This window comes from Hippoglossus hippoglossus, chromosome 13 (assembly GCF_009819705.1).
Source record: "Hippoglossus hippoglossus isolate fHipHip1 chromosome 13, fHipHip1.pri, whole genome shotgun sequence".
Taxonomy (NCBI): Eukaryota; Metazoa; Chordata; class Actinopteri; order Pleuronectiformes; family Pleuronectidae; genus Hippoglossus; species Hippoglossus hippoglossus.
In genome coordinates, this window is record NC_047163.1 from 21,573,575 (window position 1) to 21,634,819 (window position 61,245).

General features: G+C 35.0%; 2 long non-coding RNA genes and 1 pseudogene across 2 annotated transcripts; 2 read left to right on the forward strand and 1 right to left on the reverse strand.

The window, feature by feature from the left end:
- Positions 1-34,497: 34,497 nt before the first annotated feature.
- On the forward strand, positions 34,498-35,270 carry LOC117772666. Its single transcript, XR_004615818.1, has 4 exons — positions 34,498-34,672; positions 34,862-34,952; positions 35,031-35,099; positions 35,188-35,270. It is a non-coding gene; the product is annotated as an uncharacterized LOC117772666 (long non-coding RNA).
- Positions 35,271-41,249: 5,979 nt separating this feature from the next.
- On the forward strand, positions 41,250-41,360 carry LOC117773548 (annotated as a pseudogene).
- On the reverse strand, positions 41,298-45,749 carry LOC117772667. Its single transcript, XR_004615819.1, has 3 exons — positions 45,664-45,749; positions 41,743-41,880; positions 41,298-41,372 (listed from the first exon to the last, which is right to left on the reverse strand). It is a non-coding gene; the product is annotated as an uncharacterized LOC117772667 (long non-coding RNA).
- Positions 45,750-61,245: the final 15,496 nt, after the last annotated feature.

Sequence of the window (61,245 nt, forward strand, 5' to 3'; positions counted from 1 at the left end):
GAAGGGGGAAACCAACGACACCTGATGGGACGACTGGGATGCAGTTCGAGGGAAAAGATGGTTTCCCTGTTCATGAACACCGTCATCGTCGTCCTGCCACCAATAATATGGCATGTGAAACCTTGGCAGAAAGAAAAACACGAAATATAACCTGAGCATCAAAGTCAGAACAAAAGGAGAACTCATGTTCGACTTCCCTGATGAACTGACAAAGCCTGGAGAATGCATGGTTTGAGTCCATGAAAACATCAGAGACCCAAGCTCACTTACAGATTCAACTCATTGTGTGCAATCAAGAGATGAGAGTTCCACAGTGTGAGTGTCTCCAGATGAAAGGTTTTGGAGGGCTTGACCCAGGGTCCCCCCTGGGGCAAGTGCACTGTGAGGAACACACACACAAACAGATGAGTTTGCTCTGGAGATGGAAGATTAACATCTTAACATCAGGGGGGCTGGGTTTTCAACTCTTTCTCCCAGGTCTAGAGTCAGGAATGACTCTGCATCACAGGATGGCTTTGAGAAAAGATGCTAGCCAAGAAGGTGTTTGTCACATAATCAGGACGAATTCTGGCACATACACAGTGAACATTTTTGACAATATGATGACAATAATATGACAATATGATTTTTAAATGACCTATTGTGAATAAAGAAGGACACTCAGATTCCTGAAGGGCGGTATTGATGGTCACGCCTACTTTTGAATGATTGCAAAATATGTTATTGAAGTTTGTTGAAACCTATTTGGATTTTCATGTGTGTACTAGTGTTGTTGAGCTGTTGTATTGTCTTTTGTGTTTAAGACTATGGTTATTTCCTTAATCAAGTCTATGATTGGACGATATGTTCAACTTCCTGAAACTCATCTATCCTGGATGTTTCCCTTCCAGGATGATGAGATGGTATAAAGATGTATAAAGGATATTGAGCCTTTTAGGCTCAAAGGGGGAATTGTAATGGCAGATTTTGCATTTGTGTAATGTTTAATAGAAGAACAGATATGTATTTAGAAGAAGTAGATAACAAATGTGTTTCTGTGACTTACAAGAGTTGCAGAGGGGACTATAAGTGTTTATGGCCCTCACATGTGTGTCTTAGCAAATGCTTCACTGCAGGGGTTACTTAGTGTGTCTGATAGAGATGGGTGAGGGGAACTCTGCATTGTATACAGGACTTGAGTCTTTTGATGTTGTAGATCTAGATAGGGGATCTCGGAGACAGATTGTCTCACACCAGAAGGGCACACCAGGGGTCTGAGACGGAGATCTGAGACAGGAACTCTGCCCAACCTGGTCAGACATCAAGAGGCTGAAGAATACCTTTTGGCTCCTCGCGGGGAGGGGCTTCTGATTGTATAAGTGAAGTGATTCTCCTATGCTCTGTGCTCATTCTATACACGTCACACTAGGTGGCTGTGTGGGGTGAGCCCACCTGCAGGTGTAAATTAAACTTACCAGAGAGACAACTGTATGATTTGTGCTTGACTTTACAGAAATTCCCATGACAATTTGGCGTTGTCGGCAGGATCACTTGTGTGAGAGGACGCTCTGGATCTCATTGCTGAAGGTGACAAATGCTCAAAGAGTCTAATACTCTGACCTCAACCTCCCTAAACAGTTTGGAGAAGTGGGGGGCTTGATGCTGGAGAACCGGGAGTACTCTCACTGAAGTGATCTGGCGAACCAAGTACGGCAGGCAGCAGTGTCTTTCTGGTAAGCGAAATTTTGTTAGGATCCTTAGGAAAAGGGCCAATGGTAAAAGATTCACTCATTCATTGTATTGAGGGACAGACGTGTCTGCATGGCAAGGTTTTGGAAATCGGTGTAGAATCAAGGAAGCTTCATGTTTCGATCTTTAGGAAAAGGTCAAAAAGTATACATTGTAGATATATAAGTATAAATATTGGAGTGTTTATTAATTTAAACACACTTTTAAGATTGGGCTCAGACGTCGGGCTCATGATAATTATAACTGTTATAATAAGTAATGGTATTTTCAAGTATTTAAAGACCTGCATGCGTAGGACTAAAGAGAAGTGTGTCTAGAGGGTTTGAATGATATTTCTCTGAAAGTATTATGATGCAGGCGGGGTATTTAAAAATGTATTAAGCAAGAGAAATAAAAACTTTTTAAAAAAAAAAAAAAAAAAAAGAGGGGAAAGAGAGGAGTTTTCTAAAAACCTCCTATTAGGAAAAAGTAACTACGTAAGAGATAGAATTGGGTTTGTTAAAGCTAATAATAAAAGAAGATAATCTTAAAACAAAACTCAAATAAAAAAAAATATTATAAATAAGATTGGGCTCTGATGTCGGGCTCATGACTAGTAGTTATTATTAATATATAGTAATATTATTATTATTTTGCAATAGAGGTGTAGCTGGGACGGAAGGACCAAGGCCAGGTCCGGATCGTCTCAGTACAGCAATCTGTTGAAAATCTGATAATTCCAGTACATTTTGTACCTGCATGCGAGGTGCTAAAGAGAAGTGTGAATATGAGATTTCTCTAAGGCATTATATCAGGCAGAGTATTTTAAAATGTATTAAGGAATCAAAAACGTAGGAACAATAATGGAGAAATTTGCCAAGTGATCAGGAATTACAAGAGGTAATTACAATTGACAACATTATATTGGAGATGGTTTTTATTGTTCCTTACAAAAGCATTTTTTGAAGGTTGGTTGAAGGTTTAAAGCATTTTGGTGTTGGTTGAAGGTTTAAGGTTACTAACACTAAAACACTAATAAACTAAAAACTTAACAAATTTTGTTGATGGATATGTGTGACTGTGAAAGAAGAAACATGTAGAATTTGATGAAACTAAACTGAGTATTTAAGCTGAGGATTTCAGCTGAGAAAGCAGAGGAGAAAAGAAAAAGAGAGGAATCTGAGAATCCTCGAAACTGGAGAAAAAGGTGAGTATATGTTTAAATATATTTGGGGTATAATTGCGTTTTAAAAGCTAATAGTAAAAGGAAAAATAAACAACCTCATAATAAATCTTAAAATAAATTTTTAAGAGATAGAAACGATTTGGTTAAAAAATTAAATTAAGAGACTTTTAAGTTCTTTTCCCATATAAGCAGAACTTTATTTTCCAAATTTCGTATTCTGCTGAACAAACCAGAGTTTAAATTTATAAAATAAGAGTCGGGTTCACAATTGCTGAGACAACCTATTTGAGAAAATAGGTTTAAAAATAGAGAGGATGACTGTGTCTTTTCCGAGCATGGGAAGTTTGAGTTTGAATTATCTTTGGTAATTCAAAACTAAACTGCGTGTGAAAAGAGAGAAATAAAAAGAATAAGAATGAAGTAGAGAGGACAAAGAAAAAGGAAAATGAAAGTAGGGATATTTGTGCTGGATTGAAGAGTGTATGGATGTTGTTTAACTGAAGTGAATATGCAGGAACTGAAATAATCTCCAGTCTCAGTGTTTCCGACTAGATTCTGATCTGGACTCAGCTCCACCAAGAGGTGGGCAAGAGAATGCCCTGGGAAGCAGCGCACACAGTGCGATTGATTAGCGGTGAGCTGGGGACAGTGAAGGAATTCATCTGGTGAGGACACTGAGATGGAGAGAGAGAGTTTCAAGCACGTCACTATAGTAAGAACACGGTTACACACACACCATGTGAATTAATGTTAGACATAGAACAGATGATTAAGATTGCTATTGACCATTGTGAGCTTGATCAGAAGATCAGTAGAGAGAGGCCTATTGTGCCTTATGTTAAATATTTTCAAAATGATGTGTATAAACTAATGCCCGAACACACAAATCACAGTGAGTGGTAGAAACATCACATATATTTGTAGATTCAGGAACCGGAATCAGTTAATAGATGTGAAGAGTGATATTACTCCTAAAATGAATGTTGGATATCTCATAATGATTGGAGCAACAGGTCTATCAACAGTGATAGAGAGATGCACTGTAGAATTGCTATTTTTCATGATGTGGTTGAAGGAGATTGTTTAAGATTCATTTTTGTTGTTACCACACTGCCTGATAAATCTTATGGGTAAAGATTTGATGTGTTCATTGAGTGGTATGTTAAATTTTAAACACCGCAGGGCATTAGAGGTAACTGGAGTCTAAATAACATCTGCATTTGTTAGATAGAGAAAGGGGGATTTGACACTAGCATATCAATGGGATGTCTAGACTCTTTTCTACTCTCTGGAAGTAACACCCTCTTGCGAAAGGCAGAGGCAGAGAGACTTCAGACAAATGTGAACATAGATGTTATTTACTCAGAGAAGCGGACTTTTAAGTAAGAGCAAATTAAGTTTAAGAAGGTTATAGAGGATGTGAATTAAAGAAAGGATAAAGTAAGTTGGTTGTATTGAGATAGTAAACACTGTGTTGTCTTAGTAGTTTTGATAGACTCATTGGCTAAAAGATTTGTTAAAATATCAACTTTTGATTATAATACTACTGGAGGGGAAAAGACATTTAATACCAATAAGATATTTTTAAAGAGGGTTAAAGGTTAATTGCAAACGATTTTCCATAGTGATAAATGAAATTAGGAATGTTGAACTCATTCCTGAATGTGGTAAATCTTTTGATAAAATGTATTACGATTTTTAGGTTTGGTGTAAACAGTAATGATATTCCTGAGTTGAAACAGGTACCGTCATGTTTGTGGACCGGGCACAAATATGTTTTGGGTCTGATCAAGGGATAAGACTCAAATAGAAAAGAATATCTGAATCCTCGTATGGAATATGTAAAGATTGTCTGTTAACACACTACTTTTTTTCCTGTAAGGAAAAACAAAGGAAGCAGAGCTTCAAACAATGTTTTAGAGTTTCGACAACTGCTGAGAGAGCTGTGATATTTGATGTGTGATATGTGACGCTGTGATATATGACTTTACTGGTGCCAATATGCTGATAGGATGATTTTGCTTGAGCAAAATACCTCCCACCTTTTAACAACCAGGTGGCTCAGATATGGGACAGTATTGCCTTAGATGATAGACATCACTATTTAGAGATGCAATGTTTTTTTTACTATGCGACTCTTTTCCCTACATCGGTAGGGATAGCCAAATGATTGCGTAGCAGTTTTCTTAACTAAAGAGAAAAAAGGTTTTTTTTTCTCCTAGTTTAGAATTAGATTTAAAGGATAAACAGCTAATTATGCAGAAGTGATAGTTGTTTGGTGATAAGTTCAGCATCAAAGGATGCAGCAACTGAGATAACCAAGTGGGTTTACGACTGTGTGATACAATAGAGGCTAAACCACTCCCATCACACTATTGTGCATTGACTGAAGAATGCAAATATGCTAGGGACAAGAGTGTTAAGAGCAACACTAATAGCAGGTTTGCATGGGGGTGGCATGTGATTTTGGCCGAGTTGATTGAATAGGAGATTCATGAACCTATTTCACTTCACACTCATCTGTGTGCTGATAGATGCTGTGTTATTATGCAAACTGTATGCAGTCTGCAAATGAGGAGTGCGTATTAAAGATTTTTAATGATTGACTTAATGTAGGTTATAGGAGCTATAAACAAGGGTCAATCGCAATTAAATAATTTTTTAAGAATACAGATTGAATTTAATAAATTTAAGGAGTAAACTGGTTGATGGATATCAGTAATTTGTTTGGTGGTTGACAGACTTTTGATGTGGGTCGCATGGATGATATTGTTTAACTTATGTATGTTTCTTCATTAGTTTGAATTGACACATGACTATAGTCAGTGTGTCAAAAGGGAGGAATATAGATATAGATGTATTGGGTGTACAAAAACAACACTCTAAACAAAACTCAATAAAACTTTTTTTTATCTGAGTCGTGTAATTGAATTACAATTAAAGTAGGTAAAGAAATCCAGATTCCACAAAGTAAACAATCCACTACCAAACAAACAGTTTGATCATTTATAGAGGAATTTGATAAAGATTAAATTGAATTGAGTAAGTTAGAGAAATAAATAAATACTGTCTTGTTCTTGTTGACATGTATGCTATGCAAGTAGAAGCTTTCCCCACATCTAGACAGGATTCTTCAGCAGTGGCGCAGACACTGCTCGGAGAACTCATTCCACGTTGGGAAATTCCGAAAAGATGTCCACTGATAATGGTACACCATTTGTAAGCACAGCTTTAAGGATGCTGGTGAGTATGGGTATCGACACGAGGCAACATCGTGCCTATCATCCCGCCAGTGGCGGGCAGTGGAAAGAAACAAACAGTGGAAGGAGGCAACAGCACATTGAAAAACGAATTGGTAGATATTGTGTAAACCTATCCCCTGTACTCTTTAATATCCACAGGCAGGTGATGGACTCCCTACCGAAATCCATAGACAGGGAACTGCATGATCTGAAACCAGGAGACTGGATTGTGTTGAAGGACGTGAGAAGGAAACCAGGAGAGCACGTCGATGGAACGAGTGCAAACCAAGTGCCTCTCACCACACAGACGGAAGTGAAGGTCAACCTGGAGACATGCAAGCCATTGAAGGAGGATTTCCGGAGCCACGAGTGGATTCTACAGGACGGAGCGTGCGTTGTGTCAGTGTGCGAGCCTTCAGCCTTCAATTGTTTCGTGTTTGCAAGCAAGGAGGGGTGTGGAAATGATTAGGGCCACACGTCTCTAATCTCAAGAAGAGGCAACACTTTGAAGAGGGGGTTGGCGAGGGGCACTGCTGATACAATAGCGCAGAAGGGGGAAAACAACGACACCTGATGGGACGACTGGGATGCAGTTCGAGGGAAAAGATGGTTTCCCTGTTCATGAATACCGTCATCGTCGTCCTGCCACCAATAATATGGCATGTGAAACCTTGGCAGGAAGAAAACCACGAAATATAACCTGAGCATCAAAGTCAGAACAAAAGGAGAACTCATGTTCGACTTCCCTGATGAACTGACAAAGCCTGGAGAATGCATGGTTTGAGACCATGAAAACATCAGAGACCCAAGCTCATATACAGATTCAACTCATTGTGTGCAATCAAGAGATGAGAGTTCCACAGTGTGAGTGTCTCCAGATGAAAGGTTTTGGAGGACTTGCCCCGGGGGGGGGAGCATTGTGAAGAACACACACAAACAGATGAGTTTGCTCTGGAGATGGAAGATTAACATCTTTAGAGGGGGGGCTGGGTTTCCAACTCTTTCTCCCACTATCTAGGGTCAGGAATGACTCTGCATCACAGGATGGCTTTGAGAAAAGATGCTAGCCAAGAAGGTGTTTGTCACATAATCAGGACGAATTGTGGCACATACACAGTGAACATTTTTGACAATATGATGCATATCGTTTCAAATTTTTAAATGACCTATTGTCCAGAGAAAGAACAAGGACACTCAGATTCCTGAAGGGCGGAATTGATGGTCACGCCTACTTTTGAATGATTGCAAAATATGTTATTGAAGTTTGTTGAAACCTATTTGAATTTGCATGTGTGTACTAGTGTTGTTGAACTGTTGTATTGTCTTTTGAGTTTAAGACTATGGTTATTTCCTTAATCAAGTCTATGATTGGACGATATGTTCAACTTCCTGAAACTCATCTATCCGGGATGTTTCCCTTCCAGGATGATGAGATGGTATAAAGATGTATAAAGGATATTGAGCCTTTTAGGCTCAAAGGGGGAATTGTAATGGCAGATTTTGCATTTGTGTAATGTTTAATAGAAGAACAGATATGTATTTAGAAGAAGTAGATAACAAATGTGTTTCTGTGACTTACAAGAGTTGCAGAGGGGACTATAAGTGTTTATGGCCCTCACATGTGTGTCTTAGCAAATGCTTCACTGCAGGGGTTACTTAGTGTGTCTGATAGAGATGGGTGAGGGGAACTCTGCATTGTATACAGGACTTGAGTCTTTTGATGTTGTAGATCTAGATAGGGGATCTCGGAGACAGATTGTCTCACACCAGAAGGGCACACCAGGGGTCTGAGACAGAGATCTGAGACAGGAACTCTGCCCAACCTGGTCAGACATCAAGAGGCTGAAGAATACCTTTTGGCTCCTCGCGGGGAGGGGCTTCTGATTGTATAAGTGAAGTGATTCTCCTATGCTCTGTGCTCATTCTATACACGTCACACTAGGTGGCTGTGTGGGGTGAGCCCACCTGCAGGTGTAAATTAAACTTACCAGAGAGACAACTGTATGATTTGTGCTTGACTTTACAGAAATTCCCATGACACCTCCATGGGCTTTATGGGGAATGCCAGCTGCGTCTCTTTAGTTTGTTTCCGCGAGATCCACCTTTTTTAATGATAAGCCAGTAAATGTATCCGCATACCCTATGACACTCCAATTAGATCTACGGTCACGACATTACAAGATGTGTTATTGCCAAGTTTCTACAGGCCAATCCCTAGGAAATGCTTCTTGTGACATTTATTTGTATGATAAAGGTATCTCCTCAAATGGAAGGGTAATCAATTACAACGGTAGCTCCGTGCTCACTAATTTTGCATGGCAATGTGGGAAAGGCTCACTATATCCTTATTTGCCTAAATATTGGTCAGGTTGTTGTGCCCTAGTGAATATCTCAATCTCCAATATTATTGTTATGGCCACAAAATCCTCCAATTCTAGATTTAAACGTGACATGGCACAATTTACCACGATAGAGTCATATCATTGGCGAATTTCCCTTGGCGAGAAGTGGGGAATCAGCCTTTTACCATGGTATGGTGTCACATTTTTAGCTGACCACATAGACAACATGACTTATTCTTTATCCATGTTCGCAAACGAAACAATTAGGGGTTTCAAGTATCTTTCTTCAAATGACAAATCACATCGTCTAACACTCTTGAAGCATGAAATGGCACTTGATTATATTCTGGCCAAAACAGGTGGCCTTTGTGCCACTCTAAATTTTACTAAAGATACTTGTGTAACGTTGATCCCTGATAACTCTGACAACCTCACCTCTGTAATCGATTCACTAGAGAAGATTATGAGATGCCTTTAACCACTCTGACTCTGCAGGATTTTCATTCAACAGATGGCTGGTTGACAAACTTGGCCCCTGGGGTGCGATGCTGGTTCAACTGTTAATTCCTGTACTACTTACTTTTGGCATTATATTGTGCTTTTGTTCATGCACCCTTACATGCATGAAGGCTCTTATGTATAGGTGGGTTGGTGATACGGTGACCGGCCACGTTGGTGCATATATGCAACTGTCCCATGATGACCTTGCTAATGAGCCCAGAGATGTGTTTCCCCTCCTTGACTGGTTCCCTCCCCAGAACCCTTTTGATAGTGATGAAGAATGTGATGTTGTATTGGCTGTTTAGTCTGCTCTTATCAGTCCTTACTCTTTTTTTTTTTAAGACCATACCTGTGTCCACAACAATGGCAGTTTGCTTTGCACTACAGTGCTGATGATGATGCATTTTGAATCCTTGTGAATTGATGTATTTGATTTTTTACAGTAGTTCTCTTATGTTGTCATAAATGACAAAAAGGAGGGAAATGTACTGGAAAAATTAACTAAGTGTGGTTGAAACCTATTTTATAGTTGAAGAGTAACTTTTGCAGCCCTGTCTAAATGCTTTATGACCTGAGCTGTTTTATGGTCTGAACTGTTGATGACCTGAAAACTGCCAGACCCTTTTGCCACTTATTTACCCTCCAAAGAACGGAATGTATGTCTGCTTATCTCCTTAGGAAACAAATGTAAATCAGTTGTTTGTGTTTAGATTCCTCTCTCTCCTGCGCCTACAGAACCAGTCTTAACTAGTTCTGAGAGACAGCCTTAGTCCTCCTATATAAGATGCTTGCATTTGAGTGTCCTGCATCTTCACTCTGAGATCCTTGTGACTCTCTGTGTTGATCCTTTCTGCAGAAAGCCCCTATTAAAATACATGTGGATAACTTTGGTGTTTCCAGCCTCTTGTATTTCCAGATTTCCATCACACATCTATCTATCATCTATCTATCATCTATCTTTCTATGATCTATCTATCATCTATCTTTCTATTATCTATCTATCATCTATCTTTCTATCATCTATCTATTATCAATTATCATCTATCTATCTATTATCATCTATCATCTATCTATCATCTATCTTTCTATCATCTATCTATTGTCATCTATCTTTCCATTATCTATCTTTCCATTATCTATCTATCATCTATCTTTCTATCATCTATCTTTCTATCATCTATCTATCATCTATCATATATCTATCATCTATCTATCATCTGTTATCTATCATCTATCTATCATCTATCTATCATCTATGATCTATCTATCACCTAACTATCATCTATCTTTCTATTATCTTTCTATCATCTATCTTTCTATCATCTATCTTTCTATCATCTATCTTTCTATCATCTATTATCTATCTATCATCTATCATCTATCTTTCTATGTATCTATCATCTATCTATTATCATCTATCTTTCTATCATCTATCTTTCTATCATCTATCATCTATCTATCATCTATCATCTATCATCTATCTATCATCTATCATCTATCTATTATCTATCTATCAACTTTCATCTATCTTTCTATTATCTATATCATCTATCATCTGTCATCTATCATCTATCTATCATCTATCATCTATCTATCTTTCTATTCTCTATCATCTATCTTTCTATTATCTATCTATCATCTATCTTTCTATTATCTATCTATCTATCTTTCTATCATCTATCTTTCTATCATCTATCTTTCTATCATCTATTATCTATCTATCATCTATCATCTATCTTTCTACTATGTATCTATCATCTATCTATTATCATCTATCTTTCTATCATCTATCATCTATCTATCATCTATCATCTATCTATCATCTATCATCTATCTATTATCTATCTATCAACTTTCATCTATCTTTCTATTATCTATATCATCTATCATCTGTCATCTGTCATCTATCTATCTATCATCTATCATCTATCATCTATCTTTCTATTCTCTATCATCTATCTTTCTATTATCTATCTATCATCTATCTTTCTATTATCTATCTATCATCTATCTTTCTATTATCTATCTATCATCTATCTTTCTATTATCTATTATCTATCTATCATCTATCATCTATCTATCGTCTATCTTTCTATTATCTATCATCTATCTTTCTATCATCTATCATCTATCATCTATCATCTATCTTTCTATTATCCATGTATCATCTATCATCTATCATCTATCATCTATCTATCATCTATTATCTATCTATCTTTCTATCATCTATCATCTATCACCTATCATCTATTATCTATCTATCATCTATATTTCATCTATCATCTATCTTCTATCTTTCATCTAATATCTATCTATCATCTATCTTTCTATTATCTATCTATCATCTATCTATTTTTCTATCATCTATCTATTATCTATCTTTCTATCATCTATCTATCATCTAACATCTACCTATCATCTACCTATCATTCTATCATTCTATCATCTATCATCTATCTATTATCATCTATCAGGTATCTTTCTATCATCTATCTTTCTATCTATCTTTTTATCATCTATCTTTCTATCATCTATTATCTATCTATCAACTATCATCTATCTTTCTACTATCTATCTATCATCTGTCATCTATCTTTCTATTATCTATCTATCATCTGTCATCTATCTATCATCTATCTATCATCTATCTATCATCTATTATATATTATGTATCTATCATCTGTCATCTATATTTCTATCATCTATCTATTATCATCTATCTATTATAATATATCTATTATCATCTATCTATTATCTATCTTTCTATCATATATCATCTTTCTATCATCTATCATCTATCTATCGTCTATCTTTCTATTATCTATCATCTATCATCTATCTTTCTATTATCTATCATCTATTATCTATCTATCATCTATCATCTATCTATTATCTATCTATTATCTATCTTTCTATCATCTATCATCTATCATCTATCACCTATCATCTATTATCTATCTATCATCTATCTTTCATCTATCATCTATCATCTATCTTCTATCTTCTATCTTTCATCTATTATCTATCTATCATCTATCATCTATCTATCATCTATCTTTCTATTATCTATCTATCATCTATCTATTTTTCTATCATCTATCTATTATCTATCTTTCTATCATCTATCTATCATCTAACATCTACCTATCATCTACCTATCATTCTATCATTCTATCATCTATCATTCTATCATCTATCTATTATCATCTATCAGGTATCTTTCTATCATCTATCTTTCTATTATCTATCATCTATCATCTATCTATCATCTATCTTTCTATTATCTATCATCTATCTATCATCTATCTATCATCTATCTTTCTATTATCTATCTATCATCTATCTTTCTATCATCTATCATCTATCATCTATGTATCATCTATCATCTATCTATCTTTCTATCATCTATCTATTATCTATCTATTATCATCTATCTTTCTATCATCTATCATCTATCATCTATCTATCACCTATCACCTATCTATCTATCATCTAACATCTACCTATCATTCTATCATCTATCAATCTATCATCTATCATCTATCATTCTATCATCTATCATTCTATCATCTATCTATTATCATCTATCTATTATCATCTATCATCTATCATCTATCTTTCTATCATTTATCTTTCTATCCTGTATCTTTTTATCATCTATCTTTCTATCATCTATTATCTATCTATCAACTATCATATATCTTTCTACTATCTATCTATCATCTATCTTTCTATCATCTATCTATTATCATCTATCTATCATCTATCTTTCTATCATCTATCTTTCTATTATCTATCATCTATCTATCATCTATCTATCATCTATCTTTCTATTATCTATCTATCATCTATCTTTCTATCATCTATCATCTATCATCTATGTATCATCTATCATCTATCTATCTTTCTATCATCTATCTATTATCTATCTATTATCATCTATCTATTATCATCTATCATCTATCATCTATCTTTCTATCATTTATCTTTCTATCCTGTATCTTTTTATCATCTATCTTTCTATCATCTATTATCTATCTATCAACTATCATATATCTTTCTACTATCTATCTATCATCTATCTTTCTATCATCTATCTATTATCATCTATCTATCATCTATCTTTCTATCATCTATCTTTCTATTATCTATCATCTATCTATCATCTATCTATCATCTATCTTTCTATTATCTATCTATCATCTATCTTTCTATCATCTATCATCTATCATCTATTTATCATCTATCATCTATCTATCTTTCTATCATCTATCTATTATCTATCTATTATCATCTATCTTTCTATCATCTATCAATCTATCATCTATCATCTATCATCTATCATCTATCATTCTATCATCCATCTATTATCATCTATCTATTATCATCTATCATCTATCATCTATCTTTCTATCATTTATCTTTCTATCCTCTATCTTTTTATCATCTATCTTTCTATCATCTATTATCTATCTATCAACTATCATATATCTTTCTACTATCTATCTATCATCTATCTTTCTATCATCTATCTATTATCATCTATCTATCATCTATCTTTCTATCATCTATCTTTCTATCATCTATCTTTCTATCATCTATCATCTATCTATCATCTATCTTTCTATTATCTATCTATCATCTGTCATCTATCTATCATCTATCTATCATCTATCTATAATCTATTATATATGATCTATCTATCATCTATCTATCATCTATCTATTATCTATCTTTCTATCATATATCATCTTTCTATCATCTATCATCTATCATCTATCTATCGTCTATCTTTCTATTATCTATCATCTATCTTTCTATTATCTATCTTTCTATCATCTATCATCTATCTATCATCTATCTATTATCTATCTATTATCTATCTATCATCTATCACCTATCATCTATTATCTATCTATCATCTATCATCTATCTTTCATCTATTATCTATCTATCATCTATCTTTCTATTATCTATCTATCATCTATCATCTATCTATTTTTCTATCATCTATCTATTATCATCTATCTATTATCTATCTTTCTATCATCTATCATCTATCTATCATCTAACATCTACCTATCATCTACCTATCATCTATCATTCTATCATCTATCATCTATCATTCTATCATCTATCATTCTATCATCTATCTTTCTATCATCTATCTATTATCTATCTATTATCATCTATCATCTATCAGGTATCTTTCTATCATCTATCTTTCTATCTATCTTTTTATCATCTATCTTTCTATCATCTAACATCTATCTATCATCTATCTTTCTATTATCTATCTATCATCTATCTTTCTATCATCTATCATCTATCATCTATCTATGATCTATGATCTATGATCTATCATCTATCATCTATCAATCATCTATCATCTATCATCTATCATTCTATCATCAATCTTCTATCTTTCATCTATCATCTATCTTCTATCTTTCATCTATCTTCTATTTTTCATCTATTAAATATCTATCATCTATCATCTATCTTTCATCTATCATCTATCACCTATCATCTATCTTCTATCTTTCATCTATTATCGATCTATCATCTATCATCTATCTATCATCTATCTATCATCTATCATCTGTCTATTTATCTATCATCTATCATCTATCTTTCTATTATATATCTATCATCTATCTTTCTATTATATATCTATCATCTATCTTTCTATTATCTATCATCTATCATCTATCTATCATCTATCATCTATCATCTATCTATCGTCTATATTTCTATTATCTATCATCTATCTTTCTATTATCTATCTTTCTATCATCTATCATCTATCTATCATCTATCATATGTCTTTCTATTATCTATCTATCATTTATCATCTATCTATCATCTATCATCTATCTTTCTATTATCTATCTATCACCTATCATCTATCTTTCTATTATCTATCTATCATCTATCATCTATCCTTCTATTATCTATCTATCATCTGTCATCTATCTATCATCTATCTATCTATCATCTATCTATCATCTATTATATATTATTTATCTATCATCTATATTTCTATCATCTATCTATTATCATCTATCTATTATCATATATCTATTATCATATATCTATTATCATCTATCTATTTATCTTTCTATCATCTATCATCTATCTTTCTATCATCTATCTATCATCTATATTTCTATTTTCTATCTATCATCTATCTTTCTATTATCTATCTATCATCTATCATCTATCATCTATCTTTCTATTATCTATCTATCATCTATCTTTCTATTATCTATCTATCTTTCTATTATCTATCTATCATCTATCGTCTATCTATCATCTATCATCTATATATCATCTATCTTTCTAATATCCATCTATCATCTATGTATCATCTATCTTTCTATTATCTATCATCTATCATCTATGTATCATCTATCTTTCTATTATCTATCATCTATCATCTATCTATCATCTATCTTTCTATTATCTATCATCTATCTATCTTTCTATCATCTATCTATCATCTATCTTTCTATTATCTATCTATCATCTATCTTTCTATCATCTATCATCTATCTATCATCTATCATCTATCATCTATATATCATCTATCTTTCTAATATCCATCTATCATCTATGTATCATCTATCATCTATCTATCATCTATCTTTCTATTATCTATCTATCATCTATCTTTCTATCATCTATGTATCATCTATCTATCTATCTATCATCTATCATCTATATATCATCTATCTTTCTAATATCCATCTATCATCTATGTATCATCTATCATCTATCTTTCTATTATCTATCTATCATCTATCTATCTTTCTATTATCTATCATCTATCTATCTTTCTATCATCTATCATCTATCTATCATCTATCTATCATCTGTACTGGAAAAATTAACTAAGTGTGGTTGAAACCTATTTTATAGTTGAAGAGTAACTTTTGCAGCCCTGTCTAAATGCTTTATGACCTGAGCTGTTTTATGGTCTGAACTGTTGATGACCTGAAAACTGCCAGACCCTTTTGCCACTTATTTACCCTCCAAAGAACGGAATGTATGTCTGCTTATCTCCTTAGGAAACAAATGTAAATCAGTTGTTTGTGTTTAGATTCCTCTCTCTCCTGCGCCTACAGAACCAGTCTTAACTGGTTCTGAGAGACAGCCTTAGTCCTCCTATATAAGATGCTTGCATTTGAGTGTCCTGCATCTTCACTCTGAGATCCTTGTGACTCTCTGTGTTGATCCTTTCTGCAGAAAGCCCCTATTAAAATACACGTGGATAACTTTGGTGTTTCCAGCCTCTTGTATTTCCAGATTTCCATCACACATCTATCTATCATCTATCATCTATCTATCATCTATGATCTATCTATCATCTATCTTTCTATTATCTATCTATCATCTATCTTTCTATCATCTATCTATTATCAATTATCATCTATCTATCTATTATCATCTATCATCTATCTATCATCTATCTTTCTATCATCTATCTATTGTCATCTATCTTTCCATTATCTATCTTTCCATTATCTATCTATCATCTATCTTTCTATCATCTATCTTTCTATCATCTATCTATCATCTATCATATATCTATCATCTATCTATCATCTATTATCTATCATCTATCTATCATCTATCTATCATCTATGATCTATCTATCACCTAACTATCATCTATCTTTCTATTATCTTTCTATCATCTATTTTTCTATCATCTATCTTTCTATCATCTATCTTTCTATCATCTATTATCTATCTATCATCTATCATCTATCTTTCTACTATGTATCTATCATCTATCTATTATCATCTATCTTTCTATCATCTATCTTTCTATCATCTATCATCTATCATCTATCTATCATCTATCATCTATCATCTATCTATCATCTATCATCTATCTATTATCTACCTATCAACTTTCATCTATCTTTCTATTATCTATATCATCTATCATCTGTCATCTATCATCTATCTATCATCTATCATCTATCTTTCTATTCTCTATCATCTATCTTTCTATTATCTATCTATCATCTATCTTTCTATTATCTATCTATCATCTATCTTTCTATTATCTATCTATCATCTATCTTTCTATCATCTATCTTTCTATTATCTATCTATCATCTATCATCTATCTATCATCTATCTTTCTATTATCTATAATCTATCTATCATCTATCTATCATCTATCTTTCTATTATCTATCTATCATCTATCATCTATCTTTCTACTATGTATCTATCATCTATCTATTATCATCTATCTTTCTATCATCTATCTTTCTATCATCTATCATCTATCTATCATCTATCTATCATCTATCATCTATCTATCATCTATCATCTATCTATTATCTATCTATCAACTTTCATCTATCTTTCTATTATCTATATCATCTATCATCTGTCATCTGTCATCTATCTATCTATCATCTATCATCTATCTTTCTATTCTCTATCATCTATCTTTCTATTATCTATCTATCATCTATCTTTCTATTATCTATCTATCATCTATCTTTCTATTATCTATCTATCATCTATCTTTCTATTATCTATTATCTATCTATCATCTATCATCTATCTATCGTCTATCTTTCTATTATCTATCATCTATCTTTCTATCATCTATCATCTATCTATCATCTATCTTTCTATTATCCATGTATCATCTATCATCTATCATCTATCTATCATCTATCATCTATTATCTATCTATCTTTCTATCTTTCTATCATCTATCATCTATCATCTATCACCTATCATCTATTATCTATCTATCATCTATATTTCATCTATCATCTATCTATCTTTCTATTATCTATCTATCATCTATCTATCTATCTTTCTATCATCTATCACCTATCATCTATTATCTATCTATCATCTATCATCTATCTTTCATCTATGATCTATCTATCATCTATCTTTCTATTATCTATCTATCATCTATCTTTCTATCATCTATCTATTATCAATTATCATCTATCTATCTATTATCATCTATCATCTATCTATCATCTATCTTTCCATTATCTATCTTTCCATTATCTATCTATCATCTATCTTTCTATCATCTATCTTTCTATCATCTATCTATCATCTATCATATATCTATCATCTATCTATCATCTATTATCTATCATCTATCTATCATCTATCTATCATCTATGATCTATCTATCACCTAACTATCATCTATCTTTCTATTATCTTTCTATCATCTATCTTTCTATCATCTATCTTTCTATCATCTATCTTTCTATCATCTATTATCTATCTATCATCTATCATCTATCTTTCTACTATGTATCTATCATCTATCTATTATCATCTATCTTTCTATCATCTATCATCTATCATCTATCTATCATCTATCATCTATCATCTATCTATCATCTATCATCTATCTATTATCTATCTATCAACTTTCATCTATCTTTCTATTATCTATATCATCTATCATCTGTCATCTATCATCTATCTATCATCTATCATCTATCTTTCTATTCTCTATCATCTATCTTTCTATTATCTATCTATCATCTATCTTTCTATTATCTATCTATCATCTATCTTTCTATTATCTATCTATCATCTATCTTTCTATCATCTATCTTTCTATCATCTATTATCTATCTATCATCTATCATCTATCTTTCTACTATGTATCTATCATCTATCTATTATCATCTATCTTTCTATCATCTATCTTTCTATCATCTATCATCTATCTATCATCTATCTATCATCTATCATCTATCATCTATCTATCATCTATCATCTATCTATTATCTATCTATCAACTTTCATCTATCTTTCTATTATCTATATCATCTATCATCTGTCATCTGTCATCTATCTATCTATCATCTATCATCTATCTTTCTATTCTCTATCATCTATCTTTCTATTATCTATCTATCATCTATCTTTCTATTATCTATCTATCATCTATCTTTCTATTATCTATCTATCATCTATCTTTCTATTATCTATTATCTATCTATCATCTATCATCTATCATCTATCTATCGTCTATCTTTCTATTATCTATCATCTATCTTTCTATCATCTATCATCTATCTATCATCTATCTTTCTATTATCCATGTATAATCTATCATCTATCATCTATCTATCATCTATCATCTATTATCTATCTATCTTTCTATCTTTCTATCATCTATCATCTATCACCTATCATCTATTATCTATCTATCATCTATATTTCATCTATCATCTATCTTCTATCTTTCATCTATTATCTATCTATCATCTATCATCTATCTATCATCTATCTTTCTATTATCTATCTATCATCTATCTATCTATTTTTCTATCATCTATCACCTATCATCTATTATCTATCTATCATCTATCATCTATCTTTCTATTATCTATCTATCATCTATCATCTATCTATTTTTCTATCATCTATCTATTATCATCTATCTATTATCTATCTTTCTATCATCTATCATCTATCTATCATCTAACATCTACCTATCATCTACCTATCATCTATCATTCTATCATCTATCATCTATCATTCTATCATCTATCTTTCTATCATCTATCTATTATCTATCTATTATCATCTATCATCTATCAGGTATCTTTCTATCATCTATCTTTCTATCTATCTTTTTATCATCTATCTTTCTATCATCTAACATCTATCTATCATCTATCTTTCTATTATCTATCTATCATCTATCTTTCTATCATCTATCATCTATCATCTATCTATGATCTATGATCTATGATCTATCATCTATCAATCATCTATCATCTATCATTCTATCATCTATCATCAATCTTCTATCTTTCATCTATCATCTATCTTCTATCTTTCATCTATCTTCTATTTTTCATCTATTAAATATCTATCATCTATCATCTATCTTTCATCTATCATCTATCACCTATCATCTATCTTCTATCTTTCATCTATTATCGATCTATCATCTATCATCTATCTATCATCTATCATCTATCTATTTATCTATCATCTATCATCTATCTTTCTATTATATATCTATCATCTATCTTTCTATTATATATCTATCATCTATCTTTCTATTATCTATCATCTATCATCTATCTATCATCTATCATCTATCTTTCTATTATCTATCTTTCTATCATCTATCATCTATCTATCATCTATCATATGTCTTTCTATTATCTATCTATCATCTATCATCTATCTATCATCTATCATCTATCTTTCTATTATCTATCTATCACATATCATCTATCTTTCTATTATCTATCTATCATCTATCATCTATCCTTCTATTATCTATCTATCATCTGTCATCTATCTATCATCTATCTATCTATCATCTATCTATCATCTATTATATATTATTTATCTATCATCTATATTTCTATCATCTATCTATTATCATCTATCTATTATCATATATCTATTATCATATATCTATTATCATCTATCTATTTATCTTTCTATCATCTATCATCTATCTTTCTATCATCTATCTATCATCTATATTTCTATTTTCTATCTATCATCTATCTTTCTATTATCTATCTATCATCTATCATCTATCTTTCTATTATCTATCTATCATCTATCTTTCTATTATCTATCTATCTTTCTATCTTTCTATCATCTATCATCTATCATCTATCACCTATCATCTATTATCTATCTATCATCTATATTTCATCTATCATCTATCATCTATCTATCATCTATCTTTCTATTATCTATCTATCATCTATCTATCTATCTTTCTATCATCTATCACCTATCATCTATTATCTATCTATCATCTATCATCTATCTTTCATCTATGATCTATCTATCATCTATCTTTCTATTATCTATCTATCATCTATCTTTCTATCATCTATCTATTATCAATTATCATCTATCTATCTATTATCATCTATCATCTATCTATCATCTATCTTTCTATCATCTATCTATTGTCATCTATCTTTCCATTATCTATCTTTCCATTATCTATCTATCATCTATCTTTCTATCATCTATCTTTCTATCATCTATCTATCATCTATCATATATCTATCATCTATCTATCATCTATTATCTATCATCTATCTATCATCTATCTATCATCTATGATCTATCTATCACCTAACTATCATCTATCTTTCTATTATCTTTCTATCATCTATCTTTCTATCATCTATCTTTCTATCATCTATCTTTCTATCATCTATTATCTATCTATCATCTATCATCTATCTTTCTACTATGTATCTATTATCTATCTATTATCATCTATCTTTCTATCATCTATCTTTCTATCATCTATCATCTATCTATCATCTATCATCTATCTATCATCTATCATCTATCTATTATCTATCTATCAACTTTCATCTATCTTTCTATTATCTATATCATCTATCATCTGTCATCTATCATCTATCTATCATCTATCATCTATCTTTCTATTCTCTATCATCTATCTTTCTATTATCTATCTATCATCTATCTTTCTATTATCTATCTATCATCTATCTTTCTATTATCTATCTATCATCTATCTTTCTATCATCTATCTTTCTATCATCTATTATCTATCTATCATCTATCATCTATCTTTCTACTATGTATCTATCATCTATCTATTATCATCTATCTTTCTATCATCTATCTTTCTATCATCTATCATCTATCTATCATCTATCTATCATCTATCATCTATCATCTATCTATCATCTATCATCTATCTATTATCTATCTATCAACTTTCATCTATCTTTCTATTATCTATATCATCTATCATCTGTCATCTGTCATCTATCTATCTATCATCTATCATCTATCTTTCTATTCTCTATCATCTATCTTTCTATTATCTATCTATCATCTATCTTTCTATTATCTATCTATCATCTATCTTTCTATTATCTATCTATCATCTATCTTTCTATTATCTATTATCTATCTATCATCTATCATCTATCATCTATCTATCGTCTATCTTTCTATTATCTATCATCTATCTTTCTATCATCTATCATCTATCTATCATCTATCTTTCTATTATCCATGTATAATCTATCATCTATCATCTATCTATCATCTATCATCTATTATCTATCTATCTTTCTATCATCTATCATCTATCACCTATCATCTATTATCTATCTATCATCTATATTTCATCTATCATCTATCTTCTATCTTTCATCTATTATCTATCTATCATCTATCATCTATCTATCATCTATCTTTCTATTATCTATCTATCATCTATCTATCTATTTTTCTATCATCTATCACCTATCATCTATTATCTATCTATCATCTATCATCTATCTTTCATCTATTATCTATCTATCATCTATCTTTCTATTATCTATCTATCATCTATCATCTATCTATTTTTCTATCATCTATCTATTATCATCTATCTATTATCTATCTTTCTATCATCTATCATCTATCTATCATCTATCATCTATCTATCTTTTTATCATCTATCTTTCTATCATCTAACATCTATCTATCATCTATCTTTCTATTATCTATCTATCATCTATCTTTCTATCATCTATCATCTATCTATGATCTATGATCTATGATCTATCATCTATCAATCATCTATCATCTATCATCTATCATTCTATCATCTATCATCAATCTTCTATCTTTCATCTATCATCTATCTTCTATCTTTCATCTATCTTCTATTTTTCATCTATTAAATATCTATCATCTATCATCTATCTTTCATCTATCATCTATCACCTATCATCTATCTTCTATCTTTCATCTATTATCGATCTATCATCTATCATCTATCTATCATCTATCTATCATCTATCATCTATCTATTTATCTATCATCTATCATCTATCTTTCTATTATATATCTATCATCTATCTTTCTATTATATATCTATCATCTATCTTTCTATTATCCATGTATAATCTATCATCTATCATCTATCTATCATCTATCATCTATTATCTATCTATCTTTCTATCATCTATCATCTATCACCTATCATCTATTATCTATCTATCATCTATATTTCATCTATCATCTATCTTCTATCTTTCATCTATTATCTATCTATCATCTATCATCTATCTATCATCTATCTTTCTATTATCTATCTATCATCTATCTATCTATTTTTCTATCATCTATCACCTATCATCTATTATCTATCTATCATCTATCATCTATCTTTCATCTATTATCTATCTATCATCTATCTTTCTATTATCTATCTATCATCTATCATCTATCTATTTTTCTATCATCTATCTATTATCATCTATCTATTATCTATCTTTCTATCATCTATCATCTATCTATCATCTATCATCTATCTATCTTTTTATCATCTATCTTTCTATCATCTAACATCTATCTATCATCTATCTTTCTATTATCTATCTATCATCTATCTTTCTATCATCTATCATCTATCTATGATCTATGATCTATGATCTATCATCTATCAATCATCTATCATCTATCATCTATCATTCTATCATCTATCATCAATCTTCTATCTTTCATCTATCATCTATCTTCTATCTTTCATCTATCTTCTATTTTTCATCTATTAAATATCTATCATCTATCATCTATCTTTCATCTATCATCTATCACCTATCATCTATCTTCTATCTTTCATCTATTATCGATCTATCATCTATCATCTATCTATCATCTATCTATCATCTATCATCTATCTATTTATCTATCATCTATCATCTATCTTTCTATTATATATCTATCATCTATCTTTCTATTATATATCTATCATCTATCTTTCTATTATCTATCATCTATCATCTATCTATCATCTATCATCTATCTTTCTATTATCTATCTTTCTATCATCTATCATCTATCTATCATCTATCATATGTCTTTCTATTATCTATCTATCATCTATCATCTATCTATCATCTATCATCTATCTTTCTATTATCTATCTATCACATATCATCTATCTTTCTATTATCTATCTATCATCTATCATCTATCCTTCTATTATCTATCTATCATCTGTCATCTATCTATCATCTATCTATCTATCATCTATCTATCATCTATTATATATTATTTATCTATCATCTATATTTCTATCATCTATCTATTATCATCTATCTATTATCATATATCTATTATCATATATCTATTATCATCTATCTATTTATCTTTCTATCATCTATCATCTATCTTTCTATCATCTATCTATCATCTATATTTCTATTTTCTATCTATCATCTATCTTTCTATTATCTATCTATCATCTATCATCTATCTTTCTATTATCTATCTATCATCTATCTTTCTATTATCTATCTATCATCTATCATCTATCTTTCTATTATCTATCTATCATCTATCTTTCTATTATCTATCTATCTTTCTATCTTTCTATCTTTCTATCATCTATCATCTATCACCTATCATCTATTATCTATCTATCATCTATATTTCATCTATCATCTATCATCTATCTATCATCTATCTTTCTATTATCTATCTATCATCTATCTATCTATCTTTCTATCATCTATCACCTATCATCTATTATCTATCTATCATCTATCATCTATCTTTCATCTATGATCTATCTATCATCTATCTTTCTATTATCTATCTATCATCTATCTTTCTATCATCTATCTATTATCAATTATCATCTATCTATCTATTATCATCTATCATCTATCTATCATCTATCTTTCTATCATCTATCTATTGTCATCTATCTTTCCATTATCTATCTTTCCATTATCTATCTATCATCTATCTTTCTATCATCTATCTTTCTATCATCTATCTATCATCTATCATCTATCATATATCTATCATCTATCTATCATCTATTATCTATCATCTATCTATCATCTATCTATCATCTATGATCTATCTATCACCTAACTATCATCTATCTTTCTATTATCTTTCTATCATCTATCTTTCTATCATCTATCTTTCTATCATCTATTATCTATCTATCATCTATCATCTATCTTTCTACTATGTATCTATTATCTATCTATTATCATCTATCTTTCTATCATCTATCTTTCTATCATCTATCATCTATCTATCATCTATCATCTATCTATCATCTATCATCTATCTATTATCTATCTATCAACTTTCATCTATCTTTCTATTATCTATATCATCTATCATCTGTCATCTATCATCTATCTATCATCTATCATCTATCTTTCTATTCTCTATCATCTATCTTTCTATTATCTATCTATCATCTATCTTTCTATTATCTATCTATCATCTATCTTTCTATTATCTATCTATCATCTATCTTTCTATCATCTATCTTTCTATCATCTATTATCTATCTATCATCTATCATCTATCTTTCTACTATGTATCTATCATCTATCTATTATCATCTATCTTTCTATCATCTATCTTTCTATCATCTATCATCTATCTATCATCTATCTATCATCTATCATCTATCTATCATCTATCATCTATCTATTATCTATCTATCAACTTTCATCTATCTTTCTATTATCTATATCATCTATCATCTGTCATCTGTCATCTATCTATCTATCATCTATCATCTATCTTTCTATTCTCTATCATCTATCTTTCTATTATCTATCTATCATCTATCTTTCTATTATCTATCTATCATCTATCTTTCTATTATCTATCTATCATCTATCTTTCTATTCTCTATCATCTATCTTTCTATTATCTATCTATCATCTATCTTTCTATTATCTATCTATCATCTATCTTTCTATTATCTATCTATCATCTATCTTTCTATTATCTATTATCTATCTATCATCTATCATCTATCATCTATCTATCGTCTATCTTTCTATTATCTATCATCTATCTTTCTATCATCTATCACCTAACTATCATCTATCTTTCTATTATCTTTCTATCATCTATTTTTCTATCATCTATCTTTCTATCATCTATCTTTCTATCATCTATTATCTATCTATCATCTATCATCTATCTTTCTACTATGTATCTATCATCTATCTATTATCATCTATCTTTCTATCATCTATCTTTCTATCATCTATCATCTATCATCTATCTATCATCTATCATCTATCTATCATCTATCATCTATCATCTATCTATTATCTATCTATCAACTTTCATCTATCTTTCTATTATCTATATCATCTATCATCTGTCATCTATCATCTATCTATCATCTATCATCTATCTTTCTATTCTCTATCATCTATCTTTCTATTATCTATCTATCATCTATCTTTCTATTATCTATCTATCATCTATCTTTCTATTATCTATCTATCATCTATCTTTCTATCATCTATCTTTCTATTATCTATCTATCATCTATCATCTATCTATCATCTATCTTTCTATTATCTATAATCTATCTATCATCTATCTTTCTATTATCTATCTATCATCTATCATCTATCTTTCTACTATGTATCTATCATCTATCTATTATCATATATCTTTCTATCATCTATCTTTCTATCATCTATCATCTATCATCTATCTATCATCTATCTATCATCTATCATCTATCTATCATCTATCATCTATCTATTATCTATCTATCAACTTTCATCTATCTTTCTATTATCTATATCATCTATCATCTGTCATCTGTCATCTGTCATCTATCTATCTATCATCTATCATCTATCTTTCTATTCTCTATCATCTATCTTTCTATTATCTATCTATCATCTATCTTTCTATTATCTATCTATCATCTATCTTTCTATTATCTATCTATCATCTATCTTTCTATTATCTATTATCTATCTATCATCTATCATCTATCATCTATCTATCGTCTATCTTTCTATTATCTATCATCTATCTTTCTATCATCTATCATCTATCTATCATCTATCTTTCTATTATCCATGTATCATCTATCATCTATCATCTATCTATCATCTATCATCTATTATCTATCTATCTTTCTATCTTTCTATCATCTATCATCTATCACCTATCATCTATTATCTATCTATCATCTATATTTCATCTATCATCTATCATCTATCTTTCTATTATCTATCTATCATCTATCTATCTATCTTTCTATCATCTATCACCTATCATCTATTATCTATCTATCATCTATCATCTATCTTTCATCTATGATCTATCTATCATCTATCTTTCTATTATCTATCTATCATCTATCTTTCTATCATCTATCTATTATCAATTATCATCTATCTATCTATTATCATCTATCATCTATCTATCATCTATCTTTCCATTATCTATCTTTCCATTATCTATCTATCATCTATCTTTCTATCATCTATCTTTCTATCATCTATCTATCATCTATCATATATCTATCATCTATCTATCATCTATTATCTATCATCTATCTATCATCTATCTATCATCTATGATCTATCTATCACCTAACTATCATCTATCTTTCTATTATCTTTCTATCATCTATCTTTCTATCATCTATCTTTCTATCATCTATCTTTCTATCATCTATTATCTATCTATCATCTATCATCTATCTTTCTACTATGTATCTATCATCTATCTATTATCATCTATCTTTCTATCATCTATCTTTCTATCATCTATCATCTATCATCTATCTATCATCTATCATCTATCTATCATCTATCATCTATCTATTATCTATCTATCAACTTTCATCTATCTTTCTATTATCTATATCATCTGTCATCTGTCATCTATCATCTATCTATCATCTATCATCTATCTTTCTATTCTCTATCATCTATCTTTCTATTATCTATCTATCATCTATCTTTCTATTATCTATCTATCATCTATCTTTCTATTATCTATCTATCATCTATCTTTCTATCATCTATCTTTCTATCATCTATTATCTATCTATCATCTATCATCTATCTTTCTACTATGTATCTATCATCTATCTATTATCATCTATCTTTCTATCATCTATCTTTCTATCATCTATCATCTATCTATCATCTATCTATCATCTATCATCTATCATCTATCTATCATCTATCATCTATCTATTATCTATCTATCAACTTTCATCTATCTTTCTATTATCTATATCATCTATCATCTGTCATCTGTCATCTATCTATCTATCATCTATCATCTATCTTTCTATTCTCTATCATCTATCTTTCTATTATCTATCTATCATCTATCTTTCTATTATCTATCTATCATCTATCTTTCCATTATCTATCTATCATCTATCTTTCTATTATCTATTATCTATCTATCATCTATCATCTATCATCTATCTATCGTCTATCTTTCTATTATCTATCATCTATCTTTCTATCATCTATCATCTATCTATCATCTATCTTTCTATTATCCATGTATAATCTATCATCTATCATCTATCTATCATCTATCATCTATTATCTATCTATCTTTCTATCATCTATCATCTATCACCTATCATCTATTATCTATCTATCATCTATATTTCATCTATCATCTATCTTCTATCTTTCATCTATTATCTATCTATCATCTATCATCTATCTATCATCTATCTTTCTATTATCTATCTATCATCTATCATCTATATTTCATCTATCATCTATCACCTATCATCTATTATCTATCTATCATCTATCATCTATCTTTCATCTATTATCTATCTATCATCTATCTTTCTATTATCTATCTATCATCTATCATCTATCTATTTTTCTATCATCTATCTATTATCATCTATCTATTATCTATCTTTCTATCATCTATCATCTATCTATCATCTAACATCTACCTATCATCTACCTATCATCTATCATTCTATCATCTATCATCTATCATTCTATCATCTATCTTTCTATCATCTATCTATTATCTATCTATTATCATCTATCATCTATCAGGTATCTTTCTATCATCTATCTTTCTATCTATCTTTTTATCATCTATCTTTCTATCATCTAACATCTATCTATCATCTATCTTTCTATTATCTATCTATCATCTATCTTTCTATCATCTATCATCTATCTATGATCTATGATCTATGATCTATCATCTATCAATCATCTATCATCTATCATCTATCATTCTATCATCTATCATCAATCTTCTATCTTTCATCTATCATCTATCTTCTATCTTTCATCTATCTTCTATTTTTCATCTATTAAATATCTATCATCTATCATCTATCTTTCATCTATCATCTATCACCTATCATCTATCTTCTATCTTTCATCTATTATCGATCTATCATCTATCATCTATCTATCATCTATCTATCATCTATCATCTATCTATTTATCTATCATCTATCATCTATCTTTCTATTATATATCTATCATCTATCTTTCTATTATATATCTATCATCTATCTTTCTATTATCTATCATCTATCATCTATCTATCATCTATCATCTATCTTTCTATTATCTATCTTTCTATCATCTATCATCTATCTATCATCTATCATATGTCTTTCTATTATCTATCTATCATCTATCATCTATCTATCATCTATCATCTATCTTTCTATTATCTATCTATCACATATCATCTATCTTTCTATTATCTATCTATCATCTATCATCTATCCTTCTATTATCTATCTATCATCTGTCATCTATCTATCATCTATCTATCTATCATCTATCTATTATCTATTATATATTATTTATCTATCATCTATATTTCTATCATCTATCTATTATCATCTATCTATTATCATATATCTATTATCATATATCTATTATCATCTATCTATTTATCTTTCTATCATCTATCATCTATCTTTCTATCATCTATCTATCATCTATATTTCTATTTTCTATCTATCATCTATCTTTCTATTATCTATCTATCATCTATCATCTATCTTTCCATTATCTATCTATCATCTATCTTTCTATTATCTATCTATCATCTATCATCTATCTTTCTATTATCTATCTATCATCTATCTTTCTATTATCTATCTATCTTTCTATCTTTCTATCATCTATCATCTATCACCTATCATCTATTATCTATCTATCATCTATATTTCATCTATCATCTATCATCTATCTATCATCTATCTTTCTATTATCTATCTATCATCTATCTATCTATCTTTCTATCATCTATCACCTATCATCTATTATCTATCTATCATCTATCATCTATCTTTCATCTATGATCTATCTATCATCTATCTTTCTATTATCTATCTATCATCTATCTTTCTATCATCTATCTATTATCAATTATCATCTATCTATCTATTATCATCTATCATCTATCTATCATCTATCTTTCTATCATCTATCTATTGTCATCTATCTTTCCATTATCTATCTTTCCATTATCTATCTATCATCTATCTTTCTATCATCTATCTTTCTATCATCTATCTATCATCTATCATATATCTATCATCTATCTATCATCTATTATCTATCATCTATCTATCATCTATCTATCATCTATGATCTATCTATCACCTAACTATCATCTATCTTTCTATTATCTTTCTATCATCTATCTTTCTATCATCTATCTTTCTATCATCTATCTTTCTATCATCTATTATCTATCTATCATCTATCATCTATCTTTCTACTATGTATCTATTATCTATCTATTATCATCTATCTTTCTATCATCTATCTTTCTATCATCTATCATCTATCTATCATCTATCATCTATCTATCATCTATCATCTATCTATTATCTATCTATCAACTTTCATCTATCTTTCTATTATCTATATCATCTATCATCTGTCATCTATCATCTATCTATCATCTATCATCTATCTTTCTATTCTCTATCATCTATCTTTCTATTATCTATCTATCATCTATCTTTCTATTATCTATCTATCATCTATCTTTCTATTATCTATCTATCATCTATCTTTCTATCATCTATCTTTCTATCATCTATTATCTATCTATCATCTATCATCTATCTTTCTACTATGTATCTATCATCTATCTATTATCATCTATCTTTCTATCATCTATCTTTCTATCATCTATCATCTATCTATCATCTATCTATCATCTATCATCTATCTATCATCTATCATCTATCTATTATCTATCTATCAACTTTCATCTATCTTTCTATTATCTATATCATCTATCATCTGTCATCTGTCATCTATCTATCTATCATCTATCATCTATCTTTCTATTCTCTATCATCTATCTTTCTATTATCTATCTATCATCTATCTTTCTATTATCTATCTATCATCTATCTTTCTATTATCTATCTATCATCTATCTTTCTATTATCTATTATCTATTATCTATCTATCATCTATCATCTATCTATCGTCTATCTTTCTATTATCTATCATCTATCTTTCTATCATCTATCATCTATCTATCATCTATCTTTCTATTATCCATGTATCATCTATCATCTATCATCTATCTATCATCTATCATCTATTATCTATCTATCTTTCTATCTTTCTATCATCTATCATCTATCACCTATCATCTATTATCTATCTATCATCTATATTTCATCTATCATCTATCATCTATCATCTATCTTCTATCTTTCATCTATTATCTATCTATCATCTATCATCTATCTATCATCTATCTTTCTATTATCTATCTATCATCTATCTATCTATCTTTCTATCATCTATCTCCTATCATCTATTATCTATCTATCATCTATCTTTCATCTATTATCTATCTATCATCTATCTTTCTATTATCTATCTATCATCTATCATCTATCTATTTTTCTATCATCTATCTATTATCATCTATCTATTATCTATCTTTCTATCATCTATCATCTATCTATCATCTAACATCTACCTATCATCTACCTATCATCTATCATTCTATCATCTATCATCTATCATTCTATCATCTATCTTTCTATCATCTATCTATTATCTATCTATTATCATCTATCATCTATCAGGTATCTTTCTATCATCTATCTTTCTATCTATCTTTTTATCATCTATCTTTCTATCATCTAACATCTATCTATCATCTATCTTTCTATTATCTATCTATCATCTATCTTTCTATCATCTATCATCTATCTATGATCTATGATCTATCATCTATCAATCATCTATCATCTATCATCTATCATTCTATCATCAATCTTCTATCTTTCATCTATCATCTATCTTCTATCTTTCATCTATCTTCTATTTTTCATCTATTAAATATCTATCATCTATCATCTATCTTTCATCTATCATCTATCATCTATCACCTATCATCTATCTTCTATCTTTCATCTATTATCGATCTATCATCTGTCATCTATCTATCATCTATCTATCATCTATCATCTATCTATTTATCTATCATCTATCATCTATCTTTCTATTATATATCTATCATCTATCTTTCTATTATATATCTATCATCTATCTTTCTATTATCTATCATCTATCATCTATCTATCATCTATCATCTATCTATCGTCTATATTTCTATTATCTATCATCTATCTTTCTATTATCTATCTTTCTATCATCTATCATCTATCTATCATCTATCATATGTCTTTCTATTATCTATCTATCATCTATCATCTATCTATCATCTATCATCTATCTTTCTATTATCTATCTATCACCTATCATCTATCTTTCTATTATCTATCTATCATCTATCATCTATCCTTCTATTATCTATCTATCATCTGTCATCTATCTATCATCTATCTATCTATCATCTATCTATCATCTATTATATATTATGTATCTATCATCTATATTTCTATCATCTATCTATTATCATCTATCTATTATCATATATCTATTATCATATATCTATTATCATCTATCTATTTATCTTTCTATCATCTATCATCTATCATCTATCTTTCTATCATCTATCTATCATCGATATTTCTATTTTCTATCTATCATCTATCTTTCTATTATCTATCTATCATCTATCATCTATCTTTCTATTATCTATCTATCATCTATCTTTCTATTATCTATCTATCTTTCTATTATCTATCTATCATCTATCATCTATCATCTATCGTCTATTGTCTATCATCTATCTTTCATCTATCATCTATCTATCATCTATCATCTATATATCATCTATCTTTCTAATATCCATCTATCATCTATGTATCATCTATCTTTCTATTATCTATCATCTATCATCTATGTATCATCTATCTTTCTATTATCTATCATCTATCATCTATCTATCATCTATCTTTCTATTATCTATCATCTATCTATCTTTCTATCATCTATCTATCATCTATCTTTCTATTATCTATCTATCATCTATCTTTCTATCATCTTTCTATCATCTATCATCTATCTATCATCTATCATCTATCATCTATATATCATCTATCTTTCTAATATCCATCTATCATCTATGTATCATCTATCATCTATCTATCTATTATCTATCTATCATCTATCTATCTTTCTATTATCTATCATCTATCTATCATCTATCATCTATCTTTCTATTATCTATCTATCATCTATCATCTATCTATCATCTATCATCTATCATCTATCTTTCTATTATCTATCATCTATCTTTCTATTATCTATCATCTATCTATCATCTATCTTTCTATTATCTATCTATCATCTATCATCTATCTTTCTATTATCCATCTATCATCTATCATCTATCTATCATCTATCATCTATCTATCATCTATCATCTATCTTTCTATTATCATCTATCTTTCTATAATCTATCTATCATCTATCTTTCTATTATCCATCTATCATCTATCATCTATCTTTCTATTATCTATCTATCATCTATCATCGATCTATCATCTATCATCTATCATATATCATATATCATCTATCTTTCTATTATCTATCATCTATCTATCATATATGTTTCTATTATCTATCATCTATCATCTATCATATATCTATCATCTATCTTTCTATTATCTATCATCTATCTATCATATATGTTTCTATTATCTATCATCTATCATATATCTATCATCTATCTTTCTATTATCTATCATCTATCTTTCTATTATCTATCTATCATCTATCCTTCTGTTATCTATCTATCTGTTATCTATCTATCATCTATCATCTATCTTTCTATTATCTATCTATCATCTATCATCTATCTTTCTATTTATCTATCATCTATCCTTCTATTATCTATCTTGTATCTATCATCTATCTTTCTATTATCTATCATGTATCTATATTTCTATTATCTATCATGTATCTATATTTCTATTATCTATCTATCATCTATCTTTCTATGATCTATCATCTATCTTTCTATTATCTATCTATCATCTATCATCTATCACCTATCATCTATCTTTCTATTATCTATCATCTATCATCTATCTTTATATTATCTATCTATCATCTATCTTTCTATCATCTATTATCTATCTATCATCTATTATCTATCTTTCTATCATCTATCATCTATCATGTATCTATCATCTATTATCTATCTCATATATCATGACTCCCTTGAAAACAACATGGTTCTTCTGTTTCATAAATTTGAGCAAAGGAAATTCTTGATATTCTATTTCAGTATTTTTAATCCTATACTTTCCCTTGTCTCCCTGTTTCTCAGATTAGTCTTAACTACAACATCCCAACTCCGACTGAAGTCACATCCTTCAGTGTTGAGGTCAAGGCACAGGCTGACGGCGCCAAAAACAAACTCAGTCTGTTGCTAAGATACCTGTAAGTAATCTACTCCCACAAGTTACACTAATGATGGAGGCGTACTGTCATTTTTGTTAAACAATGCTCTGTAGATACCAGTGTGTACCTGTTGGTGGATGAACCGGTATGCCAACATGCTCAAACATATCCTAAGTGTGAGGACAATGGTGAAGGTATGGGACTTCACATCTTTATGGTTTATTGCAGATATCATGGAAAAGAGGAAAATACAAACATGGTGATCCTGAACATCAAAATGCTCTCTGGCTTTGTCCCAGATCCACAGTCTTTGAAGGAGGTGAGTTATTAGTGTAACTTAGACTAGTTTACATCCGTTATTGATGAGAAACCCAGTTGATTATCCTCTCCCCCACAGCTCAAAGGCGCCGTGCTGGTGAATCGTGTTGAAGAAAAGGATGATCATGTTATGGTGTACATCTAGGAGGTAAGAGGAATTCACAGTGAGGGTCAAGAGATAAGGATTTTCTGATTGTTACTAATTGCGTCATGTGTCTTTTCTTTTTAACCAACAGCTACCAAAGGACATACCCATCAACTACAGGTTACGTCTCATCCAGGAGCTGCCAGTGCAGAACCTGAAGCCAGCCGTGGTCAAGATGTATGAGTACTACGAGAACATAGAGTACCTCCACAAAGACCCAACAATCCCCTTTTGAAACCACATTTAAATTAACTACATCTGGATTTTTATTTGAATCATCACCAAATTGCACACACTTAAAAATATCAGTCCCCTAAAAGAAACAGATTTGTTTCATCAAGATCCATGAATTATTCTCTGAGAAATCAACAGAAATGTTGAGAAGCACAATATCTCACAATGTCAAAGAAAGCGAAAAATAGTTGCTGGAGCCCCACCAAAATTGTATCGGTTCACCGATACCCTATCTTTCTTCCAAGATTCATTGTAATTTGTTCAGTTCTTTTTGTGTAATGCTCTTAACCCAGCAGAGGTAAACATAACTTCCTTGGCAGAGGTAATGATGTCAACAACAACTCTGGACTTCACATGGAATATAATATACTAATATTTATTCTTTTTTTCTTAACGCTTAACACATTTCTGTCTAAATACTGTATGTGTTTGAGGTGAAACTAATGGAGAATAAAATAATGTGATGTGAATGTCCAACTTAGTTCTCTTATGTTTTACTGTGTGTTTTACACTGTTTCAACTGTTTGCTGGTGCAGCTTCAGCAGTTAATTTATTCATACACATATTGGAAAACACACGTGCAGGTCAGCTTAGTGTGGAAAGTTGAAAGATATTCACAAAACAAGTGTCCTCATGGCTGCTAGGGTGGAGCATATAAAGTACATATTAAGTTCATATAAAACAAATATCTCCATCCATCCGTCTATCTATCTATCAAGGTCCCATTGAGATACAACGTCTCCTCCTCAGGAGGTTTTGGTCCAGATGATCAGCAAGCACACACACACAGCCAACAGATTAAAAACACAGTAATAAATATATAAATAAATTGGAATCAGACGAAAAAATGAATGATAGAGAATAAAAAGCAACGCCATGGTCTATGAAAACTGATTTTAAAAGATCTTAAACATGCCAAGAGAGGAAAACTAAGTTTAGGATGTCACAATATGATAAATTCATTGTTGCCTCTGTGTTTATGTTGGATGTATGAAAGTTATAATAAATACATTCATGCAACACATTTACCATTACATTATGGAAGAGAAAGAATAGCAAAGAACTTTATTTGACTTGTAGTATTTGAAAGTCACAAAACTTTCATGAATGAATGTGTTCAATCGTGGTGCTGTGTTGTCCTAGCTGTGAACCACAGCCAGGCTATATTTAGCCTTTGTACGATGGCGCCGAGGAAGGCTGGTTCAAGCTCCCCCACAGCTCTGCTCTTTTTTCTCTTTTTTTGTTATTTATTCTACTTTATTTTGCATTGTGCACTCTGACAAAGTGAGCCCTATCATAAGTTATGATAGAGAACAACTTCTGCTCATCGGGTTGACGGTGAAAAACACTTTTTCACCGCCACCAGCAAACAAAGGAGAATACCCATGGCGCTGTTTACCTGTCGTACCTGGAGCACGGAGGCGACGAAGGAAACAAGGGTCGCGGGCCGGCGTCCTAGTCTGGCTGAGGAAACGTGAGAACCGGCCTCCACTACCAAGTATTCTTCTGGCTAATGTTCAGTCTCTGGATAACAAGCTGGACGAACTTCAGAGCAGGATGGCTTTTCAACGGGACATTAAGTTTTGTAACGTGATGGTTTTCACGGAGACTTGGCTCGACCCCGGACTCCGCCATTGTTCCCGAGGGGGTCTCCATTCACCGCCAGGACCGGACAACAAACTCGGGGATAGAGCAAGGGTGTCTGCTGCATGGTGAACAATCTGTGGTGCTCAGATGTGGAAATTATTTCTTCGGGCTGTTCTCCGAACCTGGAGCACCTCATGATCAGATGCCGACCTTATTACATCCCGAGGGAGTTCAAATCGGTCGTTATAACAGCGGTGTATATTCCGCCACATGCCGACACTAATCAGGCACTGGACGAGCTGCATGCGGTTATCGACAGGACAGAGACATCACGGCCTGGGGCTGCATTTATTGTGGCCGGTGATTTTAACAACGCCAAGATGAGGAATGTCCTGCCGAGATACCATCAACACATCAGCTGTCCTACGCGTGGTGCGAACACGTTTACACTCCCTTCCGGGATGCGTATAAGGCCCTCCCTCGCCCCCCATTTGGCAAATCGGATCACGTCTCAGTTCTGCTGCTGCCTTCCTATAGGCAGAAACTCAAACGTGACAGACCGGTGACTCGGACCATTCAGCGGTGGACCAACCAATCAGACTCGGCTCTACTTTAGCACGACGGAGTGGTGCGTGTTCCAGGATGACAACATCAACATGTACACGGTCATCTGCTACATCAGCAAATGCATCGATGACTTCGTACCCAGGATTACTGTACGAACATTCCCAAACCAGAAGCCCTGGATTAATGGTGATGTCCATGGAAAACTCAAAGCACGGACTGATGCCTACATCTCAGGTGATCTGGAGGAGTACAGTAAGTCCAGGTATGCGCTCCGGAGTGCTATTAGCAGTGCCAAGAGACTTTACAGGGACAAGGTGGAGTCTCACTGTAAGGGCTCCAACACAAGGAACATGTGGGCTGGACTCAAAACCATCTCTGACTACAAAGGAAAGACCAGCAGTGCTGATGTAGTGTCTGCATCTCTCCCAGAGGATCTGAACACCTTTTATGCTCGCTTTGAGAACAACTCCCCGGCTGTGGCGATCCAAGAGGCCCAGGAGGACCGCTGCCCCCCTGTAATATCCAGGGCAGACGTGTGGAGATCTCTTAACCGGATCAACACACGCAAGGCACCTGGACCTGATGGCATTCCTGGCCGAGCTCTCAAGGTGTGTGCAGATCAGTTGGCAGATGTGTTCACAGACATTTTCAACCTGTCACTGCTCCAGTCTGTAGTCCCCGCATGTTTCAAGGAGACCATCATTGTCCCTGTTCCCAAAAAAACAAAAACCCTCAGCCTGAACGACTACCGCCCAGTAGCACTAACCTCCACCATCATGAAGTGTTTTGAGCGGCTAGTCAAACCCTTCATCACCTCCTCCCTCCCTGACTCTGGACCCTCTTCAGTTTGCCTGCAGGCCAAATAGGTCGACTGCAGATGCCATCTCCCTCACCTTGCAATATTATGACAATTTCACCTCGAGCTTCTTTTTCCTTAAAATTAAATAATAAAAACCAAGTTTCAATGGTCACAAAGCAACAATAGTATTGATGATGGTGGTGGTTCACAGGAATAAATAAGGTATTGTTGGTTAAAGGGGACATGGCATGCAAATTCCACTTTGTTAGTGCTTCTACACGTTAATGTGGGTATCTGGCATGTCTACCAACCCAAAAACTCTGGGAAAAAAACACTCGCGCGTTTTGTTATGGTTCCTCTAAGTCAGAAACGTCATGCTTGAGTGACTCGATTGAGCTTCCTGGGTTTTGTGTTGTAACAAGGCACTGGAAGTCTCCCTACATGGCCTTGGCCCACCTCATCCCCCCCCGTCCCCCCACACTCGTTCACACAGGACGAGCATTTCTCCACGCTGGTCAGCCCGCGATTCACTCACATGTGGCATTTGTCTGGATCGTTGGGACTGGGAGGCTGCAGCAGTTGCTCGGGCGCGACCGCTCGCTCTCCCATGCGTGAGCTGGAATTTGTCTCAACGCCACACAGCCAGCAGTGTGGAAGACTTCCGCAGTGTTCAGCACTACTGTAACACTGGCACAAACACACAGAGCCCCCCCACTCGTTACGCCGGGTTTACACCGGACGCGGAAGCGCTGCTGCGAGGCAGCGCAGCGCCGTTCTCAAGCGCGCAGCCGCCTGGCTGTTCACACAGGACGTGCATTTCTCCGCGCTGGTCAGCCCCATAGACTGTATATACAGTGCCTTGCATAAGTATTCACCCCCTTTGGACTTTTCTACATTTTGTCATGGTATAACCACAGATTAAAATTTATTTCATCGTGAGTTTATGTAATGGACCAACACAAAATAGTGCATCATTTGGAAGTGGGGGGAAATATTACATGGATTTCACAATTATTTACAAATAAAAATCTGAAAAGTGTTGAGTGCATATGTATTCACCCCCTTTACTGTGAAACCCCTAACAAAGATCTGGTGCGACCAATTGCATTCACAAGTCACATTTGCAAGTCACATAATTAGTAAATAGGGTCCACCTGTCTGCAATTTAATCTCAGTATAAATACACCTGTTCTGTGACGGACTCAGAGTTTGTTGGAGATCATTACTGAACAAACAGCATCATGAAGACCAAGGAGCTCACCAAACAGGTCAGGGATAAAGTTGTGGAGAAATATGAAGCAGGGTTAGGTTATAAAAAAATATCCAGAGCTTTGAACATCTCTCTGAGCACCATAAAATCCATCATAAGAAAATGGAAAGAATATGGCACAACCGCAAACCTACCAAGAGGAGGCCGTCCACCCAAACTGAAGAGTCGGACAAGGAGAAAATTAATCAGAGAAGCAACCAGGAGGCCCATGGTTACTCTGGAGGAGTTGCAGAGATCCACAGCTGAGGTGGGAGAATCTGTCCACAGGACAACTATTAGTCGTCTACTCCACAAATCTGGCCTTTATGGAAGAGGGGCAAGAAGAAAGCCATTGTTGAAAGGGATCCATAAAAAATCCCATTTGGAGTTTGCCAGAAGCCATGTGGGAGACACAGCAAACATGTGGAAGAAGGTGCTCTGGTCAGATGAGACCAAAATTGAACTTTTTGGCCTCAATGCAAAACGCTATGTGTGGCGAAAACCCAACACTGCCCATCACCCTGAGCACACCATCCCAACAGTGAAATATGGTGGTGGTAGCATCATGCTGTGGGGATGCTTCTCTTCAGCAGGTACAGGGAAACTGGTCAGAATAGAGGGAAAGATGGATGGAGCCAAATACAGGGAAATCCTTGAAGAAAATCTGATGCAGTCTGCAAAAGACTTGAGACTGGGGCGGAGGTTCATCTTCCAGCAGGACAATGACCCTAAACATACAGCCAGAGCTACAAAGGAATGGTTTGGATTAAAGAATGTTAATGTCTTAAAATGGCCCAGTCAAAGCCCAGACCTCAATCCAATAGAGAATCTATGGCAAGACTTGAAGATTGCAGTTCACAGACGGTCTCCATCCAATCTGACTGAGCTTCATCTTTTTTGCCAAGAAGAATGGACAAACCTTTCCATCTCTAGATGTGCAAAGCTGGTAGAGACATACCCCAAAAGACTTGCAGCTGTAATTGCAGCGAAAGGGGGTTCTACCAAGTATTGACACAGGGGGGTGAATACTTATGCACCCAACAGATGTCAACTTTTTTGTTCTCATTATTGTTTGTGTCACAATAAAATTTATTTTGCACCTCCAAAGTACTATGCATGTTTTGTTGATCAAACGGGAAAAAGTTTATTTAAGTCTATTTGAATTCCAGTTAGTAACAGTACATAATGGGAAAAAGTCCAAGGGGGGTGAATACTTATGCAAGGCACTGTATAAGGTCAGCCCGCGATTCTGCTTTCTCTGCTTGTTGTTATACCCGTTGAATGTCGGGGTTCGGGGGTAAATGATGGTCTTCATAGCCCCCCCCCACCCCTCTCTGTCTGCTTGTGTGCTTGTAGTGGATGGGCAGAGGGGGACATTTAGTTATGTGATTGGGAAAATTAAAACTCCAGGACAACAGAAGGGGAATACAAAGTATGGGATGCATATTTGATAATTTATATCATATAAAATATGTAATATATATCGTTTAAAATCATGGGGGGAGAGGGGGGAGCTGGCTCATTAGCATTTAAAGGAACAGGCACTCAAAACAGGTCACTCTGTGGAGGGCTGTTTTATACAGGGTAAAAAGGGTGCTGTTTTAAATGATCCTTGTGGTATTTTGACCAAAGTATGTTACAGACATTTCATTAAGACCCCAAGGAACCATATCAACTTGTGGTAAAATGGGCATGCTATGTCCCCTTTAAGTCCTTCGCTTACGGCCATACCACCCTGAACACGCCCCCGATCTCGGAAGCTAAACAGGGTCGGGCCTGGTTAGTACTTGGATTGGAGACCGCCTGGGAATACCAGGTGCTGTAAGCTTTTTCCACTTCTCTTTGCAAACAGCAGACGGTACTGTTGCTGCTGATTGAGAGGAGACACATCTTAGAAAGAGCACAAAAGATTCAACATCAAAGAAAAACAGGATATGGAATTCTCACATTATCACTGAAGGACGAGAGTGAACGTGGAAAATACTTTTTATAAATAAAAAAACTACTTTGTTCATGTCATATAAGCACATTATTTTCAAAATGTCATATTTGGAGAGAAGGATGAAAGAGCAGGGAGTTTACTCAACATCAAGGAAAATACAGTAAATGAAACCTCGACACTATTACTGAAGTAAATGATTGAATGTTCTAAGGATTTTTTTCCTTGCAATATTACGACAAAATTGCACCTTAATTTTGTTTTCCTGAACATTTCCCCTGATTTATTCACATGTATAAATTAGGTATTGTGAGTTGAGTCCTTTGCTTACGGCCATACCAACCTGAACACGCCTGATCTCGGAAGCTAAGCAGGGTCGGGCCTGGTTAGTACTTGGATGGGAGACTGCCTCAATGTCAATTTTATTCATGTAGCACATTTAAAACAATTTTACAACAAAAGGACAGAAAAAAAGGAATACATCATAGTGCAAGTAATACAAATTAAATACAATTATTAATGTAAAATAAATAAAATATAAGATAAATAAAATCAGCTGCGATGAAACGTACTCAACTCGAGAAAGCCTGGGAGAACAGGTGTGTTTTTAGTAGTGATTTAAAGTGTGTTAAAGATGGGCAGATCTAATGTGAAGTGTTAGGTTGTTCCACAGGTTTGGGGCGGCTACTGCGAAGGCGTGATCACCTCTGGTTACTAGCCTTGATTGAAGTTTGTCAAGGAGCAGTTGAGTGGCTGATCTCAGTTCCCTAACTTAAGTGTGCATAAAGAGAAGTTTCGGATAAGTAAGACGGTGCCAGTCTGTTAAGATTTAAAAAAAAATCCTGTGACAAACAGGAAGCCAGTGTAGGAGGCGCAACATGGGTGTGATATGGTCCCTCTTTTTTTAATAGTCAGCAGGCGACCAGCAGCATTTTGGACTAGCTGCAGGCGTTTAATGGAGGTTTGTCTAAGCCTACATACAGGGAATTACAATAATCAAGACGGGAGGTTATGAACGCATGGATAACTCTCTAGGTCTTTTTGTGGGAAGTAGGCCTTTACCTTGGCTATTTGTCGCAGTTGAAAAAATGTAGCTCTGACCAAGGAAATTTGTCTTTCAAAATGAAAAGCCCTGTCAAAAAGAACACCAAGACTCTTTACAGTGGAGTGAGTATTAGGAGCCAAAGGCCCAAGATTGTCCACATCTTGCAGTTCTGATTGTGATAACCTCAGTCTTATAGTTGTTTAATTTGAGTAAGTTAAAATCCATCCATGATTTTATGTCATTTAAGCAGTCAAGCAGGGGCTGCAGTGATGTCTTAGTTTTATGGCTCAGGGGCAAGTATATTTGAATGTCATCTGCAAAGCAGTGAAAGGAGACATATTTTCCAAAAATTGATGCTAGGGGTAGCGTATATATATATATATATATATATATATATAGGGAGAAAAGGACAGGGCCTAGAACAGATCCTTGAGGTACCCCACATGTAAGTGGGGCCTTCCCAGAGGAGTAGTCACCCAGTTGGACAGAGAAACTCCTATCTGTTAAGTAAGACTCAAACCACCCAAGTGCTGTATCTTTAATCCCTACAATGTTTTCCAGGCGTGATATTAGGATTGTGTGATCGACTGTGTCGAAAGCAGCCGTCAGGTTTAGGAGCACTATGTTACCACCTGGCTCAAGGCTGGCAACAAAAAGGGAGATCACACACAGATCTATCAATCAAAAGTAATTTATTTAACTGAACTCTTACATCATATTCATTAACTAGTGAGGTGAGTAAGTATGAAGGGCATCAGTTGTGTCAGAAGTGTGTGGATGAGTGAGAGTGTCGTGTGATGCGTGTTTGTTAGTGCAGCAAACCAAACAAAGGATGAAGGTTCAGGCTGGTGCAGCAGGCCCTGCTGAGAGAAAGAGAGAGAAAGAGAGAGAGAGAACCTCCCAGAAGAGCAGTCTTTTATGCTTTCTGGGAAGGCCCACCCAGATGGGCAGGTAGGTGGCTGTAGCTCCACCCACCAGCACAGAGCAAGGCACACAGGCAGGTAGAATAAGAGGGTCGTCACAACTAGGACAGCAGAATCTCCTGAGTCAACAGTTAAAATCAAATCGTTAAAAACTCTTAAAAGAGCTGTTTCGGTACTGTGATGCGGTTTAAAACCTGACTGGAACTTTTATATACATTGTTAAGAAATGTCGGCAACTGGGTGAGAAATACCTTCTCTAGGATTTTGGACCGCAAGGGCAGCTTAGAAATGGGCCTGAAATTAGAGAGAACAGAGGGAAGGGCTGTACAACAGCATGTTTAAAGGCAGCTGGGACACTACCAGAGAGAAGACAGGTGTTAATCAATGACATAATACATGGACCAACAATGTCGAAGACTTCTTTAAGAAGACTAGCGGGGATGCTGTCGGAGGGCAATTTGTGGGTCGCAGATGGTGAACCACCTCAGATAGGAAGGATATTGATATGGGCTCGAATTGACCAAAGACAGCTGGGAGCATGGAAGGGATAGGGGGTTGATGGTCAGTGGACATAGTTAAGGGTAATCTAAGAAGTGAAATTTTTTTATGATATGTTTATGATATTATTAAAAAGAACCTGAGGCCTGTGATAGTTATTGGAGACCAGGTTAAATATAAACTTAGTTTTTGCAGATTTTACCACTTTCTGGTAATCAGATAGACGGCTCTGTAAGATTTCATATGATTCTGAGTTTGTCCTTTTTCCACCTTCTCTCTGCTTGCCGACATGCATGTCTGAGACCGCATGTAGAGCAGTTTGGCTACGGCTCCGAAAGTGCTTTAGTGCGTTTCGTCCTCAAAGGAGCAACAGAGTCCAGAGTGCCTGTGCAGGTTGAATTAAAAAGAGAGATAAGCTCATCAGCACTGAGAACATCACTACAATCCAAGTTATAGAGTACAGAGTCTTTAAAAATAGAGAAATGCAACGGAGTTTGACTATTAATTATACGGCGGCAGCGTGCAGGAGGAGTTGGCTTGATTATAGAGCCAGGGACAGTAATCGTAAATAAAACTGGCAGATGATCTGATATACAAGTATCACAGATTTCATTGACATGAAACATGTAGGCCATAAAGGGGAGGAGGCATTTAACTCAAACAGCTGAAGCTCAAAACTAGAATAGGTGACAGTTACCGACTGTCGACACTGAAAGATTGATTTAAATACAGTAGCTACCCCTCCACCTTTACCAGTGGTCCTGGGAGAGTTGAAAAAAGTACAGGAGGGAGGGAGAAGCTCATAAAAAGCTGTGGACTCACCAATATGAAGCCAGGTCTCAGTCAGGAGCATAAAGTCTGAATCACGGGATGTGAAAAAGTAATTTAGTACAAAAGTTTTGTTGGTTATAGACCTAGCATTAATCAGAGCCATGTGTAGAGTTAGGTCCATACTGTCCAGATTTGAGGTGCGGCGAAGCATGCGAAGATTGTCGAGGTTCACACCGCGCCTATCATCGCAAATAGAGTCTAATCTGGGAGTAATCATGACAGGAATGTCGGAAGCTGTGGGTGATAGTGTACCGGGGGCAGTACTGGGAATTATCCACAGTGGGGAGCTAGTGGTAGTATGGGAAGCATGACTGTTTAAAGTGGTAGAAGAAGAGCAGGGGGTGGCAGGTGATGTAGATAGTCAGTCACGAGGTGTAAATAGTACAGTGTGCTGCAGGTTACCTGCAAGCATGCGACTACCCTGCGAGCTTGGTGTGGACCCAGTGTGGGAATTGGACCCGAGATGAAAGCAGACTTTCCAGTGCTATTTAGCAGGTCAAACAGACGGATGAAGTCGGCTTTTGTCAGCTCGGACTGCTGGCGGAGTTTGATCTGACGTGGACTATTATTCTTTTAATAGTCATTGGGAGTGAGGTAATGAGTCCGGGAAGTTTGCCGATGTCTGGCGTTGTCGCTCCAGGAAAGCAGTGTGTGACTACATTAATGAAGCGGATATTTCTCATGATGGAGTCTCCGATTATCAGGGTAGTTGGAGGGATTAGCGGACGCAGGGGTGTTCCTGGCTTGGGCGATCTTGGCGAGCGCCAGGTTGCTGCACCGGTATGTGGAATTGAGACCGTAGGGTGCAGAAGCGAGGTGGTGTCTTCCTCCGTAGGGCATGGCTTCCATGCTGTGGCCAAGCCAGTGAGAACTCCGGAGCTACGCCTGATCATACCTGGGAATAGCAGGTGCTGTAAGCTTTTTCCACTTCTCTTTGCAAACAGCAGAGGGTGGTGTTGCAGCTGATTGAGAGGAGACACATCTTAGAGCAGAAAAAAAAAAAACCTCCCTCTCCTTTCGTTTTTCTACAAGAAAAGACTTTCTAAGTTAGTTTAAATAACTGTTTCACTGTTTGGGGGAATTTTCCCTCTTTAAACCCCCGTTTTTGGGGCGCCTTTTGTTTAAAAAATGACCGACCTTAATAATGACCGGACACGGAACGGAATAACGACAAATGAGCAAGACAACAGGCTGAAAACGAACGAAAAAAAAGAGTTTGGAAAATATCGGGACGGAGAGGAATGAAGGAAGCTGACAGTGAATGTGGAGATGGAAGGAGTAAATGCGATGGAGCTTATGAAGTGTGTGCGCGAGCTCTGCGGCGGACTCGTGGCCTGCCGTTTCATCTCGGTGAAATGACAATGAGCCATCCGAGAGGGAAGGAGAGACTGAAAGAAAGGATTTAAGATCGGGGACACTAGGGTACACGCCAGGGAGCTGACCAACGATGAGCTGGTGGTGTCGTTTCTCAACTTGCCGTTCTACGTAGAAGATCGGGAGATCCTGGAGAAGCTGCAAGTCTCGGCCGCGTCACCAATCAAGAGACGGATGTGGCCAAGTACAAACGTAGCAGACGGGACAAGATTTTTCAAGGTAAAGTTCAATAATCAGGTTCAGTCACTGCCGTACTCAGCTAAATTTAACACTGCGCTGGGTGCGGAATACTTTAGAGTCATCCATGACAAGCAAGAAAGAGTATGCAGGATGTGTGTACAGCCGGGACATATATTGAGGGAATGCCCGGACTTCACATGTCACAGATGCGGAGTCCACGGGCACTACGCGAGAGAATGCAGCAGGAAGCACATAAAATGCAGCCTGTGTTTAAATAATATGGAGGACTGTATTTGCAATAAAAGTGAAGCAGAGGAGGTTCAATATGAGTCTGGGGAGAGTGAGGAAGTAAGTCAGAGCGAGGAGAGCACGGGTGAAGATGAGGAGGATATGGAGTACGCGCATGAAGAGGACGCGGCTGGCGCGGCCAGTGCGCCGAGGCCTGGCGCTAAGCGGGAGGGAGAAAATAAAAAAGGAGCGGAGAAAAGTGCAGAGCTGGGAGTCAGCTTGCTAGCGAGGGAGCAAGGGGAGGCAATGACGGAACGAAAAAGACGGAGCCAGAACGAAAAAAGCGCTGACTGCAGCGAACGGGACAGCACGCCGCTGCAGACATCTGCCGATTTTTACTCCGCGAGACGCACCGAGCGGCGCGGCTCCTACAGAGACTGCAGCCCAGGTACTCGCTCCACAAACACCCGACTCAGACAAGGACCTGGTGACAAAAATAATTCAAATAAGGAAAAGGCAAAACAGGGAGAGACAGCAGAGAATTAATAAGAAAAGTAAATCCAAGAACAAAAAATTAACATCCGTGCACTCCTAATAACAATGGCAACAATATTTTCATTTAATGCCCAAGGGCTCCGCAAAAATGACAACAAATATTATGTTAGATCGATTATTTAGATGGATAGAAGAGAACGAAGAAATGCCAGAAATTATGTCAACAGGGTTAGTCAGAATAATACATAAAAAGGAAGCAAGGACAAATTAGAAAATTACAGACCACTAAGCATGCTGAACGGTGATTATAAAATATTAGCTAAGGTGTTAGCCAACAGAATAAAGGGAGTAATAGGGACGGTGGTGGGAAGCACACAGGCTTACAGCATACCAGGAAGGGACATTGCGGACACAATAAGTAGCATCAGAAACATAAAAGCACACATGAAGGAAGGTAAAGGAGGAATAGTGGTAAGTTTAGATTTAAATAAAGCATTTGACAGGGTAGACCACAGATATTTATACAGGGTGTTAGAAAAAGTAGGTTTTGGCCATAGGTTGGTAGGATGGATTAGGAAAATGTATGATAGGGCAGCCAGCAGGGTTAAAATCAATGGGATGTCAGACAAATTTAGATGAGAGAGGTCAGTCAGGCAAGGCTGTCTGCTATCATTTCACCTTTACTCTGTGTCAGCAGAGCCTTTAGCGGCACTGCGGTTGCAGAATGAAAAAAATCAAGGGCATAGAGTTACCAGGTGGGAAGGTGAGCACATTATATCAGTATGCAGACGACACAACAATAACAGTAAAGGACAAGGAAATATTAGAGATATTAGACAGTGTAGAGTTGTATGGTAGGGCATCAGGGGCAAGAATGAACATAGACAAGTCAGAAATCATGTATATAGGAGAAGGGAGAGTAGTAAAAAAAGTATAACATGCAATGTATTTTTGATAAAAGAAAAATACACGCCCGATCTTGTCAGATCTCGGAAGCTAAGCAGTGTCGGACCTGGTTAGTACTTGGATGGGAGACTGCCTGGAAATACCAGGTGCTGTAAGCTTTTTCCACTTCTCTTTGCAAACAGCAGAGGGTGGAAAGAGCAGGGAGTTTACTCAGTATCAAGGGAAATACAGTAAATGAAACCTCGACAACATTACTTAAGTTAATGATTGAATGTTCTAAGGATTTCTTTTCCTTGCAATTGTTAAACATTGGCTCTTGTTGTGTAACAAGAAAGGAGGAAGGTCACAAATTGCAGCAGTTGAAGTATTTACAAAGAAAACTAACTTAAAGTAAACATGGTAATCAGTTCTGTCTGTAGTGTGTGTGTATAAAAATAAGAATCACACAACCGCCATGCTGCCATGTCCATGTGGTGGTAGACCTGGTGAAGGAGAGAGCAGACAGAGGGGAGAGCCCAGTGTACAGCCCTCTTAAATACTGGTCAGCACAGGTGTGCCATATCACTGCTGATTACTAAGGTCTGACTCCTGAAACACACACAAGCACAACACCACAGCAGGACAACTCCAGGGTTGTCACACCCCCTCCATAAGAACAGGGTCCTATAGGTGGAGTGCAAAGGACCGTGCCACTGGTGAAGTATCAACTATAGGTATGTTTAAATCAAAATGCAACATGTTCACAAATTTCACACTACTGATCAACAACTACTCAATAAATTTGAATTGCTTACCAGGATGTTAAAGTACCTATCTACCGATACCTAATCCACCGGCCAACAACACAGCTTCTCCAACTGTGGAGCTGCAAGCAGAGGAGCACAAGTTAGCAAAAATTTCAATCAATCAAATTGTATTTGTATAGCCCATATTCACAAATCACAATTTGTCTCATAGGGCTTTAACAAGGTGTGACATCCTCTGCCCTTAACCCTCAACAAGAGTAAGAAAAAGTACTACAAAAAAAACGTTTAACAGGGTAAAACATCATTCACATCATTAAAGGGGACATAGCATGCCCATTTTACCACAAGTTGATATGGTTCCTTGGGGTCTTAATGAAATGTCTGTAACATACTTTGGTCAAAATACCACAAGGATCATTTAAAACAGCACCCTTTTTACCCTGTATAAAACAGCCCTCCACAGAGTGACCTGTTTTGAGTGCCTGTTCCTTTAAATGCTAATGAGCCAGCTCCCCCCTCCCCCCATGATTTTAAACGATATAAATTACATAATTTATACGATATAAATTATCAAATATGCATCCCATACTTTGTATTCCCCTTCTGTTGTCCTGGAGTTTTAATTTTCCCAATCACATAATTAAATGTGAGGTGGGGGGTGGGCCAAGGCCATGTAGGGAGACTTCCAGTGCCTTGTTATGACACAAAACCCAGGAAGCTCAATCGAGTCACTCAAGCATGACGTTTCTGACTTAGAGGAACCATAACAAAATGCGCGAGGGTTTTTTTCCCCAGAGTTTTTGGGTTGGTAGACATGCCAGATACCCACATTAACGTGTAGAAGCACTAACAAAGTGGAATTTGCATGCTATGTCCCCTTTAAAGGCTTTCTGACATCGATCTGACCACTGGAATTTAACCTTTGGGTAAAATTACCCACCTTTGCTGTTACAGGGCGCACCTGAGAGAGAAGCTCCCATAGAAAAGGATCCTCTTGCTGCTGGTTTATCAAATCACTACGAGAGACAGACAAAGGAACAACAGGCAGCGACACAACATCCTCAGAAATAACTTAAATTTTTTTTCTCTTTACCAGTCTGTGCTCAGGTTACTGCACAGGCTGGAAATACCTCAGGGTCAGCAAGTTCCCTCACTACTGGTGTAGAACAAGCTACCAGTGAAGGAAGCAGATCAGGCCATACTCTGTTGCCAGCCAGATCATTCCCTAGGATGATCGCCACTACTGGAACAGGTAATGATGGCCGGACTCCCATGGACACCTCCCCCTTCACTAAAGAGCAAGACAACCAAAAACGATGCAAAGGAGCAGAAAACAGTTGCATACCCATTCCCCTATACAGCACACAACTCACTCAAAAAGACTAAAGAAAGTATCCACATCCTTCTCACTAAATTTTGGTAGTAACCTTAAATTATAAACTACATCAAAAGTATCTGTGGACACTGTTGGAGAAACTGGAGAAAACTTACCCTCTTTAATCAGATCCAACCTGTACCTCTCATGCTGTAGTTCAGCCTCACGCAGCTTAGTAGTTACCTTTAACCATTCAAACTCCCATTCTTGCTCCCTGGCACGAACCCGCTCTTCATGGGCACGTGCTTCACTCTCCTATTGGTGATGTAGCAACATAATTTCTTTCTTCTGTTCAAATGTTAGGTCACCAAAGTCAGAAAGAAAAAAATTGTACTACCCTTTAACCTTGGTCTGGCAGCTACTTCCTCATCAGTTACAACCTCATCTCTGGAACAGACAGAAGGGTAAAACACTGGCAAAACACCGATATGTCCTAACTGGGCCCTTAAAATGGAGTGCATTACTTCCTTACGAACCCTCTTAAGAAGCTCCATTTCATAATGCTCTGTAATTTTTAGCAACTGCTCCTTGGTACATTTTCCTAGCACCTCCACACTTGGACACTGCACAAAATCCTCCATGGTAGCCATCTTTTCAAAAGAACAAACCCAGATAATGAACTGGTGAAGACAAAGCCAATCCAATCCCAAGTTACTAAATCACTGCCCTCCAGTTAAGGCCAGGCTTACTGAACAGTTTAAAACCTGGTGTAACTTTATTTATTTAATAAAACCTTTTTTTTTAAATTCACCTTTGGAATACCTCTCCCCTATCTGCCTAACCAATGCTAACTACATTCTCTTCATGTATTTCATGATAGGTGTTTTAAACACAAAACCAATGACCAGGTAAAGCCCCAGCTATGCTGTTACTCACCAGACGGACATGGACGTGTACCCAAGACACAAAGTCAAATCATGTTTATGCACCAAAAATAACAAACAAAAACAACAAACCAACAGGCCCCCCCGAGAGAGATACTGTTGCTTATTCCTACCAGGAAAGGTAACTGCAAAGGTAAATCCCTTTATGGCCTCACACCAGGAACAAACTGTTTAAATAAAACCAGCCTCTGCTATGTCTGAAATTCTTTGGCTTTTGTCCAACTGAGGACCCTCACTTCAAAACCACTGTAGTGTTTTAACACCTGATAGCCAAACTTCCTCCTAATTAGTGCCTGATAATTAATGCAATTAGTACCACAGATGTAAGCTAAACGTACTACATTCACACCCTAAAGTTATCACACAACCTGGACACACACACAGGCAACAACTAACACTACTATTCCAGGGGAAAAATAACCTACTAGAGGCCTATAACTTTCTCAGTACAAAAGAGAGAAACAAACCTGGATCTGGATCCCGGACGAGCCCCCACTTGTAACACATCGGCTCTTGTTGTGTAACAAGAAAGGAGGAAGGTGACAAATTGCAGCAGTTGAAGTATTTATTTACAAAGAAAACTAACTTACAGTAAACATGGTAATCAGTTCTGTCTGTAGTGTGTGGGTGTGTGTGTGTGTGTATAAAAATAAGAATCACACAACCGCCATGCTGCCGCTGCCATGTCCATGTGGTGGTAGACCTGGTGAAGGAGAGAGCCCAGTGTACAGCCCTCTTAAATACTGGTCAGCACAGGTGTGCCATATCACTGCTGATTACTAAGGTCTGACTCCGCCTACAGGAACCTGAAACACACACAAGCACAACACCACAGCAGGACAACTCCAGGGTTGTCACACAATATTATGATAAAATTGCACCTTCATTTTGTTTTCCTGAACATTTCCCCTGATTTATTGACATGTATAAACAAGGTATTGTGGGTGGAATCATTCGCTTACAGCCATATCACCCTGAACACGCCCACTGAGGTCATCAGAATGAGATGGCAAGAGCAGTGAAAAAAGCAAAACTTAAGTGTCTATTTCACAAGTAAAATAAGTTTCTACATCAATGTATTGATAGTTTTTTGTTTGTTAAAAAAGTAGAGTTTATTATTTTCAACAATCCCCCAACAGCTTTTGCTGTTTGGGGGAAAGTTCGAAAGATGGACAGCATGGCAACAAACGCGAAGGAGCAGACAGCTGTAAAAACAAACATGGACAGAGCAAGAGGAGGAGATGAAAGAACTGAAGTAAAGGACGGACAACAAGAGAAAGAAAACCGACAGGAAAATGACAGTGAGAGGGCACGCGGACCAAACAATTCCACCGCTGGTGAAACGAGCCACGGAGGAAAAATAGGTGTATGGAGCAACGAGGGGAGAGAACAGCGCAGTACAATAAGGAGCTGACGGTGGAAGTGGAGGTGGAGGGAACAGAGAAACTGACAATGATGGCGCAAGCTATGATTTAGAGGAGTATATCAGGATTAAAGACAAATTGAAGGAGATGGAACAGAAAAAGTGCGAGGGAGGAATAGTTAGAAGCAGGGCGAGATATGCAATCGAGGGAGAGAAATGCACAGGCTTTTTTTAAGATTATAAAAAGATGAAGCAGAATAGGAATTATTTAGAACAAGTGGAGGGGAAGGATGGAGAGAAGATCACAGATTTTGTAGGGATAGCTGAGGGGTAGAAGAATTTTATAGGGATTTATTCAGGAAAGAAGAGATCGATGAAGAGAGTAGTGTTAAGACTAAAATCTATGTTTTTCTTTGTGTGTGTGCCCGGAAGATGGCAATGAAACTGAACTCTAAACAAATGCAGTATGTTAGACAGGGGTGGGGGCAGGGGCAGTTTGGACTGAATATGTGGAGAATGTGTGGCCTTCACATAGTGACTTTTAGTAGCCGTTGCTGGCTGGTTTTAATCTTGAAGTTGGTTAGTGTGTGTATGTGCGTCACATCGCAATTCAGTCTCGCACCTGCCTGATAATGCCTGTTGTGGAGACTGTACATCTGTGGCATACAATACACTGTACTTTAACTTGTTCTCATACCTAACTTACTATATTACAGCCTAAACTCCATTAGCTTTTTTCAACATCACACATACATGAATGCACTGTGCTCATTAAGAAACTGTGACCTACCCTTAGAAAGAATTCAAGCAGCTGCCACTAGGTTCTGAAGGACAGATAGGAAAGGCATTGTTTTGTCTAGAAAATGCGCATGCTTACGCACACAGAACATACAGCCGATAACGCAGGAACGCAAAGGTTTCTCACTCCAATGAACAACAACACCATATCTGCAAAAATACTGAAGACCCACAAGGCTTCAGCTGAAGGCCTGTCTGTAAAACATGAAACCAAACACTGTCAGAATGTGAAGATTTTCCCAGCTACTGTCAAAGGAGGGGCGAACCTGGGAGCAGCTCCTCATCATTTGCGGATTCCAGTGCCAATAGGCTGGGGACCACGCCTGCGCACCAGCAAGGAATAGCCAAGGTCTAAACCACGGTGACTCCCCCTCATTATAAATATTGCACCCGCCGTCCGTTTGGTGCGACTCTAGACTACCCCGTGCTATTAGACGGCCGGGGCTGTGCGTTGAGTGCCCATAGCTTTTCATTGCTTCTAAATAAATACTTGTTGAACCAAACCGAGACCGGCTCTTCTCATACCTCGGGACAAAAGAACACGACAAAAATTGGTGACCCCGACGTGATCCTGAAGAGAAGTTTTGACCAGAAAGTCTGGGACCCTGTGAGGGTTCTGGGACCCTGTCTTAGCACAACAGAAACAAGGTAAAAAGTGAGGTCTGGGACCTGAGCGGGACGGGCGCCACACTTAAAGTCTGTGACGCACGAACCCTTAAAACTAATTCATATTGGAGAAAAGACAGACGATTCATGCAATAGATTGCATCTGTGCAACCTAATCTGGGATTAGGGTGTGAACCTGGAGGAAGGGGCGGCCTGCACTGACGAGTGAGGAAATAATGACTGCAGCAGGGTTGACAGACTCCCCCGACCGAAGCCCCCTGACGACCTGTGCAGGATGCCATGAGGGCCCTTTACCCTGTACAGTTAGACCCACGGGCTTTAGGCTCCATCACCCTAAGAGAAGGGGAAGATTTGAACACCTACCTGGACAGGGCCAGCAAACTCTGGATGGAAGCAATGGGGACCAGACACGACGCATCAGACACCACCCTTATTCTCTGGTGCCACCAGGTGGTGAGTGGGCTTCCTGAAACAGTCCAAGAAAACCTAGAAGACGTCCTTAACCTGGACACCCAGACCGAACCAGACTGGAGACGCACCGTGGCACATAATCTCACCAAATATCGGCGACAGGAAAAAACTGAGGCCGACGAGGACAAGGCTCTCGCCAGACAGCTACTAAAGGCCCAACTGGCAGAGAAGAGGCATGACGTCAACAGCAACAAGAAAAACAAGCCCCTTAAACAAATGGCGGCCGTGTCAGGATTACATTTGGAAATAGCAGAGGCAGTAGCACAGGCTATGAAAACCAAAAGAGTCAATCAACCCCCGGTCGCCCTGCAGCCCCCACCTCCCAGCTACGATCAGTGGGGACGGGGTCCCCCTCCGTTCCGACCAAGACGAGGGTGCGGCCGTGGTCAGTACAGAGGTCAAAACAGAAGAAACCCCAATACCGGATGCTTCATATGCGGCCAGCCTGACCACTGGTTCCGAGACTGCCCTCATGGGGGACAAAGAGGAACACCAGTCCCCTACAGAGGACAAGGCCCCCAGCACGGAGGCCCCCCAGGACGAGGCAGAGGAAGAGGCATGCCCCCGCAACCACACCAGATGCCATCTTCTGCCTGGGAATACGGCTACGAATATGACCAATGAAGTTGCCCAGTGTCCACAGCAGGTCACGTCGTGCCCCCCGATTTTGACCCCATAGTGACCTGTAACATCAATGGAGAGCCCATCCCCTTCATGGTCGACACGGGAGCAACAGTATCATCTATAAATACAGACCAATACCCACTTTCGAACAAATCCCTCACTGTCATTGGCTTTTCAGGAAAGAAACAGTCACAGTCATATACCCTTCCACTGACGGTACAGATGAAAAACCAAGAAACCCAACATCAGTTCCTCCACTCCCCATCTTGTCCAGTCAACCTCTTGGCAAGAGATCTTCTCTCCAAATTTGGAATCACCATCTACTGCACTAAAGACGGGCTCCGACTTCACATTCCAGGAGAGGAAACAACAGACCCCCTCCGTCACAGAATCCTGTACATGGCCCCCTCATACACCCCGGATGTCCCGACCACCAGTTTTTTGGACAAGACTCCTCTCACCTCAAATCGACACACCCGAAATTCATCGGTGTTTCATGGAATGGAAGCCATGGCTCATGACCCTACACCCTTACCGCCCACCCCCAGACCCCTTACACTGCACATACAACTACCTGCGACAGATGGATGAGACATATGAGGATGGATGGGAGGAAGAAAAGGAGGGTGACACTGAAACCATACAAGTCACTGACATCTATGTCGGACCGGAGGGAGTCACTGCTCATTGCGAGCTTTCAGAAGAACAAACTCTTTGGTATGCACTAGAGGACGAGGCAGCACCTCACATCACACTGGCCATAGGGGTGGGATACGAAGCTAGATCCATGGGGCCTATGGTGAAGACCTCCCTTTCTATCGCCTGGAACCCCACACATGCCCCCCAACTTTTTGTTTCCCCTTGTGGACTGAGGTGGAAAATTCACCACAAGGGTCAGAACACTGGCATCTGCGAAAAACAGGACCTGGACAGGGATCACGGAAGAGAACACACTAGGGCTGTGCTCAAAAAATCGATATGGCAATATATCGTGACGTCCTCCTTGCTGATGCACGCATCGATGCAGATGCTACTGTATCGATACGGCATCAAATGCTGTGATTGCTGTTTTGAAAACAAAACATCACCTATGGTGCAGTGCACAATGAAGCCAATAGGTGGCAGCTTAGGCAAAAACAGCACACGTCTCTCAACCCAGAACAAACATGGAAGGAAACAGTAAAAAACTGTTTCCACCGCCGGTAAAACTCAAGGCAAAGATATGGGAGCATTTCGGATTTTTGCAGACACCAGGAAGTCGGGAATTGGACATGAGTCATGCAATATGCAAGCTATGCAGAAACAAAGTAAAATACTGCAGCAACACGACCAACCTCCGTCTTCACATGACAAGACACCACGCTGATCAGCCGCTAGCTGTTTTTAGGTGCTTTCTAGCCACTTTTTGACGTTTTTAACCTATTTTGGACGTCATACTAAAATATGACTTTTTTTCATTTTTTTTTCTCATATTTTGGACGAAATACAAAACTGTGTTTTTAGGTGCTTTCTAGCCACTTTTTGACGTTTTTGACTTATTTCTCATATTTTGGACGAAATACAAAACTGTGTTTTTAGGTGCTTTCTAGCCACTTTTTGACGTTTTTAACCTATTTTGGAGGTCATACCAAAGTATGACTTTTTTTTCATTTTTATTTCTCATATTTTGGACGAAATACAAAACTGTGTTTTTAGGTGCTTTCTAGGCACTTTTTGACGTTTTTAACCTATTTTGGACGTCATACAAAAGTATGACTTTTTTTCATTTTTATTTCTCATATTTTGGACGAAATACAAAACTGTGTTTTTAGGTCCTTTCTAGCCACTTTTTGACGTTTTTAACCTATTTTGGACGTCATACAAAAGTATGACTTTTTTTCATTTTTATTTCTCATATTTTGGACGAAATACAAAACTGTGTTTTTAGGTGCTTTCTAGGCACTTTTTGACGTTTTTAACCTATTTTGGAGGTCATACCAAAGTATGACTTTTTTTCATTTTTATTTCTCATATTTTGGACGAAATACAAAACTGTGTTTTTAGGTGCTTTCTAGGCACTTTTTGACGTTTTTAACCTATTTGGAGGTCATACCAAAGTATGACTTTTTTTCATTTTTATTTCTCATATTTTGGACGAAATACAAAACTGTGTTTTTAGGTGCTTTCTAGCCACTTTTTGACGTTTTTAACCTTTTTTGGACGTCATACCAAAATATGACTTTTTTTCATTTTTTTCTCATATTTTGGACGAAATACAAAACTGTGTTTTTAGGTGCTTTCTAGGCACTTTTTGACGTTTTTAACCTATTTTGGACGTCATACCAAAGTATGACTTTTTTTCATTTTTATTTCTCATATTTTGGACGAAATACAAAACTGTGTTTTTAGGTGCTTTCTAGCCACTTTTTGACGTTTTTAACCTATTTCTCATATTTTGGACGAAATACAAAACTGTGTTTTTAGGTGCTTTCTAGCCACTTTTTGACGTTTTTAACCTGTTTTGGACGTCATACCAAAGTATGACTTTTTTTCTCATATTTTGGACGAAATACAAAACTGTGTTTTTAGGTGCTTTCTAGCCACTTTTTGACGTTTTTAACCTATTTTGGACGTCATACCAAAGTATGACTTTTTTTCATTTTTTTTCTCATATTTTGGACGAAATACAAAACTGTGTTTTTAGGTGCTTTCTAGCCACTTTTTGACGTTTTTAACCTATTTTGGACGTCATAACAAAGTATGACTTTTTTTCATTTTTATTTCTCATATTTTGGACGAAATACAAAACTGTGTTTTTAGGTGCTTTCTAGCCACTTTTTGACGTTTTTAACCTGTTTTGGACGTCATACCAAAGTATGACTTTTTTTCATTTTTTTTTCTCATATTTTGGACGAAATACAAAACTGTGTTTTTAGGTGCTTTCTAGACACTTTTTGACGTTTTTAACCTATTTTGGAGGTCATACCAAAGTATGACTTTTTTTCATTTTTATTTCTCATATTTTGGACGAAATACAAAACTGTGTTTTTAGGTGCTTTCTAGCCACTTTTTGACGTTTTTAACCTATTTTGGACGTCATACCAAAGTATGACTTTTTTTCATTTTTTTTTCTCATATTTTGGACGAAATACAAAACTGTGTTTTTAGGTCCTTTCTAGCCACTTTTTGACGTTTTTAACCTATTTTGGACGTCATAACAAAGTATGACTTTTTTTCATTTTTTTTTCTCATATTTTGGACGAAATACAGAACTGTGTTTTTAGGTGCTTTCTAGCCACATTTTGACGTTTTTAACCTATTTTGGACGTCATACCAAAGTATTACTTTTTTTCATTTTTATTTCTCATATTTTGGACGAAATACAAAACTGTGTTTTTAGGTGCTTTCTAGCCACGTTTTGACGTTTTTAACCTATTTTGGAGGTCATACCAAAGTATGACTTTTTTTCATTTTTATTTCTCATATTTTGGACGAAATACAAAACTGTTTTTTAGGTGCTTTCTAGCCACTTTTTGACGTTTTTAACCTATTTTGGACGTCATAACAAAGTATGACTTTTTTCATTTTTATTTCTCATATTTTGGACGAAATACAAAACTGTGTTTTTAGGTGCTTTCTAGCCACTTTTTGACGTTTTTAACCTATTTCTCATATTTTGGACGAAATACAAAACTGTGTTTTAGGTGCTTTCTAGCCACTTTTTGACGTTTTTAACCTATTTCTCATATTTTGGACGAAATACAAAACTGTGTTTTTAGGTGCTTTCTAGCCACTTTTTGACGTTTTTAACCTATTTTGGAGGTCATACCAAAGTATGACTTTTTTTCTTTTTTATTTCTCATATTTTGGACGAAATACAAAACTGTGTTTTTAGGTGCTTTCTAGCCACTTTTTGACGTTTTTAACCTATTTTGGAGGTCATACCAAAGTATGACTTTTTTTCATTTTTATTTCTCATATTTTGGACGAAATACAAAACTGTGTTTTTAGGTCCTTTCTAGCCACTTTTGACGTTTTTAACCTATTTTGGACGTCATACCAAAGTATGACTTTTTTTCATTTTTATTTCTCATATTTTGGACGAAATACAAAACTGTGTTTTTAGGTGCTTTCTAGGCACTTTTTGACGCTTTTAACCTATTTTGGAGGTCATACCAAAGTATGACTTTTTTTCATTTTTTTCCTCATATTTTGGACGAAATACAAAACTGTGTTTTTAGGTGCTTTCTAGCCACTTTTTGACGTTTTTGACCTATTTCTCATATTTTGGACGAAATACAAAACTGTGTTTTTAGGTGCTTTCTAGCCACTTTTTGACGTTTTTAACCTATTTTGGAGGTCATACCAAAGTATGACCTTTTTTCATTTTTTTCCTCATATTTTGGACGAAATACAAAACTGTGTTTTTAGGTGCTTTCTAGCCACTTTTTGACGTTTTTAACCTATTTTGGACGAAATACAAAACTGTGTTTTTAGGTGCTTTCTAGACACTTTTTGACGTTTTTAACCTATTTCTCATATTTTGGACGAAATACAAAACTGTGTTTTTAGGTGCTTTCTAGCCACTTTTTGACGTTTTTAACCTATTTTGGAGGTCATACCAAAGTATGACCTTTTTTCATTTTTTTCCTCATATTTTGGACGAAATACAAAACTGTGTTTTTAGGTGCTTTCTAGCCACTTTTTGACGTTTTTAACCTGTTTTGGACGTCATACCGAAGTATGACTTTTTTTCATTTTTATTTCTCATATTTTGGACGAAATACAAAACTGTGTTTTTAGGTGCTTTCTAGCCACTTTTTGACGTTTTTAACCTATTTCTCATATTTTGGACGAAATACAAAACTGTGTTTTTAGGTGCTTTCTAGCCACTTTTTGACGTTTTTAACCTATTTTGGAGGTCATACCAAAGTATGACTTTTTTTCATTTTTATTTCTCATATTTTGGACGAAATACAAAACTGTGTTTTTAGGTGCTTTCTAGCCACTTTTGACGTTTTTAACCTATTTTGGAGGTCATACCAAAGTATGACTTTTTTTCATTTTATTTCTCATATTTTGGACGAAATACAAAACTGTGTTTTTAGGTGCTTTCTAGGCACTTTTTGACGTTTTTAACCTATTTTGGAGGTCATACCAAAGTATGACTTTTTCATTTTTATTTCTCATATTTTGGACGAAATACAAAACTGTGTTTTTAGGTCCTTTCTAGCCACTTTTTGACGTTTTTAACCTATTTTGGACGTCATACCAAAGTATGACTTTTTTTCATTTTTTTGTCATATTTTGGACGAAATACAAAACTGTGTTTTTAGGTGCTTTCTAGCCACTTTTTGACGTTTTTAACCTATTTCTCATATTTTGGACGAAATACAAAACTGTGTTTTTAGGTGCTTTCTAGCCACTTTTTGACGTTTTTAACCTATTTTGGAGGTCATACCAAAGTATGACTTTTTTTCATTTTATTTCTCATATTTTGGACGAAATACAAAACTGTGTTTTTAGGTGCTTTCTAGGCACTTTTTGACGTTTTTAACCTATTTTGGAGGTCATACCAAAGTATGACTTTTTCTCATATTTTGGACGAAATACAAAACTGTGTTTTTAGGTGCTTTCTAGGCACTTTTTGACGTTTTTAACCTATTTTGGAGGTCATACCAAAATATGACTTTTTTTCATTTTTTTTCTCATATTTGGACGAAATACAAAACTGTGTTTTTAGGTGCCTTTCTAGCCACTTTTGACGTTTTTAACCTATTTTGGAGGTCATACCAAAGATATGACTTTTTTTTCATTTTTTTTCTCATATTTTGGACGAAATACAAACTGTGTTTTTAGTGCTTTCTAGCACTTTTTGACGTTTTTAACCTATTTGGAGGTCATACAAAATATTTCTTTTTTTCATTTTTTTTTCTCATATTTTGGACGAAATACAAAACTGTGTTTTTTAGGTGCTTTCTAGGCACTTTTTGACGTTTTTAACCTATTTTGGAGGTCATACCAAAATATGACTTTTTTTCATTTTTTTTTCTCATATTTTGGACGAAATACAAAACTGTGTTTTAGGTGCTTTCTAGGCACTTTTTTGACGTTTTTAACCTATTTTGGACGTCATACCAAAGTATGACTTTTTTTCATTTTTATTTCTCATATTTTGGACGAAATACAAAACTGTGTTTTTAGGTGCTTTATAGCCACTTTTTGACGTTTTTAACCTATTTTTGACGTCATACCAAAATATGACTTTTTTTCATTTTTTTTTCTCATATTTTGGACGAAATACAAAACTGTGTTTTTAGGTGCTTTCTAGGCACCTTTTGACGTTTTTTAACCTATTTTGGAGGTCATACCAAAGTATGACTTTTTTTCATTTTTTTTTCTCATATTTTTGGACGAAATACAAAAA